The 72089-nt window shown below is 36.8% G+C and overlaps 4 protein-coding genes and 1 non-coding gene across 5 annotated transcripts in view; 3 read left to right on the top strand and 2 right to left on the bottom strand.

The window, feature by feature from the left end:
- Positions 1–8543, bottom strand: part of LOC113440843 (acetylserotonin O-methyltransferase-like) — a 12522-nt gene extending 3979 nt beyond the window's left edge. The window contains exons 1-4 of the mRNA XM_087938155.1: positions 8472–8543; positions 7291–7465; positions 6964–7093; positions 1089–1207 (exon numbers count right to left, since the gene is read on the bottom strand). Coding sequence (XP_087794281.1) covers positions 1089–1207; positions 6964–7093; positions 7291–7465; positions 8472–8543 — 496 coding nt within the window. The remainder of the gene's footprint in view (positions 1–1088; positions 1208–6963; positions 7094–7290; positions 7466–8471) is intronic.
- Positions 8544–24546: 16003 nt separating this feature from the next.
- On the top strand, positions 24547–34282 carry CREG2 (cellular repressor of E1A stimulated genes 2). Its single transcript, XM_026707405.2, has 4 exons — positions 24547–25037; positions 28672–28841; positions 32823–32936; positions 34040–34282. The coding sequence occupies exons 1-4, from the start codon at positions 24585–24587 to the stop codon at positions 34185–34187; spliced, it is 885 nt and encodes a 294-aa protein (XP_026563190.1). The 5' UTR covers positions 24547–24584; the 3' UTR covers positions 34188–34282.
- A 6300-nt stretch (positions 34283–40582) lies between these two features.
- On the top strand, positions 40583–50947 carry RNF149 (ring finger protein 149). Its single transcript, XM_026707585.2, is given in 8 exon segments — positions 40583–41406; positions 43669–43919; positions 46401–46469; positions 47760–47842; positions 49376–49472; positions 49906–50083; positions 50684–50730; positions 50732–50947. Coding segments are annotated over 8 exon segments (1509 nt in total). The 5' UTR covers positions 40583–40658; the 3' UTR covers positions 50768–50947.
- Positions 50948–52149: 1202 nt separating this feature from the next.
- On the top strand, positions 52150–52256 carry LOC113440903 (small nucleolar RNA SNORD89). The gene has a single exon (XR_003374773.1). It is a non-coding gene; the product is annotated as a small nucleolar RNA SNORD89 (small nucleolar RNA).
- Positions 52257–54615: 2359 nt separating this feature from the next.
- On the bottom strand, positions 54616–68407 carry CNOT11 (CCR4-NOT transcription complex subunit 11). The gene is made up of 7 exons (XM_026707584.2): positions 67287–68407; positions 65469–65633; positions 62983–63135; positions 62055–62257; positions 59581–59783; positions 57408–57504; positions 54616–54907 (listed from the first exon to the last, which is right to left on the bottom strand). The coding sequence occupies exons 1-7, from the start codon at positions 67825–67827 to the stop codon at positions 54710–54712; spliced, it is 1560 nt and encodes a 519-aa protein (XP_026563369.1). The 5' UTR covers positions 67828–68407; the 3' UTR covers positions 54616–54709.
- Between the last annotated feature and the right edge of the window lie 3682 nt (positions 68408–72089).

Here is a 72089-nt window from a genome sequence, read left to right as displayed (position 1 = left end):
TCATGGTAAGTTGTACCCTTGGCAAATTACCCAGGACAACTTGTCCCATGGCCAGGTGGCAATGGCTAGTTGTTCCATTCCAGCCTGGATAGTTGTTCCATTCCAGCCCCACCCTTGCAGGGTAGGGTGGGTTTTTGTTTTTGTTTTTCTGCAAGACTTCAGTTCAGGTTTGTGATTTCTTCCTTCATAAGGTTGAGAAAAAATGACTGACCTAAGGTCACCGATCTGGGTTTCTGTCTAGAGCTGGATTACAACATCTGGTCTCCCAGTTTCCAGACCGAATGCCTTAACCTGGGGGTGTCAAACTCAAGGCCTGGGGGCCACATGCAGCCTGCGACGTGGTTGGATCTGGCCTATGGGGCCATCCTGGAAAATGTAAGGGGTCAGTCCCATGGCTTTGGCCCAGTCTATTCGATGCGAAAAGGAAATATCGAGCCAGCATGGCTTCGGCCCTGTCTCCCATCAAGCTGGCCATGCCCGCCCAGTCGGCCATGCCTGCCCAGCCCCCTGAGGTCAACCACAGCCCTGATGCGGCCCTCAATGAAATTGAGTTTGGCATCCCTGCCTTAACCACTACACCACCTGGCTTTATCTTCATTCAATGCATGATGACAATATCATCCCAGGCGAAGGAGAGAAAATGAAGAAAAAGAGTGTTTTCATCTTCAGAAATACTCCCGCCTCTTTTCCAACAGTCTCAGGATTGGTACTTATTGGGAGACATCCAATAATTCTGATAAGCTAAGCCATATAAAATTAGGTATTTAAAAGTAAGGTTCAAAACTCTAGAATAAAAGGATCATAGAGTAGGATTCTACAACTCTACTTTTGCAATCAGGGAATCAATTGATCAATCCATCAGAATAGAGCTGGAAGGGATCTTTAAGATCTTCTAATCCAACCTTCTGTTCAAGCAGGAAACCCATTAAGAACTTTCAGTGATGAAGCACCCACAACTTCTGGAGGCAAACCGTCCCATTGGTTACAAGGTCTTGACAGAGCTGGAGACGTCTTTCAATCCAATTTCACCAGGATATCACATAGTATCATGCTAGTAAGGGGCATGATGAAGACCTTCAGATACTTACCACCCAGATCACAAATGAGCTGAAATTCAGAAAGATCAAAGGCAGAGACCACATCTTTTCCATGCAGACTCCAGCCCTCACTCATGAAATTGAGAAATCTTTCAACACCTTCCTTTGAACTAGAATTGAAATTTGCATTGGCAGATGATTAACAACTACATGAAATACAATATGATTAACATCTGATCATACGTCTAAAATTATAGTTTTCATTATGTAGCCATGGTTTCTGCAGGCTTTTGTGTTAATTATCTGGTTTTGAAGAACAAATTATTTAATATTTGTCTTGACATTTGATGGCATTAGTAATCCATATGACCTAGATGAATTATTCTCATTTCCATCCAATTTGTACCCTGAGCAATTCCTGGGCAGAATTGTTGAATACTGTGTACTAATATTTGCCTTAGGATCAGCTGTCATGGAAGGATCTCAAAAGGAGCCAACGTTCTTGTGGGCTGGCATTTGAGCAACAGAAAATACATGACAAGGATTTGGAAGAATCTCTGGAAAATGAATGAAAGCACCTTTGTTCTTAAACTGGACCATAGTGCACATTCTAGCAATTGATCTGTAGATGAACTAGCTCTACTTGAAGATTCCAGTTCTCCCTTTTGAAAATTAATTCTCACTCAGTGAGACAGGTTGTAACAATACCCCAATGCCAGGAAAGAGAGACTGGAAAAAAATAACATCATAAGACAGAAAGGACATTTGAAAGTATGTATATTGTCATGCCCCAGCATATAATTTTTATATACTGCTGTTGCTCTCTAGCCCAACTAGTGGCCAGAGACACAAATATGCCTCAACATACAATCTTTATATACTGCTGCTTTATTGAAAAAATAGGTGGCTTAATTGCAGGTCGAGCTGCACACAAACTAACATGTAGCAGTGACAGAACAATGAAACAGCAGCTACCCACCAAGTGGGATACAGGATAATGACTATACAGAGTCCTGCTACTCTGCCAACTCAGCTACCTGCATACAGCCATATATCAGCCTCTAGCCAGTCAAATACCTCCAGAAGACACCAGGTCACAGAGCCGGGCATCTTCATACAAGACAAGGCCTCAAGTCTCTAATTCTTCCAGTCATTGGCCAGTAATGCAGTTACCATTGCCAGTGCAAAGACTGAAGCAGCAAAAGCACGACCAGACTTTGCTGAACAAGAAATGGAAATGAAAACAGAGAGAGCACGGTTCGAAGCTGAAAAAATGCAGCAAGAAGCATCCCTGGAAATGCAGAAAGCCCTATTAGAAGCCAGTTTAGAGCGGCATGCTATAGAGAAAGAAGTAGCAGCTGCCATAACCAAAGCCCTAAAAAGAGCTGTATATTCTGACGATGAATACAGTAAACACAGCAATGTGCTTGAGCCAGAAGCTGAACCCCAAGATGCCCTGCAACGCACTTCAGAGTACGTCTATCAACACTCCAGGCTAAGCAACAATGCTCACCTTGATGGAAAAGTCAACCTACAAGAGACAAGCCAAATATGTTACTCAGTACCACTACAGGCTAACAGACCCCCTACACCCAAGGTACTTGAGTCTGCAAATTATCCTAAGGATGAGCCTTCACACCAGAGCAGCATAGAAAGGACCAGCTGAAACCAGAGACTCCTAAAAGGTATGACTACACAACACCTTTTCACCAGAGCAATGCACAATCCACCATAGACCTTGCCAAGTTCCTTGCACAACGTGAGCTAGTCACGCAAGGACTTGAAAAGTTTAGTGATCGTCCTGAAAGCTATAGAGCCTGGCGATCTTCCTTCCAAAATGCCATCAGAAGATGAGATTTGTCATGTAGTGAGGAGATAGCTTTAATAATTAAATGGCTTGGAATTGAATCTGTTGAGCATGCAAAATGAATCAGGACAATAAACATAAACTACCCTGAAACAGCCCTTCGAACAATCTGGGACAGACTTGATGAGTGCTATGGCTCAGCAGAAGTAGTGGACAAATGTCCTGTTGAAAAGACTTGATAGCCTTCCCAAAATACCTAATACAGCCTATAAGAAACTTAGGGAACTTAGCGACTTACTAATGGAACTTCAAGTAGCCAAGTCAGAAGGGGCCTTGCAAGGACTTGCATTCCTTGACACAGCCAGAGCAGTGGTGGGATTCACATTTTTTTACTACCAGTTCTGTGGGTGTGGCTTGGTGGGCGTGGCAGGGGAAGGATACTGTAAAATCTCCAGTCAATTCAATTTCTGCTACCGGTTCTCCAGCACTGGTCAGAATCTGCTGAATACCCACCTCTGAGCCAGAGGTGTCAACCGCATTGTACAAAAGTTACCCTATAACTTACAAGAGCAGTGGATCACACTTGGCTCCAAATACAAAAGAGAGTACAATGTTCCATTTCCCTCCTCCTCTGTTTTGGTGGAGCTCATGTGCTGACAAGCTAAAACAAGAAATGATCCTAGTTTTGAGTTCACATTGTTAGGTGCTGCTCCTTCAGAGCATAACCCTTGCAAGTCTTCAGAAGCAGTCCACAAAAGTAATGTGACTCATCCAGATTCCCTTCACAGATCTGCCAGCTCCTCTCACATAGAAACTGGAATCAGAGATCCTGGTAAGCGGTGTCCTCTACACCAGAAGGTACATCCTCTCCTAAAATGTAGAACCTTCAGGGATAAGTCCATAGAAGATCGCAAAGCTTTCCTGAAAGCAAACAACATTTGCTACAAGCGCTGCTCATCAGTCCCTCACTTTGCCAACAACTATAAGGTCAGTGTATAATGCATAGAATGTGGCAGCACAGGCCACAACACAGCTTTGCACCAGAGCCAACACCATGGACTTTACAACACACTTACAGTGTCAGTGAGCATGGCAGGGAGGAACCACTGCTACAACCACAACAGAAATCAATGCAAAATGCCCAATGGTCTGCAAAGGGACTGAAGGCAGCAAGTCCTGCTCCAAAATCTGTTTAGTCAGAATCTACCCAGCAGGCCAAAGGGACAAAAAGCCATTTATGCTATTCTAGACAACCAAAGTAAATACCTATGAGCTTCTATTTTTCAGCCAAGCCACAACCAATTCCTCTTAAAGGAATCATCACACATTACCCATTTGCCTTGACCCTTCATAGGCTCCTTTAGTGACAACCTCACATGTGACACTGACCAAGATCTTTCAAGGTACACAGTCTTCCAAAAGATGGAAGATGACAACAGATGGCAACATCCACTGAGGACAAACTCCCTTTAGAAACGACAGAGCAGGGATTAGTCAAAGAAGATAGTGACAACCGGGTCACCCCTCTTCCCTTCAGACCACAGAGACAATGCCTACCTAACAATAAAGGATGAGCTGTAGCCTGCTCCTTGCCATAGTCTCCATGGTCCATCTATGCCGTTCATACCTCAGAACCTGAGGACGACACCATAGCTCAAATGGCACCGCAACCTACAGCAACACCATAAACAGCAAGCTTCAAAAAACAATTGAACCAGTCTTCTGCAATATCTCCCACAGTATCCGTTCAACAGAATGGTGCTGGATATATATCAGACAACCTCAGCAATTCTAAGGGAAAAGCCCAATCTTTTTATACTGCTGTTGCTCTCTAGCCCCATTTAGTGGCTAGAGAGACAAATATCATTTCTATTGTTTGAAGCTGACCCATCAGCCTGCACTCTCAAACATGTGCATGCTGGGAAACCAGACTCTATTGCCTTTAGCATTTGGAGAAGGCAGAAACACAAAGAATCCATCTTAATCTGAGGCACATGGTCATCCAAGGACAAACCCACATCCCACACATGTAATGTAAATTACTTGTACTTGTTTTAGTGTTGGGATTCAAAAAAATTTACTACCAGTTCTGTGGGTGTGGCAGGGGAAGGATACTGTAAAATCTCCAGTCAGAGGTGCTATTTGCTGGTTCTCCGAACTACACAAAATTTCCACTGCCAGAAAATCTCCAGAACTGGTCAGAACCTGCTGAATACCACCTCTGTTGTATTTATTGATTATTATGATCAGCAGTAACTCAATACTGCCTATCTTGTATTTCATTCTCATTGTATATATTCCTATTTTCTCCAATTTCACCATATCCTGCTCTTTCAATAAAGCATCCAGATCTATGCATACAGTCTGTTTTATTGGAGCATAGGTGGGTTTAGCTACATGGCGAACTGCACACAGAATAACGTATACTGAGGGCATTACATATATTATTCATGCTTTACTAAGATCCAAACATAGCTATCTCTCATACTGCTCCTTTTTAGGGCAATCAGCTTTATGCAAAGACCGGGTAATAATGAATAGATAAGCTGGGAAGAAAAAAAAACACAAACCAAGATTATGAAAACAATATTCAGCACATCTCTCTATACCTTCTTATCCTTGCAAATCATCCAGTGGTGATAAATTGGCTGATGGACTGGTTTGCAACCTAGGCTCCAAATTTGTGATTATGGGGTGGATAGAATAGTGTGAGGATCATTAGAATAAAACTGGGCTTTGGTTCTCTTTGTAGCAAAGTTCTCTTTGGTTCGCTCTAGGTTGCAAACCAGACTGCTCAAAATCAGTGTTGGTGGGTAGTGCTGCTAGTCTAGGCTTGTTTAGTAAAAAAAATAATAATAATTCCATGAAAATATTTGCAGAGTTGCAAATTGAGATTTGATAAGGAAAATAAAAGCAAAACAGTTATTTACCACCCAATCTTTACGAACCAAAATCATAAAAATGCTACTTTACCTGTACAGAGGTCCATAAAATTCATTTGAAGGAGTGCCATATATTGATAGAATTGGAGGTTTCCCATCCCTGTAGCAGATGTTTTGTTTGTTTGTTTGAAAACAAACAACAAATTGAAAACAACAAAAATACCATTAGCTATTATATTATTCTACTTCCCCAGCATCAAAATAGTGCTTCTATTCAAACAGCACAATAATATCACTTGCAGAAGTTACTCCAAAAATATCACCGGCCCCAAACAGTACTGGAAACCTATGAAGTGAGTGGATCTGACAGAAACTGACTCTTTATGTCCGTCTTGTTTCAGTAAGTGGTATTTTTTATTATTAAATAGTATGAAGAACAAATTCCTTTAGCCTTTTGGAAGATATTTTTTGTCATTTTTATTATTAGACTTTCTCAATTTTGATACTTGATGAACTGAGTTTTGCTTCAATCATCGAAGTGTCTTTCTAAATTAAAATTAGAAAGACTATTAGAAAGAAATTAGAAATTAAAAGACTATGTTTTTAATTTTTTTGCAAGTTTTATTGGTTTTTAAAGACAAACAAAAACAAACAAAACATAAAAACATCCAACTTTCTTTCATAAGTGTACAAGCAGTGTGTCGGTTGGTTTACAAATTTTTTGTGCATCCATTTCATAGTCTCAATTACAGTTACACTGCATAATAACTCTTATTATCAATCAAAAATTGAATACCCTAGTATCACTATTAAAATCTTAATCCTAATTTTTACAAGTTGGCTTTCAATATATCTGTGCAGGCATGCCTGTGGTTTGCAAAGGCATCTTTTTCAAAGACATTGAACAACAATTAAATTTTGATTAAGCGAATAAATAACACCACTGGAAAATCCTAAAGGAAATGGGTGTGCCATTTCTGACAAATGGCAGTTCAGTCTCTTCTTGAAGTGATGAAGCAATAATTACTTCTTTGATCTCAGGAGAGACAACTGAGAAAATGGGTAGATTGTATTGAGCAATGGCAATTCGATAATAATTGAGCAGATAATCATGCAAATGATACAGCAAACACAACCACTACAGGGGAAAGATACTAATACCTGTTACTTGTCGGAAAAGAAGCCAGGTCTCTAATATTGTCTTTGAGAAAAGGTTTTTACTTTACTCCCTTCTTACCTGACAGCTTCAGGCAAATGTTGCAGAGCTGGATACACATCTTCTGAATAGTACTTCATGGTATAATACTGAGACTTTGGGCTTGATTTAGCCAGAAAGAGATCAGCAAACTCTGTGTTTCCATAAAGACCTGAAAATGATAAGACAATTACTTCAAAACCCTTTCGCTGAATTCTATATACTGAATTTCTTGAGATAAGCAAAGCATAATAATGCTTTTAGCATTATTTCAGTCATGAAACCCAAAACATTTGATCTGGCACTCCAAAAAGAATTGCTGACAATCCTGAAACAGCTGTAACGGCTTTCTCCTGCTAACAGAATCACCTTTGCCCTCCTTCCATTCCACTTTCAGGACTTTTAACCCCACACAGGCCTCAAGCAGTGTCTGCATCCCAGTGAGACTGGTCTTCAAGCGCTCAGCTACAGTCGCAGAGGACAGCGGTTCCCCCGACTCCCTCAGCAAATCAAAGACACCCAGCTCACTCGCAGTAAATACGATCTGGAAAGACACGTACAAAAAGGAACGTTACTGCATCACTTTAAATGTGAGTACAAATTTGTACTTTTTCTAGATCTTACTCAGAGCTAAACTCAAGACAATGATAGCCTTAGCCACGAAAGCCAGGTGTTTGGCCTTGGGTCGTCTCAACACAACTCACTCACTGAGCTGTTGTGGGGAAAATACCAGAATGGAGGTCTGATGGATATCTTTGCTACATTGACTTATTTGTATAAAATAATAAATGTGGGATAAATAAATAACTATTGCTCTAGGACCAAGCATGTTTATGTATGGCAACTATTCTTGCCCACTGCATCTGTTGCTGATGAGCAAGAGAAGAAATGGGCTGTATAGGAATCTGCTCCTTTGTGCAACCACATCCACAGTCTGGAATGATTAAGTGCAGTAACACTCATAACAGATGGTAAGATTACTTCTCTCTTGAGAGCTTGAATTTGTTTAACTTACCAATATTAATGGGAAAACATCTGGAAAGAGCCAAAGAAAGATTTCAATTGTTGGGGATTATGGGATCATGTCTGCTGATGAGATAAATCAATAGGAAAGCAAAATAAAGGGAAGGGATTTTTTTTATAATACATCTGCAATCCATTTTTTGGAGCTCAGTCAAAGAATGCAGCAAAACACCTTGTGTTATTTATACAACTTATGTGTATGTTTTCATTATAGGAAAGTTTTCGGCATTCAGTGGTTTTCACTTCCATGAAGAAGACAAAGAAAGCTGGTTTGCAGTCGTGGTTAAGGCACCAGGCTAGAAAATAGGACAGCTGAGTTTCAGTCCTGCCTTAGACCTGAAGCCAACTCCGTGATCTTGGGCCAATCATTCCCTCTCTGATCAAGGAGGAAGGCAAAGGCAAATTATTTCTAAACATGTTGTCCAAAAAAATCCACCGACACATCCCACAAAAAGAAGGAATTGAAAGAATTTTGTTTTGTAAGTTTTACTACTTAATATACTATTTGTAAGTATTACATGTCTTACCTTTGAGATTACAAATGAATGTTGATGATGAAAAAACATTTTAACATTTTCAGCGTCTTCAGGTGAATTCATTGTGACCCCAGGAAGTTGTACAGTAGCCCTTTTCATATCGAATCAAATGTCTCCAGCTCACAAGGCCAGTTCTTGCCTTTCTCCTTCTCCTAGAGGCCTAGACTGCAATGATAAGTATAAGCAGACAAAAAGAGGAAAAAGAGCTAATAAAATTATTAGCCAGAAAGAAGTCTGGGTGGATACTCTAATAATTATTATCATCTTCAGATTATTATGTATTCTGTTTAAAAAAGTAAAGCTATGAGTTGACTTGAGCTATTTTGGACTCTGTGGACGTATATATTGTCTTTCTGAATCTAGTATTGTGCAATTACCACCAAAAACAGTATTTTGCAAGCATTTAGACAGCATTGTGTTTGCTCCCTATTTTTGCTCAAACTGCTTCAGCTTTTTCCTGACTAGAAACCATCAATCTGTTAGAGGAAAAGAAAGAACAGAGTATCTACTCAATTCCTTTCCATTTACACTGCCTAGAATGTTTCATGTTCAAAGAACCTTCAAAATATATTTTATAAGCATAAATTACAAACTCCTCCACATGTACATCTGATCCTCTTTATATTAATATTTAGCTGTCCACCATAAGACTGTTAAGTGGGATGTCCGCTATCTCTCTCTCAGCCAAACTCACCTCAGAGGTTTTTTGGGTGGAAAATTGGAAGAGTAAGATATATGATATATAATCACCACCTTGGACTACTTATAATATAATTAAAAACCTAATAAATAAAGTAATAAAATCAAGGATGCCAGAGAAGCAATTTGCTACAATAATGGAGAATCTGGCAACCTAATCTTTCCACCATCTCCTTCATAAAACTGATAGTCACATATTTGTTTGTTCATACTGTTAGTTTTCTACTTCTTCTCCCCTCAAGACAGCAAAAATAGACCTGAGTCCTCTTCCTCGAGTCCCTTCCATTTGTTCCCATCCCAATCAGACACTGCCATTTTCTTCTATGGTCCAGGTCTCTTTTTACCTGTCTTTTGGATTCCAAAGAAGAATCACGAAAGTATCTTCTCTAGAGAAGTGCTTTTATAGTTTCTACAAAGGTAGTAAGCTACAGATAAAATATGCAAATTCCTCACCACCAGAAGAGGCTGAGGTGACGGGGTGCATTTTAAAATATTGTTAGGGTTGATTACCTGAAGTTTGAAGGCAGAACATCAAACTCATATATCTGAACCTTGCATGTCAAATATTCACCCAGAATACTTTATCTTCTTACCTGCAACCTTTTGATCTTATCTTATCAACTATATTCTGACCTTGTAGCCTTTTAAGTGGGAAAAACAGCTAGATTTTCTGTTATCAGTACGTGGAATCTCATCTCAGGCTTGCAGATGAAGCTGTCAATCTACTAGCCAGTATCTCAAAACCTTTGTATCTAGATGAAGAGGAAGAGTCCAGTTTCATGCAAGCAAGCCTGAATCCCAGGGGTGGGATCTGACCAGTGTAACTATCAGTTTGTTGATTTTATGTTTTGCATAATACACGCAAAATGTAAAATCATACACCACGCGCGTGTATATCATTGTCAGCTAGCTGCCTGGACAGCTGAGCAGTGCTGTGCGCGGGTGCATAGCGGTTGAAAAAGCACTTTTTTCCTGCTTTTTCTACTGCAGCTGTGTCGTGTAAAGCAGCTGCGGTTGAAAAAGCAGGAAATAAAGTCAGGTAAGAGCTCGGGCGGGTGGGTAGGCCAAAAGAGCAGCAGACATAGAACCGGTTCTACGTATGCTCTCTGTCTGCAGCTCTTCATAGCAACCAGTTCTATAAAGGTGGACAGAACTGGTAGAATCCCACCCCTGCTGAATCCCTTTGGTTGTTTGATTCCCCTGGATTTAGGATACCATAGAATCCCTTCTGGCTTTCAGGGACCTTGCCCAACAACTCTGGTTGTGACAAACTGCTCCTTATATTGGGCTCTAGGGATCGATTGGGACTGTGGATGTTGCACCTATTCACCTCCTACACTGCAATCTCCTTACTTTTCTCCTTACTTGATCTCCTTGACTCCAAATTGGCAGTGGAATTCCTCAAACATCTTTCTTTGGGAATGGAGTCTGAAGTGGCTCAGGAGCTCAGGGCTTCCATAACAGCCATGAGTGTCAACCACATGGGTGTCAAACTCCTTTGTGAAGCTGGGGTGGGCATGGCCTGCACATGATGCATTTGGCCCACAGACTGCCATTTTGACACCCCCGGCCTACCAGGTCATCCAGAGCCTGACTTCAATTTAGTATTCTGTCAGAGAACTGGCAATGTGACTTGAAATTGAGAGAGCATTCATCTCTCTCCTTTTTGTCACTCTCCGTGCTTTACAGAAGGGTTGAGAGATCAACTAGGAGAAGAGACATTTAGAATATTGCTGGTGTAAGGAACTCTACTAAACATAGGTGAAAACCACTAAAAAAGACTTGATTGTGGTTATAAGGGTGGCAATACTTCTCCATCCTTACTGTGTCTGCAGAATGCTATCCGACACTCCTATTCTATGTGACAAGGACCCTCCTAGGTAGGGAGGACTTGGCTAACTTCTTTCATGGATATATTGAAGCATATGTATGGCATGTGTGGGATTAAATCACAGTGTTCTCAGCAGTCATATGCATTTCTCATTATTCCCATGAGCCATCATTACTATGCAAGCTGTCCTGGATGCTAGACGATTCCCAGGTGCAATTCAAGGTGCTGTTCCTGTGCTTTTGCTTTCCTGTGTAATCAGGAATGTTAATGGCTGCATGATGGCTTGGGTCTTAAAGGCATTCTTTTTTCTATAATTGCTGAATTCTTTTCATTTTTGTTATTATCATCATTTATCTCAAGGGTCACACAATTACCTACCACTCTTGGTATCTTTTAGTGGATTAAAGTATCAAAATAAGATGGAATCATAGTGTGAAATATGGCTGCGCTAAGAAATTAGGTTCAAGTATCAAATTCAACAGCATCAGTTCCACGATCTATATATGGTTCCTTTGGGACTGATTTTCCCAAAGACGGGCAAACTCTGACTCTTATAAAAGGAGACCACTTCTTAAGTATGCAGGAGAAGCATTTTCATGCATTAACAGAAGGTGGCATTTCCAATTGTATGACTGAGTGTGTTGCCTTCTTCAAGATCACACAGCTTTGCTGTGTGAACACATCTGCTGTTGGTTTGTTTGTTTTATTAAACTTCTATTAAGGTGACATATATGGCAGTCAGTTTGCTCCGTAGTAACCAATGAAAGGGGGAATTGTTCTCTGCCTAACCTTCTTTATCGTGTTTTTAAAAGCTTCCTTTGCTGAAGGCTTGAACCTACAGCACCTTGTAAGACATATAAGTACTTCTGTATCCTTACTGTATCTGCAGAATGCTACCCCACACCCCTATTTTGTGAGGCAAGAATCCCCTTAGGTAGGGAGGACTTGGAGAACTTCTTTCATGGGTACATCAAGGTATTTGTGTGGCCTCTGTTGGATTATGCTTCAGAGGTCTCAGCAGTCATGTGCATTTCTGATTATTCCCATGAGGCATCATTACTATGCAAGCTGTCCTGGCTGCTAGATGATTCCCAGGTACAATTCAACATGTTCTTTCTGTGCTTAAACATTCCTTTGTAATCAGGAATGTTAATGGCTGCATGATGGCTTAGCTCTTAAAGGCATTGTTTTTTGTATAATTTCTGAATTCATTATTCATTATTGTTATTATCATCATTTATCTCAAGGGTGGAAAAATTACATATTCTTGTTAGCTTTCAATGAGTTAAAATATCAAAATAGATGGACTCCTAGCATGAAATATGGCTGCCCTAAGAAATCAGGATTAGGTTTCAAATTCAGCAGCATCAGTTCTACTATCTATATATTGGGAATTTGGAACTGATTTTCCCGAAGATCTTAAGGATACAGGAGAAGCATTTTCATGCATTAATGGAAGATGGCATTTCTAATTCTATGATTGAGCGAGTTTCCTTCTTCAGGATTATACCACAACATACTTGCACTGCCATTTTCTTGGATGGTCACTGTCTCTTTTTACCTGTCTTTTGTATTCCAAAGAAGATTCCAAAAGTATCTTTTTTGGAGACAGTGCTTTTATATTTTTCACAAACTTAGTAGGCTACAGATAAAATATGCAAATTCCATATCTCCAGAAGAGGCTAGGAGGATGTGGTGTATTTTCAAATATTGTTATGGCAAGAGGCCATATGTACAATGCACTCAATGTACTTTATCTGTTGATCTTTTGTTAGAGTTAAAAAGAGAAGGTCTTCCCAGAATTCATGGGAGACATTTAAACAAATTTCCCTTAAACATGTACCATATACCTTATTATACCTAATTACACATATACTCATGTGTAATTTTACTGATTTGTTGTAATTCAAAACATGCAATAACAAACTCTTCTACTAAGAGTAAAAATGCTTCTTTTGCTAATTATGGTAAATATTGTTCTAAGACAATAGATAGAAAATGTAACTTTGAACTTTCATTTCATTTCATTTCAAAGCTTTTTTCTCTACTGAGTACCTGAAGCTTGTTGGTTGATTTTTTTAGTGATGTCTCTGCCTTCTCTTAGTCAACGCAAATATTTAGGTGTAATAAGTATTGATGTGTAACATATTAAAGGCAGAACAGCAAACCCACATATCTAAATCCTGCATGTCAAATATTCACCCGAACACTTTAAATTCTTACCTGCTATCTTCTGGTCTTATCAACTACCTTGTAGCTTTTTAAGTGGGAGAAACAGCTAGATTTTCTGTTATCAGTATGTGGAATATACCTAGTTCTATATCTCAACCCAAGGCTGCGCAGATGAAGCTGTCAATCTACTAGCCAGTATCTCAAAACCTTCGTATGTGGATGGGGAGGAAGAGTCCAGTTCAATGAAGACTGAGTGGCCTTGGATGTTTGACTCTCCTGAGTTTACGTCATCATAGAATCCCTTTTGGCTTTTAGGGATCTTGCCCCACAAGCTCCTGGTTGTGACAACCTGATCATTACATTGGGTTCTAGGGATTGATTGGGACTGTTGATGTTGTACCTACCTACCTACCTCCTATATTGCAACCTCCTTACTTGATCTCCTTGACTCCAGATTGGCAGTAGAATTCCTCAGATGTCCTTCTCTGGGAATAGAGTCTGAGGTGGCTCCGGAACTCAGGGCTTCCATAGCAGCCATGAGTGTCCACCAGGTCATCAAGAGCCTGACTTCAGATTTAGTATTCTGTCAAAGCAGTGGCAATGTGATTTGAAATTGAGAGAGCTTCTACTGTCCCCTTTGTCATTGTTGAATCACACCCTGATTTCCTAGGGATTCTCCAATATCATGATCCCCCACAGGCAACCTGAGTACAATACTTTAAATAGGTCTGCTTTAATGGGTCTGTTTCAGAGGATGCTGGGGACTATCCCTATTGGTCTGCTGTATGGTCCATCCAAGGTCTTGCTTGTGGCTTGGAACAATAAGGCTGCTGAGGCCTAGGATCGGACTGTACTCATCTCTCTCCTTTTCGTCACTCTCCATGCTTTACCGAAGAGTTGAGAGATCAAGTAGGAAAAGAGACATTTAGAGTATTGCTGGTGTAGGGAACTCTACTAAACATAGGTGAAAACCACTAAAAAAGACTTGATTGTGGTTATAAGGGTGGCAATACTTCTCCATCCTTACTGTGTCTGCAGAATGCTATCCGACACTCCTATTCTATGTGACAAGGACCCTCCTAGGTAGGGAGGACTTGGCTAACTTCTTTCATGGGTATATTGAAGCATATGTATGGCATGTGTGGGATTAAATCGCAGTGTTCTCAGCAGTCATATGCATTTCTCATTATTCCCATGAGCCATCATTACTATGCAAGCTGTCCTGGATGCTAGACGATTCCCAGGTGCAATTCAAGGTGCTGTTCCTGTGCTTATGCTTTCCTGTGTAATCAGGAATGTTAATGGCTGCATGATGGCTTGGGTCTTAAAGGCATTCTTTTTTCTATAATTGCTGAATTCTTTTCATTTTTGTTATTATCATCATTTATCTCAAGGGTCACACAATTACCTACCACTCTTGGTATCTTTTAGTGGATTAAAGTATCAAAATAAGATGGAATCATAGTGTGAAATATGGCTGCGCTAAGAAATTAGGTTCAAGTATCAAATTCAACAGCATCAGTTCCACCATCTATATATGGTTCCTTTGGGACTGATTTTCCCAAAGACGGGCAAACTCTGACTCTTATAAAAGGAGACCACTTCTTAAGTATGCAGGAGAAGCATTTTCATGCATTAACAGAAGGTGGCATTTCCAATTGTATGACTGAGTGTGTTGCCTTCTTCAAGATCACACAGCTTTGCTGTGTGAACACATCTGCTGTTGGTTTGTTTGTTTTATTAAACTTCTATTAAGGTGACATATATGGCAGTCAGTTTGCTCCGTAGTAACCAATGAAAGGGGGAATTGTTCTCTGCCTAACCTTCTTTATCGTGTTTTTAAAAGCTTCCTTTGCTGAAGGCTTGAACCTACAGCACCTTGTAAGACATATAAGTACTTCTGTATCCTTACTGTATCTGCAGAATGCTACCCCACACCCCTATTTTGTGAGGCAAGAATCCCCTTAGGTAGGGAGGACTTGGAGAACTTCTTTCATGGGTACATCAAGGTATTTGTGTGGCCTCTGTTGGATTATGCTTCAGAAGTCTCAGCAGTCGTGTGCATTTCTGATTATTCCCATGAGGCATCATTACTATGCAAGCTGTCCTGGCTGCTAGATGATTCCCAGGTACAATTCAACATGTTCTTTCTGTGCTTAAACATTCCTTTGTAATCAGGAATGTTAATGGCTGCATGATGGCTTAGCTCTTAAAGGCATTGTTTTTTGTATAATTTCTGAATTCATTATTCATTATTGTTATTATCATCATTTATCTCAAGGGTGGAAAAATTACATATTCTTGTTAGCTTTCAATGAGTTAAAATATCAAAATAGATGGACTCCTAGTATGATATATGGCTGCCCTAAGAAATCAGGATTAAGTTTCAAATTCAGCAGCATCAGTTCTACTATCTATATATTGGGAATTTGGAACTGATTTTCCCAAAGATCTTAAGGATACAGGAGAAGCATTTTCATGCATTAATGGAAGATGGCATTTCTAATTCCATGATTGAGCGAGTTTCCTTCTTCAGGATTATACCACAACATACTTGCACTGCCATTTTCTTGGATGGTCACTGTCTCTTTTTACCTGTCTTTTGTATTCCAAAGAAGATTCCAAAAGTATCTTTTTTGGAGACAGTGCTTTTATATTTTTCACCAACTTAGTAGGCTACAGATAAAATATGCAAATTCCATATCTCCAGAAGAGGCTAGGAGGATGTGGTGTATTTTCAAATATTGTTATGGCAAGAGGCCATATGTACAATGCACTCAATGTACTTTATCTGTTGATCTTTTGTTAGAGTTAAAAAGAGAAGGTCTTCCCAGAATTCATGGGAGACATTTAAACAAATTTCCCTTAAACATGTACCATATACCTTATTATACCTAATTACACATATACTCATGTGTAATTTTACTGATTTGTTGTAATTCAAAACATGCAATAACAAACTCTTCTACTAAGAGTAAAAATGCTTCTTTTGCTAATTATGGTAAATATTGTTCTAAGACAATAGATAGAAAATGTAACTTTGAACTTTCATTTCATTTCATTTCAAAGCTTTTTTCTCTACTGAGTACCTGAAGCTTGTTGGTTGATTTTTTTTAGTGATGTCTCTGCCTTCTCTTAGTCAACGCAAATATTTAGGTGTAATAAGTATTGATGTGTAACATATTAAAGGCAGAACAGCAAACCCACATATCTAAATCCTGCATGTCAAATATTCACCCGAACACTTTAGATTCTTACCTGCTATCTTCTGGTCTTATCAACTACCTTGTAGCTTTTTAAGTGGGAGAAACAGCTAGATTTTCTGTTATCAGTATGTGGAATATACCTAGTTCTATATCTCAACCCAAGGCTGCGCAGATGAAGCTGTCAATCTACTAGCCAGTATCTCAAAACCTTCGTATGTGGATGGGGAGGAAGAGTCCAGTTCAATGAAGACTGAGTGGCCTTGGATGTTTGACTCTCCTGAGTTTACGTCATCATAGAATCCCTTTTGGCTTTTAGGGATCTTGCCCCACAAGCTCCTGGTTGTGACAACCTGATCATTACATTGGGTTCTAGGGATTGATTGGGACTGTTGATGTTGTACCTACCTACCTACCTCCTATACTGCAACCTCCTTACTTGATCTCCTTGACTCCAGATTGGCAGTAGAATTCCTCAGATGTCCTTCTCTGGGAATAGAGTCTGAGGTGGCTCCGGAACTCAGGGCTTCCATAGCAGCCATGAGTGTCCACCAGGTCATCAAGAGCCTGACTTCAGATTTAGTATTCTGTCAAAGCAGTGGCAATGTGATTTGAAATTGAGAGAGCTTCTACTGTCCCCTTTGTCATTGTTGAATCACACCCTGATTTCCTAGGGATTCTCCAATATCATGATCCCCCACAGGCAACCTGAGTACAATACTTTAAATAGGTCTGCTTTAATGGGTCTGTTTCAGAGGATGCTGGGGAATATCCCTATTGGTCTGCTGTATGGTCCATCCAAGGTCTTGCTTGTGGCTTGGAACAATAAGGCTGCTGAGGCCTAGGATCGGACTGTACTCATCTCTCTCCTTTTCGTCACTCTCCATGCTTTACCGAAGAGTTGAGAGATCAAGTAGGAAAAGAGACATTTAGAGTATTGCTGGTGTTCAGCAAGTATGAACTCTACTGAACACAGATGAAAACCACTATTAAGGACTTGATTGTGGTTATAAGGGTGGCAAAGTACCACTAGCTTTCCACCCTTGCTGTATCTACATCAAAGTAGGGTTAGTAGATGGATAATAGGATTAGCATAGCAAATATAGTTGATATGTCTGGACACTAACAGGTTAGAATAAATACAATAGTAAAAGCAATTTTATTATTGTAATTTTATTTCAAGAGTAGGAATGAAGCCAACTGAATTTTATTTTCTGGCCAAATGTTTCCTTTCTTGAAGTAAATATCTTTAAAGCCAGATAGTTGAAGAACATATGATGCTTTGATGCTTTCCATGCTTTTCCTTCAGTCTGAAGAATCAGTCTGATGCAGTATATATGAGCAGAAAAAGACCCAGATAGTTCTTCATCAACAATTAGTTCCAGTTCAGTGTAATGGTTAAGGCACCAGGTAAAAAAACAGGACAGTTCAGTTTTAGTCTGCCTTAGGCCTGAAGCCATCAGGGCAATCTTGGACCAATTTTCATCTTGAGGAAGAAGGTAAAGACAAATTAGCTTAGAAAAATTTGCCCCCAAAATTGAAAGGATTTTTCCTTTGAGTCATCAAGACTCAAGTCACACCAGAAAAAGAAAGAAAGAAGCTTTAAAAAATTGAGGGTTTTTGTAAGTTTTGCCTACTTGATATATTATTTGTAAGTATTATATGTCTTACCTTTGGAATTAAAAATGATTGCTGATGATGAAATAACATTTTAATAATAGTTTCTTCTAGTGAACTCAGGGGTGGGATGCAAATATTTTTACTACCAGTTCTGTGGGCGTGTCCATGTGACTGGGTGGGTGTGGTGTTTTTGCAGCGCCCCCTGCACTCCATTATTTTTTTTTTTGCCTCCTGGGCCTCAGGGAAGTCTCCTGGGGGGGCAAAAAAATGGAGTGTGGATAAGGTGACCAACTGTCCTCCTTTAGGGAGGACAGTCCTCCTTTTGTAAGTTCTGTCCTCTCTCAAAAAGTGCCCTCCTACATGGCCTCCTTTTTGATATTTGAAGACTAATCTGTAAATCTCTGTATTTGATCGATGCCGAGCCAATCTGTTGTGTGTGATGTGACTATTTGTATTTGACATGACGATTCATCAAGGCTCGGTACAGTGCGGTAAGATGCGATTATGAGATGCATGCGCTCCACACAGGAGAATTGTTTTGAGAGAGTGTGCCACACGCAAAAGTGCGCCGCACGCAAGAGTGTGCAATGCACAAGTGGCTTTGTTTTTTTTCTTCAATTTATTTGTGTCCTCCTTTTCATTGTAAAAAAGTTGGTCACCTTAGTGTGGAGGGACCACATAGTACCCCCCATGCACCCCTCTTTGTCTCCTGGGCCTCGGGAAACCCTTCTAGGTGAAGCAGTAAGACAGCAAGGAGGGTTCCAGCACAACTGATTATCGGAACAGCTGATCATCAGGAGGAGAAAAAGAAATACTGGTTCAATTGAACTGGTAGTTGTTTTTTTACTACCGGTTCAGCAAATGGCAGCATTTTTTACTACCAGTTCGAACTGGTAGAATACCACCACTGTTCCTAGGGCTGAAAGAAAGTGACTAGCTGAAGGCCACCAGCTGGCTTTTTACCTAATGTGGGACAGGAACTTACAGTCCAAGTTTTTATTTATTTATTTTTATTTATTTATTATTTATTTGTCAATTGCTTACAAGATAATAGGTATAAGTAAAAACTTAGTTATGAATACATGGATATATATAAGAAAAATAAAAAATAAAAGAAACAATAGGACAGGGATGGTAGGCACGTTGGTTTTGGGAGTTGTTAATGGTACATATAGTTTGAGGACTCTTTTGATTTCAAGTAAAAATATGTTGTAATGGGCTCGACAGCATTGCATCCAGTGAATAGAAATTGCCAATCAAGGGATGAGAGATCGTTGTTTATAAGATCATAGTTGCCTTTTTTGAAGTTATAATTGGGGATTCCATCATTGTGATGATTTTTGTGTGGATGTATGTTGAGACAAAAGCCTATCATGTTGTGTTCACTGTTGGAAAAGGGTTCCTTAATTTGTATTCCGTAAATTGAATTCAAACTATTGCAAAAAATGAGATCAAGGCAGTTGTTAAGTCTAGTGTTGTTGATTACTAGTTGTTCTAGTCTCAGATTTGTTACTGCATTGTAGAAGTTTGCACATGTGGGTTCAGTTGTACATTCGTTAAGGGTCCAGTTGATATGAGGTAGATTGAAGTCACCAAGAAAGATAAAAGCGTGTGGGCAGGATGCTGCCCATGTTAGTAGTGTATTTAGCTTGTTTGCATGTTCGATGTCATAATCAGGAGCTCTGTAACATAGTAAGAACCGAAATGTGATATTTAAGGACAGTTCACAGACAATGGTCTCAGGAATAGCAAGCTCCTGGGTAACTTGGATGTTTTTTAGATATAGGGACTTTTTATAAAAGTTAGCAACACCACCTCCTCTATGGATTTGATGATCTGATCGGTAAACATGATAATCTATTACTGGGCAGGATGCTGCCCATGTTATTAGTGTATTTAGCTTGTTTGCAAGTTCAATGTCATAATCAGGGGCTCTGTAACATAGTAAGAACCGAAATGTGATATTTAAGGACAGTTCACAGATGATTGTCTCATGAATAACAAGCTCCTGAGTAATTTGGACATTTTTTAGATGTAGGGACTTTTTATAGAAGATAGCAACACCACCTCCTCTATGGATTTGATGATCTGATTGGTAAACATGATTATTACTGTAGTAATGGAGTCAGGGAGAGATGCATTGAGCCATGTTTCACCAACAAATATAATGTCAAATTTAGCCGTATTTAGTAAGAGGAGAAATTCAGGTATTTTATTTACAAGGCTTCTTGCATTGTTTTATTGTTTTGTTTTATTTTATTGTTTTATTGCCTGATGTTTTAATCCCTGCACCAAACTGACTCTCAAGTTATTATGCTTAACATAAATACAGCATAATTTGTTTATAAAGAAATAGTTTAAGACAATCTTGCAAGTATTTCTGTAGGGCAGTGGTCTCCAACCTTTCTGGCTTTGTGGACTGGTGGGAGTTGGGAGAACAGATTGTTATGCACAAATGGTGGGCATGGTTCCAAACGAGACATGTGAACCCATCATGATCGCAGGAAGTTGTACAAAAGTCCTTTTCATATTAAAACAAATGTGTCCAGCTCACAAGACCAGTTATTGCCTTTCTCCTTCTCCTAGACTGCAATAATTAATATAAGCAGATGAAAAGGGGAAAAAGAACTAATAAAATTATTAAGCAGAAAGAAGTCAGAGTGAATGTTTTAATTATTGTCTTCTTCAGATTCTTGTGCATTTTGTTAAAAAAAAAAGACATGAATTGACTTTAGCTACTTCTGACTCCATGGACATCCATGTTGTCTTCTTGGATACAGTATGTGCAATTGCTATTCCTTAAAGGTCTTACAGCCACGTATTTGTTTGTTCATAGGGTTAGATTTTTATTCCGTTTCCCTTCAGAGCAGCCAAGATAGCACTTTGTCCCCCCAGCTCCTCCCATAGCAACCCCATGAACCTGAGTCTCCTCAGTCGTATTATTATGTGTTCAACTGTGAACACTTTCTTAGCCTTCCTCAGTTCCTTTTCATCTCTTTCCATCTCCCAAGTGAGACACTGCCAATTTTTTGGGATAGTCACCATCCTTTTTTTTTACCTGTTCTTTGTACTCCAAACTCTGTATCTTCAGAAGAGGCTGGTGTGCATTTTTAAAATATTTTTGTGGCAAGGGTCTCTCCTTCAATGTCTTAACCCTGTTGATCTTTTGTTAGACATATGAGTTCAGAAGTGAAGATCTTTTCAGGTATAATACCCAACAAAAACAATTCTGGTTTTAAGTTTATTTGTTGTTTTGTCATTTCTCCTAGCCAAATTCATTTTTTTATCCAATATTTTTTACCCTTTGCACATGTGCACATATGGTAATAAGAGCCCAGTAACTGATTACATTTCCAACACTTGGCGGACATGTTTTAAACATTTTTGCCATTTTTCTGATGGCAAATGCCACTTATAAAAACATTTTGTATAGGTTTTCTTTATAGGCTGTTGACATTGTCAATTTATAATTTATCTCCTAGAGTTTTTGCCACTTATCTAATTCTATAGTGTATCCAAAAATTTTAGCCCATATTATCATTGTTTCTTTTACTTATTCTTCTTTCATTTTAAAACTCAGTAAGTAACTGTATATTCTTTTTATTAATTTATCATCAATCCCTAAAAATATCTGATCCAATTCTGTAGGCTCTTTATAAAATCCATATACTTCTAGATCTTTCTTGTACCTTGATTTTATTTGCATATGTGGCCACCATGCCAAATTAATCCTTTTATCTTTCAGTTCTTGCTTCTATTTTAGTTCCCCTTGTTAGGATATCTTTATATCTCATAATTTTTCCTAGCTCCACAACATTCAGGTATACTAGTGTTTCCATTGTGGATAGCCAGACCAATATTTTCATGTATGTTTCAGAATTCATGTGGAGACGTTTAAGGGTTTTGTCCATGAACTTGCACAGTAATTCATATATACTCACACACACTCTGACTAATTTGTTGCAATTCAAATTGTGCAACAGCAATCTCTTCTACTAAGGGAGTAATAACTCTTGTTTACTAATTATGGTACATCTTGTTCTAATAGGCAAGTGGATAGAAAATGTGCCTTTGATCTTTCATTTCATTTCAAAGCATTTTCTCCCTCTTTTCTGTTATATAGATGATACCCAGCTCCACTTCTCAACTCCAGGCTGTGCAGATGAAGCTGTCAATCCATTAACCCAGTGCCTCAAGGCTGTTTGCATCTGGCTGGGGAGGAGCAGACCAGTTCATTCCAGGCAATGCATAATAAGATTCAGAAAGACTGAGTTGGAACAGAAACAATGACACAGGTATCAGGTACCATTGATATCAGACTTAAAACACATTAAAAAAAATAAATGGTCTTAGTACATCATTAAATATAGCCTATTTCTGATAAAATATTCATTCTTGAAACAAATTTACTTCCATCTCAATTTTACGGATTTGTTTATTTTTCCATATTCTATCTACTCTAGTGTAAAACGGCTCTGGATCTCTTAACATTAATGTAACTTTAAAGAGTTAAAAGGAGTGGCATGAAAAGCATTCTTGAGCTCTTCAATTAAATTGGGATCAAAGGAGGAGGTTGTTTTCTAGAAAGCATTTCGTAAAGTTTGTACCAGCTTTGAAAAACTCCTGCCTCTTTTATCCATCCAATCAGAGCAGGTCCTTTGATGTTCATGAGTCAGTGATGGAGCAATCCAGATTTGGCAGGAAAAAAATATATTTTGAGCATCTTCTGGCACCCACAATTAAATATCTTTTCCTGGGATCACCCTCTGGCAAGAGAAAATACAGATTGATCCAAAAGTTCCTACATGGCACACCTGGATGTCCATGGGTGATTTAAATAATCTTTTTTTCTTAGAAGCTAGATTGCTGCATGGCCTTATTGATTGCAGTGCAGTGTTTGTGTTTGTGTTCAAACATGAAATGTGTTTTATGCTTCATACCTTAGATTGTCTTCAGCTTATCTCTTCTTGCCAAAGATATATATGGTATTAACATATTTAACATATTTCTACAGGACATCTCAATGCATTACACCATTATGAACTCTTGCAAAGATCCAGCAAAAGAAATCAAATGATGTTATCACTGCCATCTTATATTGCACATGAATGACGTGTTAGATAAGAGGTTTATTTATTACCCTATGTTAAATGTAGCATTCGCAATGGACTAATCCGAAGTCTTCACTCCGGTCCGTGTTTCTAGCGGGAACACGGACCGTTCCTATTGGCTGATGCCGTTTGACAGCCGGCTATAAAAGGAGCTGTCAAACGGCATCAGCTGTTGCCCGCCAGCTGGCTGCCTTGTTAGCACGGCAGCCGTGGCAACCCTTTATTGTGTCAATAAAGTTACAGCTGATGTTCGCTCTGAGTTTTGCCTCAGGTTCTTTCCGCCGCTCTACAACATTAAACATATGGGGATAATATTGCACAATTTGGCTTTAGCTGAGTGTTTTGGTTAATAATTACAATTAATCTCTGGCTTCATTCCCATAGTCAGCTGTATTTCCCTTTTTCTACATACATAGGGCAGGGGCTCCTAAATATTTTGCCATCCTACCTCCTTTAGTTTAATCTTAATGTACACCTTAAAAATCAAAAACCCAAAATGAGCACAAATGAAGAATGAAACTTTAGGAAAGGTGGATTTATTGTAGGAATATGATCATATGTTGCCCCTTGGTTAATGACTGGACCAGGAACCTTATCACTAAGTGACGGGCCTATAAGGTGTGTCTTCATGTGATGGAGCTGACTTGTGATAGCAATTCCTGCAATCCAGTTGCCATCATTGGGCGAATCCCATGCATTATTAGACATGACATCATGTGAGTGCCATGTACAACTTCATTGACATTGTTTGTAGGCGGTTAGCAAAGAAGATGCAAATGATGGTCGCATGATCACTGAATGCTGCAACAGTCACAACTTTGAGGGCCCACCATACATTTCCTATTCAGAACTGTCATAACTTTGAACCATCACTGAACAAATGGCCATTAACTGTATACTATCCGTAGAAATCTCTTTATACCTCCTTTAGACTCTTCAGCACCACAAGGGAAGTGCATCTCAGAGTTTAGAAAATCCTGGCACAGAGGAACCTTCATGTTTCTCCTCAAACAGAAGAAAGAGTCCAGATAATATCTGACACTTGCACCACCTACTATTTATAGGCGCTAACTCCATATACTATTCTGAGGGGGAAATTATGTTGTTGGTAAGATTGGACGCTGTCTTGACCGCACATAATAGATTTAAAAATACCTATATTAGTGTTCATGTGTTTTTTAAATTTATTTTTCGAGGTAAACCTTTTTTTAAATCTATCAAACGCCGATGCGCTGATAATATCGGGTGGTGGGGGGGAGTATTACTGATTACTCCACAAGGCTCCTTAACCGAAGAATAACGTTGAATCAAGGCAACGAAAACGCAGCGGAGGCCCGCGGATGAAAAGAAAGCGTCGTCACGGGCTCAGAGTTCCGCGACTGCTTGGCCACAAGGGGGCGCCGCTCTCACAGCCCAAACCGTCCGGCATCTTTGCGCTCATTCGCCAAGCTCGGCGCTTTGGTCCAAAATGTCCGGGTCCTGCTCGGAGGTCAAGCTGCGGGGAAGAGCACTATGCGTCTCCTGGCTTTCCTGGGCCCTCTGGGGCAGCTTGGCCCTGGCTCCGGCTTGCGGGTACGTGATCGTGAACTCGGTCTCCTGGTCGGTGCCCAACGAGGTGGAAGAAGAGCTGGACAGCTCCTCCAACGAAGAGGCTCTCCCCGCCCTCCTCGAAGACACCAGCAGCATTTGGAAGCAGAGCTACCCGGCCTCGGTTTACAAAGAAGAGGAGATACGGAGCAGGCCGGGAACGGAGAGATCGAAGCAAATCTCTTCGCCCTCGCGGATGTTTTCTTACCGGAGGGAGAGTTCCAAAGGAGCAGACAGCCCAGCGCTTCCTCTGGAACAAGCAGCCAGAACGGCCCGGGTCTTGATGCATCGCCACGGCTGGGGCTTCTTGGCTACGATTTCAACCCAAGAAAAGGTACCACCGTAAGCCGCCTCTCTGGTAGCAGCCGGGAAAGGAAGGCGTTTGCCTTTTTCCTTCCGAGCGCTGCTCTTGCAACAGCGCTGCTGCATTTTCCTCTTTAGGAGCCTTGTTGCTGCCATTCCCCTCTGTCCAGCCGCGCACTGGCTGTACTGAGCCACGCGGTTGTCATTTGAGGACAAATCCACCGCAAGCCATGAATCGTGGCTTGAATGAGATGGCTTAATGGGCTTCCTTCCCTCTTCCTGAAAAACAAGAGAATGATTTTGCCTGCCTCTTTAGTAACACCTGCAAGGTGGATACAAAAGGGGAAAACAAATCTGAAATCAATCAATCAGAGGAAGAATGTGTCCAATCTCCAATAATGCCTGATAATTGTTGCAATTATAATAGACATATTCAAAATTGGTCTTTGTTTCTTTTACGATTTAAATATGGGGACCAAATTATTAACAGTTGCATAAAGTTTTCATTTATTTATTTATTTAAATCCTTCACTTAAAATTTACTAGTACAACACTAAGATTGAAATGTATTTTCCCCTCATTACTTAAAGAACCCTGATAATTCCAGTTCACTAACAATGGTGCCAGAAGATGCTTGTAATGTACTAATTTCAAACTGACTGTGATAAATAGGAAAAGAAAAGTTTGAAATAATTTAAAATACATGTTTAAGAATTGCTGCTCCAACAATGAAATGTATGCTTGAATGTTTACTCTTCTTATAACTTGGAGACTAGGTTTATGTAAGAAATTTCCAGAAGAGCCTTTTATGCATGATTATTTCAACAATGAGATTCAGTTTGTTATAGTGGTTATAAGGCACCAGGTTAGAGACCCAAAGACTAAGAGTTCTTGTCCCACCTCAGGTGTAAAGGCATCTGAGTGATATTGGACCAGTCACTCTTTTTCTCGGCCCTAGGAAGAAACCAATGGCAAACCATTTCTGAAATCTTGTTAAGAAACCTGCAGGAGTCAAAACTTGACTGGAATGCACAAAATCCAACGATACACCTATAGGATTTCAATAGTTACACATTTAATTTTGAGGACAAATATATCTCCATGAGGTTCAAGATGCTTCCTGTAACTGAATTGTGAAAGAAGAGTCCATTGTGACTTCAGTTCCCAATATATGTCATTTTTAAATATGCATTTCATTTTTACAAAGATATTGGGCATAGTTGAAATTCATATAGAATAGAATTCTTTTTTGGCCAAGTGTGATTGGACATACAAGGAATTTGTCTCTTGTGCATATAATTCTGATCTTTATCTTATCCTACTTTTAAATTTATAAATATTCCTTTTCATATACTGGCTTTCCAAAGCAAATACCAAGGCTACCTAGATCATATCTTGTCCATCTCTTCCAAAGTATTAAGCCTCTTAGTTTTGGGGCATCTGCATATCAAATAATTGTTCCCTCAATTGCTTCACCCAGGTCATTAATTAAAATGTTGAATAGCATAGGGGCCCTTTATTTGATACTATCCTGCAAGTTGACAAAGAATCATTTATGAATATTCTCTGGATAGGATCAATCAGTTGGTTATGAAGTCATATACCAGTCGTGCCATCTAGCTCATATTTAACTACTTCAATAATGCAATAAAATTATATGATTCATAAATTGTCTCACAGAAATTAATGCTAAGAATGAGATGAGCTGGATGAATTTTAACTTTAAAAGGAAATATGAGGTTACATGTTTTGACAATCTAAAAAAATTAAGCAAAGTATAATATGCTACAGAGATTTAAGAGACAATAGCCACAACAATCTATTATCTAACTTATTCCATATAGGCATCTGAGGCAGGTGTCACCAACCAGCTCACCTGACCTGATCATCAAAAGCTACGCAGGTTAGCCCTTTTCATTCCTTGGTGGCATTCTGGCTCTGAATGATAGGAATTGTAGTCTAGGGTGGTGAGAAAATGTTGGATTGGGGAGGTCTGCTTGCTAACAAAAGTAATTGATAACATTTTCTCTTTTGACCAATGGAAGCTTATAATTCAGCCCTATAAATTTCATGCTTGAATGATAAAGTTTTAATTGTTGTTGCTTCTGTCTTTGCAATATTTTTAATAGGACTGTATGATGAACATGCCCGTCATCTGCCTTTTATAGCATAAGGGCCAAGAGCCAAAGAACATACTATAGTTCACAATTAGACCCACAGGACCAAACAAGTCCAATGTTTATTAAAAATTCTGACTGTTTTGTCCTAGAGCAAACTCTCCTTGAAAGTAAGAGAGGTGTGGCAGCATTTTTTGATACAGGAAAGGAAAAATAGGAATTAAACTTCAAAGGAGAAAAGAAAAAGTTAGGATTTATCCTGGGCACAGCTCAAGTCAGCATTTTGTTTGTGTGATTCATAAGCAATTTACTTTGCCCTCAAATTTTAAATTCATTAGTTGCCATAAGGACTATGCACTGCTTCAAAGTCACCGAAACTGCAATGTGCAATCCAGAAAAAAATAACGTGATGTGGTTTTACCTCCCTATTCTCTGAAACTTTATGAAACTAAATTGAAGGGCTGCACTTCCCTAATTAACATCTTTGTTATTTACAACAATATTGTTAAAATTCATGCAGAACTGGAGGATATTATAGCTGACTCTCTTACAACACACTTTTATACATGTCAAAATAAATCTTAATTTGGTTTTCTTTCTAGCAAGTATAAAGTTGAAGTCACAGCAGATGGCTAACGCAGAAGGTGAAGTAAGACTCCATCTATAGTAATTAATATTTGATTGGTGGATCACCAATAAATCTCAGGAAATTCCAAAAAATAATATAATCCACTATTCTATTGTTAGCCCACCACCAAAGGAGGGAAAAAACTGTACTTAGAGATATGCATATATACACGAAAGATCAAGCTCAATTCAAGGGAATATTTCATCTTGAAAAGTTACATTTAAAAAATTCCTGTATTAAATATTTTGCCATTCATGCTTAAAGATCAAGGTACAATATTAGCTTCAGATCTTGTTATAAGCAGCTCTTTATATACAACACACATAAGACACTTGTATCTATATCTGCGTTTATACTGTGTTTTTTTGTGTTATTTGATTTTAATTAATTTTGTACCATTCTGCTTTATTCAATTTGCATATAATATTCATAAATAAAAGTATTTGGTTTTTGTGAATAAATAAAAATACAGTTTCCTTAAATTGCTCAGAATTCTGTTGTAAATATTTAGCTCTCTGCATAAAATTATTGCTCCCAAAACAATATGACTTTATAAAATAATCACGAATGCTAGAAAGGTATACAATAATATATTTTATAAAAATTTTATGCTTCTGCACTACAGCTATTCCATTTTATTAGTTTCTAAACAATGTGTGATAAAAATACTAATTTTAATCCAAAGCACTGAACAAAAGGTAAAAAAAAATATGAGTAACATAATAAAATCCCGTTCTCTTCAATAGATACTTTTTCTTTTTCCTTCTTAGTGTTTCAGATTAAATGTGATAAATTGCAAATCACTTCTGATATCAAGTAAAGTTCAAAATAAGTAATACCAATAACTAGACTTTAAACTTCCTTCAAAAATATTTGCACCAAGGATGTTTTATAAGAGGTAATCATTTGAAATTTTTCAGATCCAGGGGGCACCATTTGGGACTTGTTTATCTATAAGTGATGGCCCCACAGACAACAGCACCGGGATTCCTTACTTTTATATGACTCCAAAGGATAAAACTGTAGCGGATCTGGTGAAAAATTCAGTTGCTTCATTGACATTACCCGAAGCAGAAGGAGATTTTTGCAGGTACGATAATATTGGAAACTTGTACTGCATAATGATAATTATTTATTTGTATATCACTTTTATTATTCGTATAAATAACTAAAGGCGGTGAACATATCCAACACATTTTCCTCCTCCTATTATCCTCACACAACAACCGTGTGAGGTGAACTAAGAGAGAGTGAGCAGCCCATAGTCATCCAACTGGCTTTCATGGCTAAAGTGGGACTAGAACTCACAGTCTCCTGCTTTCTAACTTGATGCCTTAATCACTAGACAGGAGTGGTTCTTTTTCAGAATTTCAACAGCTATCTCTTTCTAGTCAGCAATTCAACACAATAAATATGTTGTTTCTCTTCATTTGCTTTGTGAGTTGCATGCATAATATTTGAAAGTAGATGTTTGAACTCTATCAACTCCAAAGATGTGAAAGAAATAAAATCAGAAAATCCCATTTTAGTTATGTATCTAGAATAGAAAGTATAGAAACTATATTTTCCCAAACAGAAGCAAATGGCAATTCAGTAGCTTTAGAAATAATTTTGTTAATTATCTGCAGCCACTTATTCAATTACTGAGTTTAGCAGACTCTGATATTTACTAACACAGAAAACTATATCTTTGCAAAGTACAAAGTTTACTTCTTAAATGAACAACACATATTTATTCTTGAGTTTCTGATATGAAGATATAGGAGAAGAATTTGCAAAATTTAAGCAAATTGTACCAAGTAGGGTACAAGAATTATGATCCAGGCAAAAGAATGATACTCTAATTCATAGGACTAGTGGGCTCCATTTTGACCCATTTAAACAGCTGACAGTTGCTGAGCTTGAAGTTCAAAATACTGCCTTAGACTGATCTATATTACCAATGATGCACAGTTCTGTAGCCAATATAATAGTACAGAGAGTTCAGAAAGCTGGAAAGACGATTTACCACCTCAGACAGTTGATGTTTGGAGTTGTGCCAGAATACTGTTTAATTTTATTGTATTCTAAGATGGGGGTGCATAACCCCTGGTCCATGACCTTGTACCCATTGGGAACTGGGCCACGCAAGCGGCAAGCAAGCAGGCAAGCACGCAAAGCTCCATTTGTGTAAACGGCAGGCATGGACACAAAACCATCCCCTCCCCCCACCCCCATCAGTCCTCAGACCCTGAAAGTTTGGAGACTACAGCTCTAAGGGATAGGAAAGTCGTATATGCTTTGTTTTTATTTTAACAAAATCTTATCTTAATACTGTGCATCTTGATAGGGCGGACGGGGGGGGAAATAATGTTGTGGTGGAGCTGGCGGACAGTGAGGAGGTTGGGGAGGAACATGGGCCAGTCCTGGAGTCAGGGGAAGGCTCTGATGAGTGCTCTGCATCGGAGGCACAGATGGGGCAGGGCCATCTGACAATAATCAGCTGCCTTTGGAGTTGGAGATCAGTGGGGCAGAAGAACAGCTGGAACCTGTTCCTGATGTGCACATATGCAGAGCTATCAGGAAAAGGGAACAATTAAGGAACAAGGGTCAACTTGGGAGTAAAGGTGCAGGTGGGTGGTGAATGGCCCCTCCCATAGGAAATAAATAGGAGCGAAAGGGGAGTGGTGTTTGTAGGAGACAATTAGTTCATTTAATTGGTGTGAAGATCTGCTTATCTACATTTGTGACTCCCAGACTCCTTACCAAGTATTTCCTTGTACACCATTGCACTTGGAAGCTATCAGCCTGGCAGCTTTCCAAAACTGATAAGGTCTGTGGTTGCAATTCACCCTTGAAAGACCGGATGTGCTGGATGTGAATGATAGGAATTTACATTAGCCAAATAAAAAGTGGTTTTGTCGGGACAAGGAATCTGTTTCGTGATTTTGTAAAACGCCTAGGTCAGAACAAGTAATAGGAAAACAGCTTGTAGTTCTATTAACATATTTACCTCAGCAGATGGCAGCACTTAGCTCTTTTTGGAAACTAAGCAGCAGCATATCTGTTAATGGTTGGATAAGGGAGCAGGAAGGATTTCAGGGCAGAAAACAAGACTGAGGAGTCAAAAAGAATTTTCTGGAAGAGGATAATATCAAACCTGTTTTACTACATAAAATTGTCCAACAAGTCTGCATGGATACAATCAGCAGAAGATGAAACTCAACCTGGAGCCTCCTATCTAGGCACAAAATTATATGCTGATATGTTGACCAGTTTTCTCAACATTAGCAACATTATGACATGTGGATTTCAACTCACAGAATTCCCTAGTCAACCATGTGGGGTTCCGCAATCTCCACATTTGAGAACACTGGTATAGACTAAGGACTGAACTGCTGTTTCTTGGTGGAAACAACAATTTCAAAAAATATATGGTCCGAAATAGTCAGCATGAGAGATGCTCAGCCCTTTCTCTAACAACAAATTTTCTATTCCATATAAGACCTTCTTAAGTTGCTTTTCTGTTACCAAGATTGAATTTCAATTTTCCTGTCATAGATGGATATCTAGAACCTGAAAGCAGGAATGATAAAAACACAAAGAGGGAAGATATCAGTCAAGGTAACAATTAAGTGTTAACTTTCTCATTACTTTTCTGCTTGAGGTTTATTTCTATTAATTTTCATAATGTAGAATATAGATAATTTCTATTAATAACATTATGCAGTGACAGCTCAGTTTTTATTGAACCAAACTTCACTGCGTGGTAAGCACATTAGAAAAATTGTTACAATAACTTTTCTACAAAATTATATTCTTCTCTTTTTCTTTCCTTGCCAATGTAACCTGCCCTAGCCCTTACTGAAAATATTGAGGTATTAATAATGAAAACACTGGTCTTTTTTTCGGTATTCATTTCCTGCTAATTTTACTAAATTGTTATGTTGAAGGGTATTGAAACAGACTGAGAGGAAAGGAAAAAATTATAAGCTTTCACCTGGAAGAGAGCTCGACAAACACATCTTTTCTCTGGGAGCCATTTTATAAGAATTTCTATCTCTTTCAATAAGGAGAATATCTGGAATTTTTACTGACTAAGAAGAGTATGATTCCAAACAGGGGCCCACCAGTGGTGAGATTCATTTTTTTTTTACTACTGGTTCTATGGGCGTGGCTTCGTGGGCATGGCAGAGTAAGGTATTTGCCAGTTCTCCAAACTACTCAAAATTTCCGCTACCTGTTCTCCAGAACTGGTCAGAACCTGCTGAATACCACCTCTGGTGCCCACTCATTGAATGCCTACTCTAGTGAATATGGCTGGTCACAAAGCACCCATTTCCCAAACTAGTAAATTGATGGCAACAATACAGGTCAAGCAACCTGCCTAAGAAACTGAATGCAGAGCATATGACAAAGCACATGTTTCTTTTTCTCGCTGAAGAATGCTCTACACACACAACTTTCTTCTTCACTCCATCCCTGGATAATGCATTATTTGCATATAGATCTTATCTAGTTATAGAAGGCAGTGTTTCACTTTGAAGGACTTTAGACTATCTGAATTTGGTATTCACAAACAATTTGGTATTCACAAGCAAAGTAAAAGTTTCTGACAATGGAAAACTGCCTGCAAGCAAGCAATAATATCTCAAAAAAAAAATCAAAGAAAATCCTGGAAAATGTCCAATTTATCATGAGCCATAGTTGAGTCAAAAATAAAACTTTGGGAGCAGCATCAATTTCTGTCTGGAAATGTCTAATTTCTGGTTGCATCAGGACTCATCAAAGGACTCTAAAACAACAATACTTGAAAAATAAATTTGAGCTTGAGCTGATCCTTTGAATCTATCTTCATATGTAAATGTTACTGTTACATAGATTTGGACAAAAGAATTCCTAATATTATACAGAATTTGAAATAAAATATTCATAATATTATTTCTTCTCAATTAAAGGTGAGCACCTAGAATTAAGCAAATAAATGTATTTGTAAGCAAACATGTCCTTCTTATGGGAAGGATTTTACTAACTAATGGTTCTGATTTGGATTTTTTAGGAGATTAATTATTATACATGTCTATGCTTATAGAAAAACAATTGTTGATCCCGATGACCCCAGGTGTACCAGGATAACTTTTATTGGAAAGATGGTTACAGTGCCTCCAGAAGAACTAGAATCTGTCAAGCAAGCTCTGTTTTCTAGGTCTGTATGAATCTACTGATATCTTCTGAAGTGTCTGGTGGGAAGATGGGGAGAGAATATAAAATAAGTATTTTGATATTATTGGGAAATGTAAGCACTGTCTTCCTGAATAGCAGAAAGTCTTTGGAAGAAAATACTTACTAATCAGATTGTATAGGTAGTCCTTATGACCACAATTGAGCCCAGAATTTCTGTTGCTATACAAGTCAAGTGAGTTGCAGCCAATTTTTTGCCATAGTTAAGAAAATCATTCCAGTTGTTAAATGAATCATCCAATTGTTAAAGTGAATCTGGCTTCTTCCATTGACTTTGCTTGTTGGAAACTCTCTGGGAAGGTCTCAAATGGCGATTATGTGACCTCAAATGATACAACTGTTGTTATCAACATGCCAATTGTCAAGTGTCTGAATTTTAATAACATGACAGTGATTCTGTAAAGGTCATAAGTGCGAGGACCACATGATTCAGCATCATTGTAACTTTGAATAATCACTAAACAAATTGTTGTAAGTAAAAGACTATCTGTAATTGAAAGCGAAAATTCATTCCAGCCATTATTAAGCTTTTTAAAATTCCTTTGGTCAAACACTCAGTTCTTCTAAGTGATATCACTGTTCACTGAGTAATAACCAAGTTCAGCATGAGGAAATAATAAATAACAAAATAATTACCCAAATTAAATTAATTTTTCTTATTCTGAGATAGCTCAGTTTTAAGAGCATCAAAATTAAACTTAACCAAAGATTGAATTTCCTAGAACCCTGTGATATACATTACTTCTGTTTATTCTATAGTTTCTCTTTGTATGCATCCCATATTATAATAGAATAAGAATATTTGAGTTCCTTCCCTCCATTCTTTCCAAGCCATGACGTAATGTATGGATATATAGTTGAATAAAATGAAAAGCAAAAAGGATACATTTTCAAGAGGCATTGTGCAATGATTAGCCAATAGCTTTTGACAAATCTTGCAGTTCAAACAATCACTGTTTAAATGTTCACTGTTGTATTTTATAAATATAATTAACTGCTGATAAGTCATAGATAAATCTATAAAATAATGTAAGCCAATCATTTCTAGCTGTTTGGTTGTTCTTACAGGCACCCCATAATGAGAAAATGGCCTCGCAATTATGAATGGTTCTTTATGAAAATGAATATTGAACATATATGGCTACAGGACTGGTATGGAGGAATTACAGTTATTACTTTGGAAGAATATTTCAAAGCAGTTCCTAGTAAAACGTAACTGATTTTTTAAGAATGAGAATTCAGCATTTTCATATTTAATTCAGAACAAAGAGTTTTATATAACTGTGTTATCAGGTATTTATTTAATATTTTTGTGCAAGGTTTTGAATGTGGCTCCATCTTAAATGGAGCAGAATTACTTTTGAACATTAGAAAAAAAGCTGCAGATATTAAACAGTCTGGAGATAGATCATACTAAGTTGTTGCTTAAGATGTTTTGAATACTTTTGGAATTTTATAAATATGAATCTCACAAGATATATTGTAATAATAAATTCTAAAACTAGGCAGAAATTGCAAACCTATATGTTATGAGTGGCATAATGAATGATATATTAATGTCCCTAACTGCTATTAATTAAACATCTAATAACATATTTTATGTATGTTATATTTTAATTAAATTTACATTACAGATTTAATTTTTCCATAGCTACAGATTTAAAAGCTAAGATCTGAAACTTTCCAGAAATGATTAGATAATTCACTTCATTATCTCAGACCAACATACAATATACTAAGAATACAGATGGCAGTTACTGTCCTGTAAATATTAAGCTAATGCATGAAATCCTTACTTTACAGAACTTTCTTGCTTCAGGAAAAAGAGATCTGAAGTTTTTACTTCATTTCCAATATTATATTTTTGCTATTTTTAAGTCTGAACAAGCTCCAGAGAGTATTAACAATAGTGAATTTAAATGTAATGGTTTATTTTTAATTAATTGATTGCTTGATTGCTTGATTGTTCAATGTATTGACTTATATCCTTCCACTTTACATTTGTGAGTTCTTAAGGTGACCAATTTTTTTAAAAAAATGATAGCATTAGCTAGCTGATAATTTAAAACCAGCACTAAAATTTACGCTGTAATCAATTAAATTATTGATAAAATATGCGTCATTAGAAATATAAATTCTGGGAATAGAGGCCAGGAAATAAACAAAAGGCCATTTCCTGCATGTCAGAAAGATAAGCCATTGGAAATATCTTCAAGAGGACAATTCCTGCTAGTCTCTTTTTATTATGTATGATAATAACAGGATATGTGCAGGGGTGTCAAACTGGTGGCCCGCAGGCCAGATGTGCCACATGCAGGCTACGCCCACCCCATCTCCGTGAAGGGAAAAAACATCACAGTACATTACATGATGGCAACGTGACGCTGCGAGTTTGACACCCATGAATTAGAGAGAAAGGCCCTGAGCTTTTTAGGATTTAAAGGTCAATTGCAACACTTTAAAGCACTGACAACCAATGTAGATCTTTCACTAAAGGCATTGTGTGATTTTGGTATCTTGACAGCATTCTAGCAACTACATTTGTATCAGTGCAGTACTAGTTCTATTTTTTTTAAATTTGCAGTTCTATTTTTTTCCCCCAAGAGTTGCCCACTATTGTATACTGCACTAGTTGAGATAGGATACAATCAAGGCACAAAACATCTCCAATCCTAGTGGCTCATGAATTGTCATGGCTGGCATAACAGGTGTATCATTGTGTAAAAGCACTCCTCACTCTGGCAGGTTTTAATCAAATGCCTACAAACTTAAGACAGCTAAAACTGAGCAAGTCCGCTCACATTACAAATCTAGTCTCTTGAGGAAGTGTAACCCTGTCATTTGGACACAATGAGATACTCCAATTAATTAAAAAGAGAAGCATAAGCTTTGTCATTGAATTCCTAGAGACCTGACTAGAGAAGGGGTCTAAGGTCAGCCTAAGGCTCACTTATATATTAAATGTGGCAACTTCAACCCAGCCAAGTTGAAAATATTACTAGTCTACAATAATGCATTCGTCCTTTTTATGCTGATATTTTAAAACGCCAAAAAAAATCTTTTTAAAAGTTAAGGGATAATTTGTTTTATTTCAGGACAAGTTAATGTACAACAGACTAGACATTCTTAAATAACTTCTGTAATATTATTTATAATGCCTGCATCACCTGATATATGGGATTGATTTTGGAGCCAGGCCAATTTCAAATGTGCATCTTTCTCATACACCTCCCAATATTGTGATTTATTACGTTTGTATCACCTTTTCTTACTGTAACATTATGTTCATGATGATCAGAACCGACAACTGATAGGCAATAATGGTTGTTACATCTAGAAATGCTCTTAATTATATTTTAGCCATTTTATTTTGCTTATATCCAAGAAAAGGTCAGTGGAAACTTGTATATTTCTTACCCATATAGTAAATTTCAGGTGGCTTTCCTGTACTGGAATTATTATTTTAAGAAGCCATATGGCAAGCAAAAGATGGATCAATAAATTTTATTCTTATTTATGAAGAAGAGTAAAATATTGTAATGTGCATGCACTCACTGTTCAGAGTAAAGCAGAATGACATGTGTTGGCTTGATTGTGCTTCACTAGTACGGTATATTGAAAGTAATACATTTCTTTGCCTTTGGTGTGATATGTATTTTTAGAGTGATGAACAAAGGACATCATCAAATTGATCTTAAAAATTCTATTTAGATCCATCATACGAACCACTAGAACATTCAAAAACGATCTAGCATGATCATGCATTAAATAAGTGATTTACAATCAAAAAGTGAGAATACTTCTTTTGGAAGAGCTCATAAATCTTTTAACATGGCATAAGATTGCGTTTGTCCAGTATTTTATATACAGCATTATACAACAGATCTCTAACAATGATATAATTACTACAAAATAGCACAGTATTAATTTATGCCCCAGATTTAGTGCAACTTAACTATTCTGAGTTGTCTTTATATTTTGTAAAAATGTCCTGGTATCTCACACAAATATGGCTTTCATAGTGCCAAAATAAAAACAACCTACATGCCTTCAATTACCTATTGGAAGTAATGCCATTTGCATATGAGCAACGAAGGATTGGTGTAGCTTGTTGGCAGCAAAGTGGGTGATGCCCGGAAGTATTTTGGGAGGCATTTTAATAGTTTTGAAAAGAGAAATGGGGGCCTTAAGCATCTGTAATGTGTGAAGAATCTATTTTGCTTCCCACAAAAGTTTGGGTCCTTTCTACTTTGCAAGCTTCAGGAAACATAAAACAGCTGCGAAAAGTAGGAGGCTCTGCAAATTTTACTCTACTAGTCACTACTCCTCTCCGTTTCAAGGCCATTGAACCTGCATTGTCCAAAGACATTTCTGCGGTCATATGGCCAGCATAATGTCATGGAGCATTGAACCATTGAAGTAGTACCTGTTTATCTACTTGCACTTGTATGCTTTCGCATTGCTAGGCAGGAGCTAGGCAGGAGCTGGGGAGAGGACAGGAGCTCACTGTTGCGTGAAGCTCATGTCTCAAACCTGATTGCCACCTTTCCAACTGACAAGGCCAGTGTCTTAATCTCTGAGCCACCATGCTACCTGCTAATGTACTGTTATGTTTATTTATTTATTTATAAATAATTTATTTATTTACTCATTTATTTTATCTATCAAATTTATAGATTTAGTTACTGCCCATTTCTCAGAGCTCTTCTTTTTGGACCAGTGGTGGAGGCATTTCCCCCACTTAAATGAAGGGATGCATACATCCTCATACAGCTTTCCACCTTAAAGAGGTTCACATTTTTTACTTATAATCTCTATTAAAATACAGAAGTCAGAATATCTGTCTGCTAAATTCCTCAGGGAGGTTTTCTTCAACTAAGCATTTCCCTAGTTGTGATTTAGGGATCCCATAAAGATGAAATGTGTAAAATTTTCTATATAGATCTTAATCTTGTTGATTTTGATTGCCAACTTTAAATCATTATGTATTCATAAAAAGGGGTAATCGGGACCAGAATCTGTGACTTAACACGGACAGTATTTTAATATACTTATGTTATCTGTGATATTAATATTTCAAAAGTCTAGCAGGCATGAAGCTCCCTTTCTAACAAAACAGCTCCATGATAATTACCATATTTATATCTGCTATGTCCTTGGTGAAAAATCATTTAAAAATATAATTTCAACTGCATACAATTACACTGTCAGTAATATAGTACTTGTGGAAGAACTAAGCATTGTTTTATCTGCTATTTAACCAAAGAATGTATTTCAAAAATATTTTCATTATTTTTGCCGTACTTATCCATTTGCACTTATGATATGATCATTGTAATGCATTTATCAAACATTAAATGTTAATAAAATCAAATACTAATAAAGTACTAATGACAATAACAATTATTTTATTAATAAAATATATTATTGCCTGATGTAATGTATGAACTCAGCCATTTATCTTTAAGTCCAATCATTTTTTTTCCAATAGTACTGTATGTAACCACATTGGCTCGGAAATCAGAGAATTGTAATCATAATTCAAGATCATTGAAAAATAAAACAGTTAAGATTAAGTGCCAGAAGCAAACATACATGTAAAAACAAGAAAACAACAATAAATTAGGGTATAGTACCATAATGTCCCAATATGGTATTTTTTCCTAAAAGCAAAAAAAGCATGCAGCCTTCAGCACACCCAAGGTATTTTATTTAATATATGTAATCATTCATAATTGTTTCCTTTTAATGTAGTTTGACTTACAGACCTTTAATGTGACAAGAGTAAGGATGAAGTAACTCAAGTTTCGATACAGAAAGTGCAAATGCAAGGCACTTTCTCAGAGTTTAAAAAAATGCATCATTGCTTTAAGGAGAATGTAAAGATGCATTAAGGGTTGGGAGGGAACAAATGTATGCTTGATGGTAAAAGTTGTAACGTGTGTACCAAGATTTTCAAATGATTTAATTCTTATGTCTGCAATTAAACCCAAATCAACTTTTCTACAAAACCTAGCTTTCAATCAAAAGCCGGAAGTGGAGGAAATAGGGATTTAATGTAATTCAGTCATTATCAACCTTGCCAAGTTTATGATGTGTGGACTTAAAACTCCTAGAATTCATCAGTCAGCTACATTTAAATTTGCCTAAATTGAGAAACACTACTAGACTAGCGTAACTCCTCAAAATGCTGCCGAAATACTAAACAAAGCCCTGCTAACGAATTAAAAAAGTGTTCACAACATGCTTGGCCTTCTTTTTTTTAAAATAAAAGTTTTTTATTTTTGTTTTTTACACATCTCTTTCACATGAGCAACATGATTCCAGATTACAACATTTATACATAATATACTTACATTTTCAACTTTATTTAATATGACATCAAATTATTATCCACTCCACTATTCTTCAAATAAATTTCCATTTCATATTTTAATTCATTAATTCAATATCAAAATCATTTCCTCACATATATTTTCAATTCTTTATCCCCTATTATTTCCATTTTCAGCTTATCGCCTATTTTATTTTACCTCATACATTATTGTCTTCATTAATGAACTCAAGGCCAATATATAATAAACACTAAAAAAAAGTAAAATTAGAGTAAAAATGTATTTAGGATCCACATGGCATTCCTCAATCTACAATATATCTTATATTTATTCCAACACTAGTCATGTAACCCTTTCATGTTTTTCTTTATTTTCACATAACCAAATTTTACCCCTGTAATTTAAATAAAATTTCATTCCCCTACTTTGAATTATAATTCATCTTCACTCTTTCCATATATAGTTATATAATACTCCTAGGGTAATTCCCAATAAATTTTGAATTTCAAATCTCCCCATTTTAAATTTCTAATACATTCCCATGTAGCATCCCCCTTTTATATCATATCTAACCCTTATCTCTAAATTTCTCGGCCTTGTCATTTCTAATGGTTTCAGCTAACTTTCCCTTTTCTGAGTTTTCCCGATCTTTCCTTTTTATTTTCATCTGCCAGTCATCCCATCTTCTCCCCCACCCATTCCTGTTGTCTTTTTTGAAGTTTCTTTTTGTAAAATTTCTTCTTCTTTTGTTTAAACCTGGGAACGTTTTCTCTTTTATTTGTTAACTCTGTCATCACTGTCATAGTTTTAGTTCCTTTAATGTCTTTTAGCAATATCTCGCGCCTGGCCTTCTTAACGGCTCGCATTAAGAGGGTCTTTCATGCACCCAAACGTAACTCTTAAAGACTCCACAAAGCAGAAACGGGCTTTTTTTTTTAGCCGCTTTGCTTTACGGCAGGGGTGGGGCACTAACTATGGCCCTTTTCCTATCGGTGAACTTCAACTCCCAGAATTGAATGGCATGGCTGGCTCAGGAATTCTGGGAGTTGAAGTTCACAGACCGTAAAAGGGCCATAGTTCCCCTGCTCCTGCTCTTACGGGGAAAGACTTCAGAGCAGGGGTCCCCAAACGTGGCAACTTTTAAGACTTGTGGACTTCAACTCCCAAGTTTGGAGACCTCGGCTTAAGAGGCTGAATCGTACGCCGGGATGGAAATCAGGACCAGAGTCTCGAGTTGCAAGCAAGACGTAATGAGCGTTCGGGGTCGGAGTGCTGAGCCACGCGACTCCGCTTCGGCTGCATACGGAAGGAATCCCGAGTCTTCCGATCCTCTTTCGAAGCCTGGCTAAGAAATGCTCGTGCGTATAGGCGCGCGACCAAAGCGCCCGGGAACCTCGGAGGAGGAGGAGGAGAAAAAGGACAACCTGAGCGAGCTCAGTCACCGCCTCTTTTCTCCCAGGCTCAGGCGCCGGCCTGTCCGCCAAGTGGGCCGCCTCTTGGGCAGAGGCGGGAATTCAGAAGCGCGCTCCGCTTGCGCCGCCGAAAAACCCGTGAAGCGGGCGAGCGAGACCATTCCGCCTCAGACGCCGGCTGGCCCGCTCGCCTCGCGCCTCAGGAAAACGATGGGGCTCCTGTCGCGCCGCGTGACGCTGCCGCTGCTTTTCCTGGCGGCGGGGGGATGGCCGCGGGTCTCCTGGTCGCTGGTCTGGTACACGGCCTGGGTGAGCACGGTGTACACCGAGCCGGCCACCAACCGCACCGTGCGGGACAGCGGGGAAAGCGGGCGCTACGGGAACAGCTCGCCCAAGGAGAGCGCGCAGGGCCTAGTGGGCATCCCTTTTGGCGGAACAGGCCGCCACATGGAGGGCTGCGACCCCAAGATGGAATACAATATCCCCACGGCGCCCGGAAGCTCCTCGGGAGAAAAAGTGGCGGGGGCGCCCTCCTCGCCGCCTCAGTCCTGGATCGCATTAGTGGCCCACGGAGGCTGCCACTTGAAGGACAAAGTCGCCAACGCAGCAAGGAAGAAAGCGGCCGCCGTGGTCATCTACAACGAGCCTCGGTTCGGCAACTCCACTCTTACCCCTGTGTCGTACCTCGGTCAGTGTAGTGAGGGGAGAAATAAGGAAAGTAATTTCAAAACTACCTTATTTTTGTTGCGAAGGGGGGTTGGATGGGTGCCGACAATGATGGTAAGGGGCTGGGAAGGTTTTTTAAAAAAAGGATCTTTCCCTTTGAAGTCGGTATGAATGAAATATTGGAACCAGTCTTGATCAACATGGTGCCATTTGGTCAAGGTGGGGAGAAGAAACCTGGATTAACTTGGACTAGGGTACCGTGAAATAAAAGTGGGGTTTAGCTACAATCCTCACAATGTAGATAGAAGTCGAAAGTTAAGAGCAGGAGGTTGAACCAAAGAAAAGGGGTTCAGACTTCTTTTCCCACCAGTTATTTGCCAAATATCTCAAGCCCACCTGGGAAGTATCTTATTTCCTTCTTGAGTAGGGATGTAAAAGCCCAAACTAGAAAATATTTTATTTCTGGGGTGCAAAATCAAGAACCTAGTCCTCTCTTTAAATGAAGCAAACTCTGTGACCCAGAAGTAGGTTGAAAATTAGATGTAATTACAGGGTTTCTTCTGTACTGCGATAACAAGGAGCTATTGGTTGAGTCAAGAAACTGGATGGGAGGCAACAAAATTCTTTTATGGAAAAAAGTGATGCTACTTCAAGTATCAAAGAAAATTAGGCTGATTAGACTCATTCTGTTTAATGAATTTCTACCAGTATATGAAGAATTGGTTATGCCATTTTATTCGGTTTTGATTATGATTATGTGCCTTTCAGTTTTAGGTAGATAAATACAGGTACTTATTGCTGCAGATTGTCTAAGAATTGTAAATGTTCTGATTGATAATTGTGTGTAAATTCTAGGATTGCATATTTTTATATGATATGAAGGAAGTCAACTTTGGATATTCTTGTTGAGAAAGAAACTAAAGTTGTTTATGGAAGAAAGTAGATTTTGGCCTTGCAGATGTTGCTGAACCCTCATTGTCTATGTTTGTCTGGACTGCTGATAATTATAGTTCATCAACATCTGGAGGGTCCTTTCTAACTTAGGCCATTTTAATTTTTGGTTTGTCAAATTAGTTTATGAGAAGATTAGTGTCTTAACTGTTTCCAATAGCCTAATTGCTGAAGCAAATATATGATTCCTTTAAACTTGCAAGGGCTTTATGTTTTTATGTTTTTTTTCTATAACTTTTCTTTTCATTTAGTTTTGTTTGTTTTATTGTTGAGATTCCTAAACTATCTCAGAATGGCCACATGTATTCTGGAGGGGTATGCTGGAGGCAGAGGAATACAAAATACCACTGGGCTACAGTGAAAATTTTGAAACATCAGGTAGCTTTACTGTGGATTTTTCAGTACTTGCTATATATACATGCAGCTATAATAATAGAAAAATTGCATGTTACTGATTTCTAAGCAACAACAAATGATAAATATCTGTTCCATCAGAAAAGCAAAATATATGAGTTTCAGTTTGTTCTGAAGCAAGAGAAGCTGTAATACATGTGGAAATTGGGAGGCAGATATGGAAAAAACTGGGCTGGAAAAAAATACAGTTAAATCATATCCCATTTCCCTTCTCATAGCACATTTGGAATGCATTCTTGATAAAATGCTGTTAAATATTAAAATATGAAATGATTTTCTCATTAAAATGCATTTATGGTTATAGTTCTATCGTGTTTTTTTTAAAAAAACCACAGACTCATTTAAATGCAATTATTTTATTCCAGTAGTGTGAAGCCCAAATAAAAATTCCCAATGTTCATTCAATAGAAATTATACCACTGCCCTGTTCCTTTCAGACTTTAGTTGATTTTTTTCTTTAAATCTGACCCATCGTTATCTTTAATACTAGAAATGGTTCATGGGCTTAAATATTTGGAACGTATGTGGCAGCAAAAATTTCAATTAATTTTGACATGAATCTTGAATACAATCTAAATTCTATTTTTACTATTTTGCATACTCATGCTTTATCTGTTTGTTGGAGCAATTTGTGCTCCAGAGCAACAAGGCTGCACAAGGGGTGGGGAAAGTCTTAAAAGATGAGCAGATTTAATTTTTATATTTCAGTGCAAGAGGTGATCATTCTAAGAGATATCTTTTCCTACTCGCCTTTAGGTCCTACTCATATTCTTGGGACCAAGAGATCTTGGAAATAAAACTATAGCAACAATAATTTTAATTTACTTATAACTATCAGCAAGATGGCTTGAGTTTCCTTCAGAAAATAAGAATTGTAGAAGAGTGCATCTGATTCCTGTTTTGTTTTGTTTTTCAATAGGTACTGCTAATACAGTTGTAATTATGGTTGGGTATCCAAAAGGAATGGAGATCCTGGAGCCAGTCCTAAGAGGAATTTCAGTAAAAATGACTATTAGTGTTGGTAAACAACATGTACAAGAATATATCAACGGACAGTCAGTTGTGTTTGTAGCAATTGCATTCATCACAATGATGATTATATCTTTAGCATGGCTTATATTTTTTTATGTACAACGTTTTCTCTATTCTGGATCACAGTTCAGGAGCCAGGTAATTACTGGTGCTGATTATCTTTTCACCTTGTGTAAAGTGCATCTTCCTGCCCAATCTTTGAATGCTGTTTAACCTGAAAAGTTTTTTTTAATGTGCTGTCTGTTACTATTTGTTATAACTTGTTTCTAGAACTAGATATACCTGAAAATATAGTTCAGATTAGTACTTTAAACTAGAATTGGGTGGCAGTTATTTTCAGTTGATGAAACTAATTGTTATACTTATCCTTATTTTTCTATTATCTGTGGGGGTGTAACCAAGTTGAACAGCTTCTTTAATTAATTTAACAATATAATATAAGGTGAGGCTGTACAGAACAGTCAAAAGAAGTTTTTCAACAAGCAGTTGTTGTACACACACTTGACAATATTTGAATTGTTAAAACAGCTGCTCCTGAGCTACTTCTAGCTGCTTTAACCATTTTTTAAAATAATGCTTTGTCCATGTTTCTAAGCATTGCATTTCAAATGCTTTGCATGGCTCTGCTGAGCAAACACGGTCAAATAAGCTTATGATTTTAGTACTTGCAGTTTCAGTTTCTCTAATACAAATTTACATAAATTAGGCATAAAGCAGATTCTACGGAAAAACTTAATATGATTTTTTTAATTACCTTTTTTCTCATGTTTCTCTTTTGCTGCTTGTTCTTTTCCTCTTTTCAACCTGTTTGTCTATACTAGTATAAATCAAAGAATCACATAGTTTGCAGGGTCCTTCAAAGTCACCTTACTCAGCCCTCATCTAGATAGAATCCACTAGAGCAAGGGTCTTCAAACTTGGCAAGTTTAAGACTTGTGGACTTCAACTCCCAGAATTCCTGAGCTAACATGACTAGAGGAGGAATTCTGGGAATTGAAGTCCACAAGTCTTAAAGCTGTCAAGTTTGAAGACCCCTGCACTAGAGCATGAGTGTCCAAACATTTGGCTTAACCTGGGCCACATTGAATGAAGAGGAGTTGTCTTGGACTGCAAATAAAATATAATATATATATAATAACAGGCTCCCTTTATATTTTACATTTTTATTACGAACTTTGTGGGGCTGTGTTAATAGTTGTCCAGGGCGCATGCAGCCCATGGGTTGGACATGCCTGCAACAAAGTACCCCTGGTGACCATTCTCATTTTTCCATATGAAGACCTCAGAAAAAAACCTACTACCTCACATTGCATTTTTTCTGGCTGACAGTTCATATAGACTGGAACTCATGAGCCTCCTAGCCAGAGTCTGTTTCCTTGTACTTTTAATCCATTGGTTCCAGCCTGCTCTCTGGGGTGACAGGAGCAACTCATTCCATAAATCACACCCTAGCAAATATTTGAAGATTGCTACCATACAGTATCTGCCCTCGGTCTTTTAACCATTTCTCAGAAGGCTTCATTTTAATATTGTTCATTGGTTTGCTTGCATTTTTCAAAGTTTCTCTAATTTGTCATCGTACCTTTTGAATTATGAAGCCCAGAACTCCAAATCAGTCCTTATTTGGACCAGGTGAAATGAGAAAATTACTTTCAATGTTCTGGACTGCCTGTAAAGTGCCCAGGATACCTTTTTTTTGATTGATTGATTGATTTTTGCAGATATATCACATCACTTTGGTGACTTGCGTTGATACCCTGATTCTTTTTATGTGTACTATTTCTTTCTGTGGAGACTCAATAATCCAGGTCATGGTTGTGCCAATGATGCTTTGTTTCAAGAGGCACTAGACTTCTTCAGCTTCTTGGATGAGAAGCAAAACATCTTCAAAGAAAAACCAGAAAGTCCAGTTGCATCTTGAAAAAAGGCACCTTTGGGACTACTTTCTCTTTCATTCTACAATTGTCTTTTTCATCCTACATTTTTCTTCACCAGTTGAAGAACTTGTTTTTTCTCTATTAAATTCTATCTTATTGTTTAAACCTTCTGCTCGAATATCAACCAATGGCAATATTTTGCTATGGTTCTTAACTAATGAATCAAGGCATTTGAGCAAATATTCTTGGAAGTTTTAATGTATTAACATAAAGCCATTGTAACTATTTTGCTTAATAAAACGGAGTATTAGCAAAGTGGTTATCATATCTGAATTGTGCTATTGCATTTATCTTGGTCCTTACAGCATACCGTACTCTGTGGATTTTCATTTTATCTCTTCAACTTATAATACTACCCTAATCAAGGAATTACTAACACAAAGAAGCATATTAATAGTAAACAACAGCCTACTCAATGAACCACCAAGAACACTTGCAGCAACGCTGACAGGGCAAGCCACTAGTAAATAAAAATAAGAGCAAACACCACTCCCTTGAAATGCTAATGGTGTTAACCTATTTTGGCAATGAAACATTTGCAATAAAACTACCAAGCTCTGAGAGCTCCAAAGATCTCTTATGATACAGACTTACTAGTGCTATGCCAGATCTTAGATAAGTGTTTGTTGCTCAGAAAGATGTTCATTTGTAACACACATAATTATATATCTTATTTTTTAAGGATCAGAGAGAAGAAACTATTGATGCAATTGCCCAATTGCCACTATATACTCTGAAGGATGCAGATAAGGTAAGTACCTAAATTTGGCATTGGGAATAATAAACTGCATTTTTCTATTGATTTTTTTAATACTTGCAATTCCTTTCAAGATGAATGCATTTTCTACTCCATTCAAATTATCAGTGGAAGTTTAGTTGGATTAATAGATTGCTTCATCTTAACCTGCTGTATTTTCATCTTGAGATTAATCAGCTAACTAATTATGCTGATATATGTTGTTTCAATATACTGTAACCTAAGTAGGTTTCTATTATTTGCATAGTTAAAATCATAAAATGTATCTACACTGTAAACTAATAAAAGAAATAATCCTAATATAATAAAAATATCCTAAGTTCATTTCACACACTGACAGCATCCTTATATCCAAATGCCTTCCAAACTAATCAAGTTTTGATAACTTTTTGTAACTCCAAAAATAAGGGTGTTTCTCTGAGACAATGCTGTTCTAAAGTATAGGTGTTACTAATGGAAAATGTTATTTGCAGGCTCATGTCCCATTCACTTCAAGCAAATACTGTATTTTTCAGACTATAAGATGCACCTGACCTATAAGATGCACCTAGATTTAGATGAGGAAAACAAGAAAAAAAATATTTTGCCTCCACGGGTCCCGTTTTTGAAGCATTCTGCAGACCAAAAATGTGCCTGCTTTTGGCCTCCCAAATATGTGCATCCCGTTTTTGGCCTTCCAAACTGCGGGTCCTGTTTTTTGCCTCCGCAGCGTCCGCTGAGTACTCTGGAGGCCAAAAACAGGCCTGTATTCGCTCTATAAGACGCATAGACATTTCCACCCCCTGTCATCCTGACATCATTCATGGGCTGCCATTCAGGGGGTGGGCTGGCCATGGACATTGCTATGAAGCTCTGTGACTCCCAATCATTAAGCTGCTGCAAGCTTGCAAGCGTAAATCACATAGGACTGACAGCTGGGAGTGAGTTTCTCTTGCGAAGACTAAATGTGCTTGTGCCTGCCGATCGGGGCATGCCGGGATAATTGGTTGGGGCGTGTTGGGCAAATCAGGTGTATAAAGGTGGTGGGATGGGCTAGTGATTATCCCTGACTTTAATCTCTGTTAGCTTTCATTGTCTAGCACCTGGTCAGTTAAATTATAGGCTTTCAAAGTCAAAGTTTTAATAAAAACAATAGAAAAACTACAGCATTGCTCACAATTATCCTAGATGTTCGTTTTCCCAAAAATTCTAATTCTACTGCCTGACTGAATACATTAATTGTTTCTTCTCAGAGTTGCCCTGTTTTGCCAATGTACTTAAATATGGTTTGTTGTTTTTTTGAAGTGTTGGGCTATTGATACAGAAAATTGTGCTATATGCATCGAAAACTATAAAGCCAAAGATACTGTTCGACTTCTGCCTTGCAAGTAAGATTAAACTTTTTAACTTTGTTTCAGTGGGTCTTAATTAAAAATATTCAATGAAAAAAGGATGCTTAAAAAGGGTATGCACATTGAAGCTATTATCCAATATGTAGTTTATTCAAGTACAAAGATTGGAGTCGCTAAATTTATCTCACAATGTGACTGTTACGGGGAAAAGGAGTATGTTGTATGCCACATTGAAAAAAACTGGGATGTGCAGTAAATCTAATACATTTAAGAGAATATGTTTTGATTGATGTTAAGAAGTTTTCCTTTTTAAGGTTTTACAACTCTCAAGTATTATTGTCATTTGCATAATTATTTTATGGACTATAAATATCATATATAAAGGCAACATAAAATTACATTGACAAACCTATTTCTGCAAGAATATATTTAGAATAAGTGGTTCATTTTCCCTGTTGATCTCACATTGGATAATCTATTCTCCTTAAGCTAGTATGTCTTCAGGACATAAAATATTTGAACAAAGTTCGTATTACAAGAGATATCAATCACTCTGTCTTGGTTTGCTTGTTTCAGAAATTTATCAGGATATCCGCTTATTTTCACATATGTAACTTATATTTTTTATTTACTAAACATATTTATATGGCCACAAATTTACCAAAAGACTTGGGGCTGTGAACCAACAAAAAACAGTCATGGTCCATATCAATTAAAAATGGCTTGAAATGAATAGCAATAGTCTCACAAAAATAAACTATGCAGAATGTACCCTCATTTGCCAAATGCTAAATAAATAAGAGCTCCATTAGCACCTTGTCTGGAGGTATAGCCAGGTCCCAATAGAAGATAATATTAAATTGAACTGTGAGGTCTTTGATGGTCTCTGAGCTCCGTTGTTTTCTTACAGACATTTCCTTACCATGCTATGTAACATTAGTGGTAACAATCAAGCTCACAGGCCACTATGAACCACACAGTATAGCCAGGTCTTTATGGAGAAACCAGCAAGGTTGGCTGTGTATTTCAGAGAGGAGGTTAATCCTACAAGATGGACACCATGATAGAAAAGGGACATTTCTGAGGAGCCACTAACCAATATAGCTTCACTGATGGAGCATATCATTTTTGTGTGGTCTTGTGTGATTGGCAGACATTATCTCATGATAATTGAAAACTTCTAAATAAGAGAAATTCAACACATCTGTAAATTTTGCCTTGTACAAACAAGGAATGATAATTGATATTCTGCAACAGCGCTAAATGCCACCTATTTCATTGCATTACATTCATTGCATGTCAGTTTAAAATTTTGCTGTTACTGTACATACATCTTGAAAAGATATAAATTATGAGCCTAATTAACATATTGTCAAGTGAGGCATTTATTTATTCAGAGTTTGTCAAATCTAAAATGAAATAGACTTCCTATATTAAGCTTTTATTATCACATTTTGACCAGCTGATTTTATTCTATAAATATGAATTTATATTATATAATACTAATTCTATAAATATGAATTAGAATGTCCTTATACTTGATTTTGATAGTAGTGTCTCTATCTTTAGACATATCTTCCATAAGCTGTGCATCGATCCCTGGTTGCTGGAACAGAGAACATGTCCAATGTGTAAATTAGATATAATGAAAGCGCTAGAATATTGGGTATGTTGCAAGCATATATAATAAAATTATTTATTTATGGTAATGCCTATGTTTTCTACAGCTGGATTATTACTCCATCAAAATCTGTAAGAGGTCTCAGATTTTCAAGTATGCCATCGAAATTTGGAAAGCAAATAGGTGGAGGTATAGAAAAACAATTTGGGAACTGCATATGAGCTAAAGTTCAAATGTTCTTCCCTGGTATATAATACTGTTTGTGTTTCTGTATTACTGCATGTGCTTCTCTGAACCATGCTTGTTGCTGAAATACTTTTCTTCAGAGATTATCTTAAGCAGTGGATAAGCTGTCTTTTTTTGTTATTACAAAGTCTGATTCCATCTAATTTAATAATTCTTGGAATTTATCAATTAAATTTCTTCTCTGGTTCCATCCGCAACATAGTAATTAATGAGTTTTTCTCTAACTTTAAAGGGAGGGTCTCAAAAAATTGCAGCGCCTGAATCAGTGAATAACATACCAACTGAAAACTGGAATATTTCTATGGAAGAAGATAGTAACGAAACAAGTGGCTTATCAGCATCCTGTACTAGCTCAATTGCATTAAATAATGTTTTAAAAGAAAATCTGTGTGAAACAACAGTTTTACTTGGTAAGTAATTTTGAAGATTTTTCTTTTTCTAGGAACGAAGTATTACTTCGTAAATCTAGACTTAGTGACGGATATGTTTTACCTTTACCTTTATATCATTCAAATATCTGGGTAATCCACATAAGCTCTTACATCATTCTTGTTTGCATAAAGCATTGATCTCAAAATTACGTAATTTGAGTCTTTTTTAGATTAGAAAATAATTTGTGACATACTTAGAATTCATTACAGTAGCATTTTTTTCTTTCATCAGAACAATAATTACAAATAGTTCCATTAGAAATAAATACACATGGAAGGTAAAATGACTCAGCTAAAAATTGGCTAGGGAAAGGAATGGAAAAAACTATGAATACAAATTATATTTTGTTCTAGAAAGCTCTATGTTTTGGAAATTCAAATTCAGTATATTTAGAGATTTATTTGTCTTTAAGACTGATTACAGGCCAAGTTGGGATGTTTTTATTGTTTGAAGTATGCTAAGCTTAATAATATGTTTGATTAAGTTCTGATGCAATTTATATTATAAACAAATATTACTTGTTATAATTCTTGACTTTATAGTGTAGTTAAACATGAATTTCATATATTTTTTTATAGAACGGGAGAGTGGAGATGATCAACATGATCATTCGACTTCTGGATCACTACAAATTTAATGAGAGTTTGAGAAACTCTTGGTAAAAAAAATGTGTTTTTCAAAAATGTTTATAGACTTGAATCTAGCTTAATAAATATATACTTCCTGTTAGTCTTGGTTACAAAGCTTTTCCCCATACGAGATAAAATACACTAATTCTGTTTTTGATCTTTGAGAAGCAGGAAGGAAGAGAAAAAAATGCTTTTTAAAAAGATTATCTGAAGGTGTCAGGTTGTTACTCTTATTCTCGGGAAAAAAATGTTTCCTTTGATAGAATGACATTCTTACCTCTTTCTTTCCCTTTGTCCTCTAGTTTGTAACAAAATAAAATCTTATCAGGAAAAAACAAGTTCTAACTACCGGTATTTCAAATATATATTTGGAAGATTAATACAAATATAAATAGCACAAATAAACTATATGGAATATATTACACTATATATGCATAATTATTTTGTTGTAAAATATGGCTTAACTTAAATATGCAAAATATAAGTGGTTCTAAAAGTCTTTTGATATAGATCTGAGAGAAAAATATGTAGTGCTATAATGTATGTAAATGTATGACAATTGTCTGCTATTTCAGATGTTTCTTGTTTTTCTTTGTCAGAATTCTACTCTGAGTACTTGTGGAGTTACATTTCTATTTCAATATTTGGAATATTGCTTTATTGGTCTAATGTGCTAGATAGCAGCAGGGTACCTTTATACAGAAACAGAGATATATGCCTTAGGCATATATCAACTAAATCATATATATCAAATTCAGACCGCTGCATTAGTTATTTATTAAATCACACAAAGGAGAAGTCTCTATTTATTACGTTTGTTATGTGTTCAAATTGAACTTTTTAGAATACCTGAAAAACATGTAATTTAAAATTAAACTTATTGTCTGAAGTTTGTTTGTTTGTTTCATAAAACCAGGGCTTCAAATAAGGAGAGAAAAATGTTTTATTTAATAAGGATTTCTGAAAAATATATGTTCTGAAGAGTTCACCCAGGGTAAAAACAAGCCAGATACATGCCATGTTATCAGTGTTAATATCTGTAAGCCTGCAGCTGTCCTCCAAGAAATATTGATGCCATGGTTAAAATTTCTCATATCTTCAGTGTGTAATGTGAGTTTGCCCTTTGAACAAAATGATATGTTACTTGTCGGTTCTTTAAGAATTTTGAAAGCAACGTGGTGAAATTGTGAGCTTTTCCCCCCAGGACTTACAAAAGGACTTACACGTTAAGTTGATTTTTAGTTGCTAAACTAAATGTATTTCAGCAATACAGATAAAGGCTGTGTTCTTGAGGATTTAGGCAGAATTTTAGAATTTTGATTTTACAATTTATTCAATTACAAGTTGGAACTAACTGAAATTTATTTTAGATAAACTGCAAATTGTATCTATAAAAAAATTATACCCTGTGTGCTGCTGAGGAGTGATGACAATGAAAGGCCGAATTGCAGTGCCTCTTAACAGTTTACTCTCTAGGCATGATGACAAAGTTCCCGAAGCGACCTTTTTATCTGACCTTAGCAGCACCATAAAAAGGACAAAACAGTCTATGTTCTCTGCAGCTAGTCTTTTTCTAAGTGATTACAAAGTAAACAGCTGTTGCATTTAGGTACAAGATAAACCATGCAGCCTTGTACTTGATGCTCCCCCTGCCCAGAATAGAGATATTTCAATAGCATCAATGTTAATAATTGGACCAATACTACAATTCAAATTAATCTTTTTATCTATATTGTTAAATGTTTTCATCAATCTACAATTTTAGAATAAACTCCCTAGGAGCAGATTCTGGTATTTGCAAATTCCTTGGGGATTTGCTGTATTTATCATTAGGCCATTTTAAAGATTCTGTTGACTCATAGGTTCTGTAAAGGATTAGAAATCAAGTGTTTAAGTTTTTTTGCAAGAAATTTATTTTTTTAACTACTTCATATTATGATTTTTCAGGGTATTAGCCATCCCTTGTTTTCCAGTCTTAGTTTTCCAGGGATCTAGAGAAAATATTGGTGGAAATAAGCCATTTCTGCCGTTCTATAAAAAATATCCTGACCTTTAAGCTATTGTTTGTGTAAGTATACCTGAGAATAAATATTTCTGCTACATTTTTATATCACATGAAGGGGATAGGATTCTCATTAAGATATTCATTAATCTGTTCTAAAACACTATATAGTAAGTATATCACTAATTTAGGCACTATCAATAAGACACAGTCCTCATGAACTAATTAAGCCAAAATTATTGCCATTGGATGACACCTTGAAAGTATCTTCTGGAAATAGAATTGAATGCGTTTTTGAACATCCATTTTTAGAAGACAATTGGCTACAAAAATACTTGGGAGATGAAACAAATATCCTAAATTACATTGTTTTTTTCTGACAGGATTTGAAGTGTCAAAATATTTTAAACTTAATGTTTATTAGATATCAAAACATCTATTTTTGTTGTACAAAACTGATTAAATCTTTATACCTATGTTCCCCTGAAAATAAGACTGGGTCTTATTTTCTTTTGGGCCCCAAAATAAGCACTAGGGCTTATTTTCAGAGTCTTATTTTCTCCCCTCCCCCTCCCCCCCCAAATGTACGGGAGACCCACTTCTGCTTGCTCACAGTGGGGCAGGAGGCCATGTGGGGTGCCAGTGCTGCCACCAAGAGGCAGGGCAGGTAGAGCTGCCCCAAATGGGCATACCTCAGGGCTCCCACAGCCAGGCCACCCATGTCCCAACACCTGTCTCACCTTGCAGCCATCGCATCAACATACTCCACCACCTCATGTTTCATTGCAGCCACAAGCTAGTAGAACTGGGCTGACAGGCATGTGGGCTCCTGCTGCACATGGCTGCTGGTGCTGTTGCCCTGGATGGCTTGGCTTTAGGGTCCCTGAGGTAAGCCAGCACATGGGACAGCTCCACCACCTTGCATTGTGGCAGGCTGTGCAGGCGCTTAAGGCTTGCTTTGGGGGAGTAAGGCTTATATTAGGCGCATGCATAAAAACATGCTAGGTCTTAGTTTCAGGATAGATCTGATTTTCGGGAAAATGTAAGGCTTAGTTTGATGTTTATATCATTAGAATGTATTACTGCTTTTATATCTTTAAAAGAATCTTTTATTCTAAGTTATTGAAGAAGTGCCCCAAAATAGCATGAATAGCATGTTTTTGCCCCAAAATAGCATGGATTTCTCCAGTTACATTTACAGATATCCTTTCTTATTTTTGGTGAAGCTTTATTATGGACTATAGTAATCCAGGAGAAAACTATAAAAGGTTTAACTGTTTTGCACTGTAAAATGATAAGATTTAAGAAATCACTTTCAAAATGCCACTTCTCAATTATCAGAAGCAAATACAGTATTTCACATTAGCAAGATCATTGCCATGATCTTGCTAATGTGAAACTGACACCTATTTCATGTTGCATAAAGTTAAATTTCCAGCAATTTCCTATTGACTGGGAATTCCTGGGAGTTTAATGCCATTGATCTTAAACTTGCTTAAAACAATTCTAGATTAAGCACTTGATTAAATTAAACATATACCTCTACAAAACTTAGTTTAAAAATGGCCTACTCATAGTATTTAGTAGCATTTTGAAAAGTATGTTTTAAAGAGATATGTTGGCATGTTCTAAAGCTCAATAGCAGCCTGTTCCCTTTCCAAGAATGATTTTTGGGTCTTGTTTATCATTTTTAGTGGGTGATATGTAAGCTCCCAAGTTTTTCTGTTTTTGTTTAAACTTGATTAAAAATCATCTGGAACACAGATGAGCATGGAATACTTTGCTACGTAGGTTGGCACCCATTTAGAGTTTCGGGTTTAACATCAGGTTAATTTGCTTAAAGTTTAAATTAGTTCCAAGTCATCAACAAAAACTTCAATTTAATAAAGCACAAACATTTTAATTGCAAGCAACAAAAAACTATACAGAATTTTTTCCACACTAATCAAGTAAAAAAAAGTTCCAAATCAGTCTTATTTAGAAGTCTTTGTTTCTGAAGGATTTTCACCAGTGTCAAGTGTCTTCAGCAATCGAAAAAGTCCAGCTGCTTCTCTTATCCGGCTGAATTCAATACAAAAGGCTTGCACCTCTATAAATAAGTCCTGTACATTAATTATTTTGTTTCGAATCAAGGATTGTAGGAATACACAAACAAGACGTACCAGACGATTCTAAAGCAAAAAAATGTTTTTTTAAGAAACAAGCTTGAATAATCTTGATACTATGGCAAAACTTTAAAACAAAGTTATCTTGCAATTTATCCAAATTTGCAAGATTTTAAATTCTGCAATTAATTGATATTCCTAATAGCACAAGTATTTACTGAAATGTTGCCATTATTTCAAATTAACTCCCAATTACAAATAGTCTCAACTTACAACCCTTCGTTTAGTGACCTTCGAAGTTATGCCACTGAAATGTGATAGCCAGTCTTCATATTTACAACCATTGTTGCACTCCCACTGTCATGATTAAAATTTAGGCACTTGGTAAACAGCATATATTTTAGGGCAGCTGCATCTTGGGAGTCGTGTCACTATTTGCAACCTTCCCAGCTGGCTTCCAACAATCCACATCAACTGGGAGAACTAGATTTACTTAATGATACCATGATTCACTTAACAACCATGGCAAAAAAAAAATCAGGTGAGGCTCAATCATCTTGCTTAACATCAGAATTCTGGTCTCGGTTGTGATTGTAAATTGGAAACTACCTGTATCAAAGGAACTAAGATAAAGTAAAATAGAGTTCTTTTGTTCTACTGTTCTGACAATAAGCCTTTTTTATGTTTCCCTTTTTATGTTCACTACTTACAACCACAAAAGACTATAAATATATGCAAGTGCTACATTAGTAGGTTTCTCACAATTTAATGGTGGATTGTTCATTCTATTCAGTGTAATAATACAGGCTATGGTAAGCGGGCTTATAAATCTGTTTTTGTTTTTGTTTTTAAAGAAAAGTTGTGTTCCTGCCTAGATTCCAAGAACAAAGCTTTACATCTCCCACTTTGTTTCTTCTTCTCTTCCCTCAAAAGTGACAAGAAGAAACTGATAAGATAACCATAGCATTTAAATACCACTTCAAAGTGCTTTACAGCCCTCTCTAAGTAGTTTACAGAGTCAGTAATTGCCCCCAATAACTTGGGTCATTTTACTGGCCTCAGAAGGATGGAATGCTGAGTCAACCTTGAGCCACTTGGGATCGAACTACTGGCAGCCAGCAGAAGTAGCCTACATTACTGCACCATCAGGGCTGCTCCTACAATAGGATCCAATGATCTCAAAATATGACTAAAGGCTGCTTCTAATGGCTTTTTCCCAAATTTGCCCTATTTTTTTTGTAAGAGTTTACCAATCAAAGAAGTTATTCTAGAGTACTTAGACCCATAATTGTATCCCAGTGAAGTCATTTAACAAAATAGATTTGTGCAAGAATACGTGCTGATTGGCTTATCTGGAGCAGGGAATTAGTATAAAACAGGAATTATCAAAAACGACTTTTTTCTATTTTTAAGCAGAGTAGCTAACAGTGAAGTCTCTTAATTGATTTAATTTCTTATGTGAAATTTCAAAAAGCTACTAATTATCTACATAGTGACTCTTATAAGGATGGTGAAAGCAGCAAATGACTCATTTATCATCACAATGATATGCACCATTATCTAACATTTTAAGATTGGGGAAAAAGCAGGAATAGATTAAGTTGTTTTTTCATCCAATTTCCAAAATAGGTTCACCTTGAGAGCACTGTCATTGTAATAGATACCAACTGGTTGGTCACCTGATGTCAGCCCACTAAGTAAAAATCAACTCCACAGTTGATTTATTGAGATATAGGTTATAATAAAATCTTGCAACAAATTCTGAATTAGGGAGGCATCTGCCTGAGCTGCTTCTGAATATTGTGGCTTTAAACCAATGCTTCACCCTGTTTTCTGTAGGCAGTGGATTTTGTATGTTTCCATCAAAGTCATTTTCCTTTTCCCCTACAGTTCTGTGTTCATTAAAGTCAGGAAAATGACATATTAATAAAATCCAACATGTAAGTGGAACATAGGCTCAACATCTCACTCTTTAAAGGGGAAATAATCTGGAGAAATATATCTTCAAATTGGAAGACATAAATATCAATACAAATATAAATATTTCAAAAGATTAAAATACTTCAAATGTGGAACCAACAGTTATGGGCCCTTGTGTTGTTAAAAATATCCAGAAACTACAGGGCTATATTTATCCATCAAGGCAACATTCCCATCCAACCAAAAAGTTCTTTGCAGCAATGATTTTTTTGTATTTTATATATTCAATAAACATATTCAAGCATATGAATAAACAAATTTATACAGAAGTACTGAAATACTCCATTGTAAACAAATATTTAAAGTATAGTGATGAACAGAATTTTGCTATTTATATTGTGAAGAAGCTTTGATGACTATTTCTGTGATTTTTGTTTATGCCCTTGGTCTTCTGTGTATGCAACAATACATCATAATATGCTGTATGTGAAATATTATGCTGAAACATAAGGAACTAACTTTTTTTTTGTCAAAAGAGTTTTGCAGTTCTTAAATTCTGCAACCATAGTTTTTGCTTCCCCGAGTTTTTTTTACTGCATTTTCAATTATTTTATTCAAAAAGACTAGTTTCTTTTTGGACACTTACCTGCATATACTTATCCTTAATTTGTTCACAAGTAGAAATACAATTGGATATATAAAGATGAATAAATTCTGGAGGAAGATCAACTGCTGTAGTGAGCCTGTTGAATATTTAAAAGTTATTTTCAAATTGGCCATCTTTGCTGATAATCCATCTGTCACTTCAGTTTTACCATAACAGAGAGCCAGTTTGTCTAGTGGTTAAGGCTATGAATTCTAGTTCCTCACGAAAGCCAGCTGGGTGAGCTTGGGCCAATTAGTCTCTCTCAACCTAACACACCTCATAGGGTTGTTATGAGTAAAATAGGAGAAGGAAGGAATATTAGAAATGTTCATCATCTTAATTATTTATAAAAATAATAAAGGCATGATAGAAAAATATTTTCTAAAAATGTGTTTTTATTAATATATACATTGTATTCTTGTTCTATTATATTCCGTGTTTGAACATTCTGTTCCTTTAGGACTTTTTGGGCTGCTTATCTTTGTCCACTAATAAAGAATTCATCTATAATCAATTATCTTGCCCAATTTATATAAAATACATAAAAAGTGTATAGGCCCTAACAAGTGACGAGCTAATCATTCTTCATCATGCTTCATTCAGTTATAGCTAAATTATATTTTCCATCATATCTGCAATTGTATAGTGTAAGTTTACACTTCAGATAGAATACACTGCTAAGATATCCCGACAGAAGAAGCAACATTTGTCCTAATTTTAAAAAGATGATTGATTAGTATCTTATAGTCCACAAGCTGCTTTTACATTGTTTTTCAACTAGAACAGTAATTCTGAGTGATTGTATATGACTGTTGCCCTATTTCCTTCAAAATACTTGTTATATCTCTTGTATTAAAATAAAGCACCTAGCATGACTAGCAATACTATTATTAAATGTAGTAATACATAAAATATTAAAAAGCTAAATGTATTAAAATAACATACTCTGCTAAAGGACACGGAGTAAATGTAGTATCTATACATCCTCCTTCCTCAGAATACAACTAAATAATTGGTTAGATTATGGATATATGAATATAGTTCACATCAAAATATTCTATTCAGAATGTTATCTTTCCCTTCATCAAGGGAAAGGAAACTTTGCAGTCTTTAAAAGAATAAACAATTGTTTTCAGTCACACCATAATATGCCATTATGTACCACTACAGCATGTTTAGGTATTGGTTTTTTATAAACTGAATGTAGTCAAATATATATGAATAGCTACTGTGTTAAATCATGGTACCAAACAGTAAATATACCTGAAACGTATCTCAATATTTATCTCAAATTTATCACCAATACAAATTATCCTGACATTATAAATATTACACTGAGTTAACCATTTTTGAGTCCAATTAAATAACTGCAAGTGTCTCATTAGGACATCACTTCCAGGCAAGACTCTTATAATTCTCTTTCCCCCAATATTCTCCCTCCTATGCATATAGACAAGTTCTGCTCTATCCTAGTATAGTATCTGAAATTGCAATTAGAACACCAACATAAGCATAATTATAGAGTACCTCCCATAATCATAATTAGCCATTTATACAGGAACACAAGTGCTACTAGAGTGGGTAGTAAATTAACCTATAGTTGTCCTAATATCTCAAAAGGTCAAGGGCTTAGGACTTTATATTCCCAACTGCATCTTACTTTCTACACAACCTGTGAAAATCAAATTACAGGTAGTCCTCGACTTATAATCATTCACTTAGTGACCATTTGAAGTTACAATGGCATTAAAAAAATGGCTTATGACTGGTCCTCACACTTATGCAGCATCCCCATGGTCGTGTGATCAAAATTCAGATGCTTAGCAGCCAGCCTTTTTTAAATGATGGTTGCAGCATCTCAGGTCATACCACCATTTGCAACTTTCCCAGCAAGCTTCCAATAAGCAACAGTTTCACTTAACCATGTGATTCACTTAAAAAACTAGATTAAAAAAAAGTCATAAAATTGGGTGAAATTCACTTAACAGCCAACTTAGCAACTGAAATTCTGGTTCCAGTGGTAAGTTGAGGACTACTTGTACTCCACTAATACAATCATTCGAAGTATAATTAATGGGGGAAAAACTGTGATGCAATTTTGTAAATGTTCACAGAGACATTGAAAAACCAAGCTTGTTGAACTAAATATATACAATTAAAGCATTTTACTTACCGATTTACAACTTCCATTGAATGTAGAGACATGTCCATGTTGACTAGTACTGAAAAGTATTCAGTTATCTGACTTGATTGCATTAATTTAAGCAGCATTTCTATAGCTACTAAAGGATTGTTTTCCACCAGATCAGGCAATTTGGCAGGAGTGAGGCCAATATGGTAAACAAGCTTAGGATCTTTCTCCAATTCTCCAAGAAGCTGCATTTTAAAAATGTAAAACTATTAACAATTAAAACTTTACCTTTCAACTTATTTATTTAAATTTCTAGTTAAAATAAAATTATAGAAAAAATACAGTAATTATTGATGGCCAATATGGCATAATGTGCAAAAATGAGGGAGATTGCCAGTAAAGGTTTTAAATATTGCTAGTAAAAGTGATTTCTCTTGAGCTAATAGTTTAAGCATTCATGTTCTATTTAATACAATTAACACAAGGTCCAAACATTAAACAAGTACAAAAATCTACAAGCTAGCAATTTAAATAGAGTTCCTTAGGACTCTATTGTATCCCCCATCTGAAGCCAATAAAAATCATATGAAGCTTGAGAGACATGTGCCATACATACAATGAATTTAAACTCAGTCAATATAAAGTTAAATAAAAATACTATTTTAATTTCAATAAATAAAACATTTCAATTTATTAATTGGCTTTTAGTCTTATCTGGATGATTGTGTTCACCATAGCCTGGGTATTTAGTCTTATCCTAGATTTGCAGATTGTAGCTATGGCAAGAAGCACTCTGAAAAGTTTAGGAAATTGCAATCGCTTCACAAAGTGGCTGCTGGACTAGAAATTAGTTTAAGATAGTGCTGCTCTGGAATCATGATCTCAACTATTGATTTCTTTTTTTGGCAGATTTAATGTTGACATTAAGCCATAAAACAGTACAGCTTGGTAATCTGAGGTACAACCGCTCAATTATCTGGTTACCTGAGAAACAACCTCTCAATTATAACCTGTCTAGATATTGAGAACTGCAGAAGAAACTGTTCTTGAAGTTGCCCCTATGGTCAGAAACTGTTTACAGGATACGAAGAAAATGGCCTTTTCTGCTATTGTTTATTCATTAATTCATCAAATTTAGCTGCATGTAGATTGCATTACAGTAATCCAGCTAGATCAGGCCTGTCAAACTGGCAGGCGGCCCGGGCCGGATATGGCCCACATAGACCATACCCACCCCAGCTCCGCAAAGGCAAAAACTACCATAATACATCACGATACAGCCCACATGACAGCGGGTTTGACACCCCTGAACTAGATGGTGACTAGGTTGTCTACGTGATTGAGCAGAGCCTCTCAAGCTAGGAATGGGTGCAATGGTACCCAATACAAAGTTGGTCCTTCCTAGTCATGAGTACTACCTGGTCTTTGAGCAGAAGTCATGAATCTCTGTAATGAAATACATGAATGATCTTACAAAAAGAGAGGATCTGCCCAGGAAACAATAAGCATGATCCTACAGTTACTTAATAGTCAGAGAAAAAATTAAGACTGATCCTTATGGATCCAATACTTAAAACTGAAAGCAAGAATTTTATGCTTTCAGACTTGCAAGAGTCTGTTAATATAGTCTTACAACCAAGTAGAATTAGTTCATCTTGTCATATTTCCAGGTGGCTTTGCCTGGGAGGATGCACAGTGTTGTTTCCTCATATTATGCATGTGGTCTATCTGGGGAGTTCAGCCCATCCAGCAGCCCATCCAAAGATGGTATAGTCCTAGAACCAGCAAGGCTCAAAACCCAAAACAGGATAACAGGACAGCTATCTGCAGATGTAATAAGGGTAGAAAAGTACTGACACTTTACCACTCTAACCACTACAAGGTAGACCTTAACAGCAATTCTATCTCACGTCCAATCAAGTTCTCCCTCTATAAAGCGGTGGTGCTCTATTTGTCTCTTCTCTTGCTTCATTTGCCTTAATTCCTCTGTAAACTACAGCTGTTTTCTCATTAAAATTAGCAACCAAGGCGTTAAATGGGCCATGCAGTAGACTAGCAGGAATAGCCCCCAGCTTTCTCTGACAATCATCAGAGTCCATCAGTAGCCAGAGTGAACTCATCATATCGTTCCCAGATTACAGCACACAGCTGTTTTGTAACTGATTGGCTACTTCTTTCTTGTGTCTTTAGGAAGATTCTTTTTACCCCAATCTTTAAAACCAAATTTAATTATGTTTTAATGATTTAAAAATTAACAAAAATTAGTGAACACTGAAAAGTGCTTTGAGTTCTCAGTTTCAATGGCAAGGCAGTATATAAGTCAATACAATAATCTTAAAGCACCAACTCATGGAAAGGTTACAGGGGAATGTTTTTACTTTTTGATGTGGTTACTGAATTGCTAATCTTATATCACGATTTTGGGATTCTAGTAAACTTGAGCTAGCTTTAATTTAGTTAAAATTAAGGTATTATTTTAATAATAAAATTAAACAAGTCAGCAATTGATTTCATACCTGTGTTTGTTGCTGTGATGACAAAGGACTTTTGAATGCTTTGGCCATGATTCGTTTGATTTCCACTCCAGCACTATTTTTAATACACATTGACTTATCCCACTGAATTGTATGATCTGGCTCTATTGGATTTAACCAAGCTAACTCATCTTCACATATATGGAGTGGAGGTGGTGGGCGGATGAATTCTGGTCGAAAATGACCTGGAAAAATATATTACATTCTTTTTTAAAAAAATATCTTAAAAGTCAAAATATTTATCCAACACTCAAAATATTCCCAAGTATATTATCTGTTTTTATACATTATCTTATTCTTTGCAGGTTATTTCACAATATATAGTATAGTCTATTATCTTTTCTATAAACTGACAATCTCAAGCATCTTAGACCAGCATATTTCTATGTTCATCTTTCTTAGCATCTATTGACCCTAATTTTATGTAAAGCAGCATATTGTTTGCAGAGATATCCTTTACAGAACTCTCCAATGCCAATTGGGATAGTAATAAAATAGTAATATGTTACCATGCCATACTGTCCAACAAAACTATTCTCTGGAAAAGCAAAGCATAAGGAAGAGAATTTAAGGCCATTAAAAAAAAACCAACTGTACGATTCTAAACAAAACATAACACAATATAAAATATCAATCTGAATAGTAGAATATAGTGCATGTTCATGCAAAGTCAATGTAGTAGCTGAGACACTGTTCCATATTCAACCTGGAAAGCTATAATGGTAAACATGTAACCATCTTTTCCTTATACCCTGCTTTTCAAATTGAAGGACTACATTCATGTGAACAACACTAACTATAAACACCAATTTGAGATATAAACATGAACAGAAATAAGGAATGGGAAATAATATCATTATTTAATTCTTATATTGTAACATAAGAAAAGCTACCCCAAAATGATGCATACTTTCAATAGGTGGTTTTGGTCCACTCACTAAGGCTTCAGTAATCTGGGATGCAACAGAGCTGTCAAAACCAGAATTCGAAGAATCTGGATCAGGATCACTGAGAATGCTAGGAAAGCTAGCTTTACTTTGTGTTGGCAGCTCAGACTGACGTTCTGAAAGAAAAAATAGATTCAATTTTAGCATCCAAAATCCTGAATCACAAGAACAAAAATAAACTTGTTGACAAATCTACACTATTTCTGTTAATGAAAAATTGAGATTATCTGTAAATTTAGGCATCAGGATAGAAAGCAGGAGACTGTAAATTGTAGTCCCACCTTAGCTATGAAAGCCAGCTGGGGGACCTTGTGCCAGTTGCTGTCTCTCTCAGTCCACATCACCTCACAGGATTGTTGTTGTGGGGAGATGAGGAGGAGGCAGGTCTGTTCACCACCTTGAGATATTTATAAAATATAAATAAACAAATCACTCCTTCTTTTAAAATTAATATTGTGAGTTCCGTAACACCTTCATGTCTGCAAAATTCTATTGTTTTCTTGTTTACACCTCTTAAGACCTGAAAACCCTGTGGTTCCTATTAAGCAACAATGTTATTCTAAGCCTTCATATAGCATTCTTCATAGCTGAAAAGGAAACATTTAGTCTCCCATGTTACATTTATAAAACATCAAATCATTGCACTATACTTTTTAAACTGTAAACTTGGCACCTGAGAATCAGTCAGTCCCAGTTTCTGTATATAGCAGTAACTTGGTAACCAGCTGCTTTGAAACTCGTTATTTTGTTACTCAAGACATTTTGATGCAAAAAATTTTATCCCGGTACTCATTGTTTGTTTGGTACTCAATGAACAAGCTAGAACTTGTTAATGTAAGTTGTCTTGTGACTCACTACATTATTCCTTATAGGAAAAATTAGTTTGGTAGTTTTTAGTAGACATCCAGCCAGAACCAATTAATAATGAGTACTGAGGTACCATTGTAGCAGTTAAATGGTAAGCAACTTATTGACAGCTATAGAAAAAAATCTGAATTTTATTGTCTGGAGACAGACTTATATACCACTACTGTTTATAATATTTACTTTTAAAAGGACAGACTTAAATATAAAATAAAATGCAAGCATGTAATTTCTGTAGTGTCCATGTTCAGGATTAATTTTTAGGAAGGATTTTGATCATGTCAGTTTCATTTTAACATTCAATATATTATTTTGAAGTGTGTGGAATAATCCTAAGGAATTAACTTCTAAATATTAAGCTTGGATCACTCATCCCAAGATACAGTGACCATAGTTACTTTTTTAAACCTCAAAACAAAATGAATTTAGCCATCATCCTATAACATATATTGCAAATAATTGCTTATAAATGGTCCATCAAAACTAATTTACTATTATAATGTGTGAGCTATGCTTACTTATATAAATGGCATGAAGCTATCCATGCCTTTCTCACGCTTCTGATAAAGATTAGAAAAATAAGCCCACTCACACTATATTTTCTTTAGGTAAAAAACAAAGGTAGCAATGTTAGCCTTCAAAAAAAAAAACATCATCAGAGCAATTTCTTTATTAGGTCCTTAAGACCACAAAACAGAGTGCAAATTTTCAAGTTCTCTGGAGCTCTTCGAGAACAAATACAGGAGAAAGAGACTGATTTTCAAATGACCAGGTCCACTAAAATATATAATTAATAATCTAAGAATCAACTTAAAAATTAAAGCAATGTTTTGAATTACTATCACAGTTCTTATAGCACATTACTATAAGAACTGTGATAATATTTGTCACTTCAATAGGGGTCGAAGTGGCTCATGTGGTAAGAAGCTGGGTCTGCGCGCCACTGAAGTTGACAGCTCGGTGGCTTTCCATGAGTGAATAAACTGCGAAGGGACAAGAAAGGAGCCTCCACCAATTGCCTACCAGCATTCAGGCATCCCATGGGTAAAAAGAACACTGCTCGAAAAAATCCTTTTCACAGAGGCAGCCAGCACCTCAGTGATCTCTAGCTAATACGTGCCATATTATACTAAATAAATAAATGTCACTTCAATAATAGATATTAACATAGGAAAGTCTTCGAACTTTGCAATTCTCACTATGCACAAATGACACATAACATATAGATTCAGTATTTCTATAAAAGAATAGTTTTTTCATAGGATTTTTTTTAAGTATAGGGTGTTGATTTTCAAATAAGGACAAAACAATGAAGTATTGCTATGTGCTTTGTTGATCAATGAACAAAAACACACAGTGACACCATAGCAAATTGGAAACCATTGTTTTACCTTCTAATATGTCACAAGTTATTTCTCCAAAACTATACATAATTAACATTGCAGAAACCCATATGATTAACTGCAGGCAAAACTAAAAATGTGCTATGGAGTTATGAGGGAAAAGAAAAATATTCACATGCAAGTTTAAACACATTTTATATTTCATTAAAACAAAGATCTGCAGGAAATGATTTGTTTGTTACCTGCTAATGCTAACTGAAGACCGCTTATATCCACAGATTGGCCCATATTTCCTACATCCATCGATACAATCTGTCTTGGAGTCTTTTTGAAGAGTTCTCTAGGAGGGGCCAACATCAACTGGGAAAGAAAGAATCGTTCTGGTGGAGTAATTGCGGGCAAAAAGCCTTAAAAAAAGAAGAAGTTATTTTATAGTACCAGCAATTTTCAAAGAAGTTGTAGTATTTCTATTGTTATGAGCTCAATCCAGAAAGGTATGAATTCAGTAAATTTAGTATTCTTGCAGATAAAAGCAGGAGAAGGGGATTCTCACCATGCAACCACCCATCTGATAGTCCAGGCTTCCTAGGCTGTCCAAAATCCATTCAGGAAAATTTGGGAGAAGAGATTCTAGCAGTGCTAAAAGTGAGGTTCTGGACTGAGGGGATTGTGAAAATACATTTTTCCTTCTGTCTTCAAGACTACCAAGTAAGCAGAGTGGAAGTGCCCATTAAGAAAATACTAGGTTAGCTTTTCACAAGTGACATCTCCTTTTTCTGTATGCTAAATCATACAATAAAATGAAATACAAAGCTTCTGTTCAGCTAAGAGAACGAAAACCATAGAGAAGCGATAGAAATAATGGATGACAAAATGTAAATAAGGCAGGAAAAAGTCCACCACCATCTTTCCCAATGTGAAGGGAATGCTGCTCACATGACCATAATGTATATACCATTGGCTATTTTCATATGCTCCATGTATAAGGGTTCCATGATATCAACAAATACAAAACATATCTTCATGTATTGCCACAATTCATTGCCACAATTTATCCATAGATAAATCAAATACTGGCAGTTTGTTATTTATGTAAACAAATCATTAGCTGTTATTAATCATTTCTAGTTAACAAACAGAAAGGACAAAGGAAACATTACTTCCAGTATGAGACCTAGTTTCATACAAACATAGCTGAAAGTCATGTTTGATAAATATTTATGTACATTGAAGTTGCTGTACAAATACTTGCTAACAAAAAGCATGCTGATAAACACAGAATACATGCTGTCTACTTTCATTTCATGTGGACATTTTTATACCAAAACCTACAGGTCAATAAACTCTGTAATGCATAGATGGTTAAAGCAGAATAGAATAGGAATGTTTTCTAATCTTTTATCAGGTAACATTTAGCATTAAACTGGGGATCCCAGACTCAACAACAAGCAAAAGTAACTTGAGAGATCTGAAAAGAATTAATGGAGGATGGTAGGAGGAGCAGTTATTGCAATTAGATTTAAGATTATGTCACGCACCAAAAGGCAACATTGAACCCCTGATAACAAGAGAAATTATTCCTCCCAATCTGGTTGAAGCAACTGAGCTAGGGTTGCCCCCTCAGTTTAAAAGAGGGGAGGAAGAAACCCGAAGTTGCTCAGACATTACAACCCAGCCTTCCAAGTCGTTATAGAGATTCTCAATCATTCAGGTTATGGTTGTCCCAAAAGTGCTTTTTCAGGAGGCAACTGGACTTTTTTTTTTCTTTGAAGACGTTTCACTTCTCATCCAAGAAGCTTCTTCAGCTCAGAGCTTCTTCTTGGATGAGAAGCGAAACGTCTTCAAAGAAAAGAACAAGAAAGCCCAGCTGCCTCCTGAAAAAGCACCTTTGGGCCAGCCTTCGAAGAAGTCACGTTGCCTCCTCCCTCAATTTTCAAAACAAGTTTCATCTTTTTAAGTACTCTGGGAGATCCAGGCTTTTACCGAAATGAATGGCAAAAGGGCGCCGACCCCAATGGTTATTCGCCCAGGCCCAACCGGAGGCCACGCGAGGGAACTACCTGAGAGCGGCGGCTTTTCGTTGTCGTCCCCGCCGCCGCTCCCTGCCGCTCCGGGCCCCGAGCCGGCGGGGGCGCGCTCGGGGGGCGCCGGATTCAAGAGGTGGGCGAAGATGGCGGCGAAGGGGTTGGCAGCGAGCGGCTCGGTACGGTACATCTCCCAGAGTAGGTAGAGGGCAGTCAGGCGCTGCGGCGGCGTGGGCAGCAGATCCGGCTGCTGCAGCAGCAACACCAGGACGGAGCCTACGCGGAAATGCTCGGCCTTTCCGAAGTAGTGGTGGAAGGCGGTGGAGAGGCCCTCGAAAGTGCTGCCCCCGGCCTCTTCAGATACGATGCTCAGCAAGCTCGTCAGCTCCTTCGGAGAAAGGCTCATCTTTCCCGGCAGCGACGCGACGGTCTCACTGTTGTTGCTGCTACTGCTGTTGCCGCTGCTACTATAACCGGCGACGGAAGCAGCGCCGGCCCCACCACCGGGAATCGAACCTGCCGCCACTTCCACAGCACGGCCAGGCCCGGGACTGAGGCGAACCCCACTCGCTAGCATTCAGCTCCACCCTTCCCGCTCTAGGCGGCCGTCTGCGCGCGCCCGTGCACTCGACCTACCTAGCGACTCCTCCCCTCATTATTTTGTTTTCCCTTCCCCGCGCGCGTGTCTCAACGAGCTGCTACTCTCCACGACCCCTCCGATTTTATTTTTTTTTCCCCACTCCCGCGTCCCCCGGGTTCTTTTTCCGCCGCTGCCGCCGTAAAGCGATTTGTAGCGCTTGAAATGATTACTCTTTTTCAGTACTGTCGTAAAGCCAGGAAAACAGGAGAAGGAGGAGGAGGATATCGATAGCGCAGTGTTTCTCCCCCTTGGCAAATTTAAGATGTATGGACTTCAACTCCCAGAAATCCCCAGCCAGCCATGTCCGGGATTTGAAATGCACACGTTAATATTTGCCAAGGTTGAGAAACATCGCCATATAAGAAAGAATGGAAACTGGGAGCTATTTCATTAGCCGTTTAAAGACGTCATCTCAGGAAAACAAAAGGAAGAAATTGTTTTCCTTGCGTGTTGATTTTTGAAATCTGGAACGAATATGTCGCTTTGTTAATAGATTGGTAGTTTAAGTTCCAAATAGAACTTTAAATAAAAAATAAGAGGTAAGAATGAAGAACTTTTTTATACCTTACAATGTAAAATTTTACATTGGGTTTAGGTACCTCCCCTATTTGACATATTTCTTGATCTTGAAAAGCTAAACTGGATCAGACCTGGTTAGTACTTTCTGGGATAGCTATCAAGAAATAGACCGTAAACTATATCAGAATATTGGGGGGGCGGGGGCGACGGGGGGCGACACCCTAAGAATACAATGGCAACACTACTTCAGAACTGTTACCAGGAAATCTACATAGATGTATCTATAAAGTCACCAGAAGTCAAACTCAGCTCAAGGAAACTTTTCCCTTTATGTTATCAGGTACATTCTGTGAGGTTTAACAGAGTTTATTTCTCGGATTTCATCCTGAATTTTTATCTTATTTTATCCATTTAATTTTAAGAAATTCTGATGTATAGTTAAGCTGAGACAATTATTTCCATGGCTATATCTGTTCTGAACATGTTATCTGCACCTTTGATTCTGCGGAAGATTTAAACTAGTTCTGTGCTCTTAGTGCAAAATTCATTCAAATCCCTTAAGCATGAAATCTGAAATTAAACAAAATTAATACTTTGAATGCTTTAATAATACACCATCTTTCTACTTTTGGGGTCTGGTGAAATATGTATCCCTTCATATCCTCAGGATTTTTTTTTGCATAATATTCAACTGAAATTATTAAAATACAAATCATTTGTCTGATTAGAATGAAATCATTACAATCTTACCTAATAATCATTGTCACTACTATGATACAGAAGTGTGGATCTGATGGTTTTATATTGGATCCACCTGACAACAATCAAAATGCAAATCACATCTGCCAAGTTTAATTCTTTTTTTAAAAAAAACAATTTTATTGGTTTTTTTAAAAACAAACAAAACAAACAAAACATCAGCTCTCTTCCATACATATATACAAACAGTGTGTCGGTTGGTTCATCAGTTTTGTGCGTTCATTTCGTAGTCTCAATTACGGTTATGTTACATAATAACTCTTATTATCAATCCAAACTTATATGTCCTCATATCATTATTAAAAAATCATTTGACTATAATTTTATTCATTCATACTTTATGAGATAACTATAATTTAGGTAATTTATTCTATAACAAATCATATAGTCATACCAAATCTATCCTAAAAAACAGTTTATAGATATGATGTCAAATAACAAAAGAAAAAGAAAAAACAAAGATATTCCTTATTATCTAACATTCTAAATATTCTATTATTATATTTTATCATCCAACCATTGATAGAAAAGGTCCCAAATTTTATAAAATTGTTTATCCTCTTGCTCTCTAATTTCAAATGTCAATCTACTCATCTCAGCACATTCCAATATTTTCTTAATAATTTCTTCTTGCAATGGAATTTTCTCATTTTTTCAATTTTTAGCAAATACAATCCTAGCTTCAGTTAATACATTTACAATCAGATATTTCAAGTCTTTACTGTATGCATCTGGTAAGATTCCCAATAAAAAAAACTCCGGTTTCAAATCTATGTGTTTCTTTGTCATTTTTTCCAACCACATGCAGATTTTAGTCCAGTATTTTCTAGCATCCTCACAGGTCCACCACATATGGTAGTATGAGCCAGGTATCTGATGACATTTCCAGCATTTTTCAGATTTATTCTTGAACATTCTTGCTATCCTTGTCGGGGAAAATGCCACCTGTAAAACATCTTATACAGATTTTCTTTATAAGCTGTTGACGTTGTCATTTTATAATTTTGCGACCATAGTTTTTGCCATTTCTCTAAATCAATCCCATATCCAAAATTCCTCCCCCAAGCAATCATAGTTTCTTTAACTTGTTCTTCCTCTAGCTTAATTCCCAGTAAATAACCATATAGTTTTTTAATCACCTTTTCATCAGTACCTGTCAAAATCTTATCTAAATCAGTCTGTTTATCATAAAATCCCTCTGTTTTAGAATCTTCATCATACCTTGAGTGTATTTCCACATATGAAAACCAATTCATCTTTATACCTTGTTCCTCTAGATTTTGTATCGATTTAAGTTTAAATTCAAGTTTAATTCTTAATTCTTTTCAAAGACAATGTAACTTGTTTTACACTGTTAGGAAGAAATGAAGCAGAGAAAATCAAACTAGAAAATTGCTAATACGTGAAAGTGAACATGAAAATAAACAGGGAAAATCAAAGTAAGAAATTAAAAGACATTGTGAAACTAAATATAAAAATAAAGAGGGGAAATCAAAGTAGGGAAATTTTAAAAGACATTGTGAAACTGACTATAAATTCACTGGAATGGATTATCTGGTAAATTTACTAGGTATAGATGTTTGATAGGGAAATTAACAATAGTGTGCTGCCCAGTTGATTTAACTGCAATGCCTAGTGTAGTAACACTGTAAATTGGGAAGATTAAATAGTCTATAGCCTTTCTATTTTACTTTTTTTATTTACTACTGCTCACTATTTGCACTATACTGTTTAATCCCAAAGGGCATAGTATGATATGGATTCTTAAATTCTGGGAAATATAATAGTTATAATAAATAGTTATTAAGTACTATATCCATTTTAAATTATTTTTCAATATTTGTACTGGGACAAATCATAGCTGAAGAAATTAAAATTGTCTCACATGAGTTTGATCATGATGAAAGATTATAATCTCATCCAAGATCATTTTACTGATTACCAGGACCCTGAGCTATAAAACATCTATCTTATCTACATGAGATTTCAGTTCCTTTCTTAGTCTCACCAGAATTGTCACCAGAAAATCTCCAGTATATTTCCTGAAACTCATTTTATGACTGAAGCATGGCAGTGACAGAATTGATTTCAAACAGAATGGCTGTCCAAAAAAATAGTGCAATATCTACTACCGTGTTTAAAATGTGAATAAAAACCAATTCATAGTGTTGTAATAAAGAAGTAGATTGGTATAAACCTTAATTTTTGTTTCTAAAATAACTGATACCATAATACCACAAGGGAGGTCTCTGTTTTTAAGTCCCTTCATTTTATGCAATTATGCAAATATACATAGTCAAATTTAAAAATTAACCATAGTTTATACCTATGTATATTTCTCTGTCCTAATCCCATATGGAGACTATGCCTTCTTCCTTTATCAGCATCTAGATGTAAATATTGTATAAATACTGTACATTACCATTTGCTAATTGATCTCAGGTTTAGATCTTACCAACCAGCTAGAGCTTCATCATTTTCATCAACTTTACAAACAGGATAAAAATGTTATTTCTTTTTATTTATTTCCCTTTATTTATTTATTTCTCTTTATAGATTAAATTTATATGCCATCTTGCCAAGAAACAGCTTTATGGAGAAAGTTTTATGAATGGTATCAAAACAATGGATAAGAGGATTATGTTTAATGTATTTGACCGTAACATGATAGAGCAAAATCCCTATGTAATCAGTTATTGGGGGGAAACAAAATGTTGGACCTACATAAGCAGAAGGAGAGCTGGGTATCTTCTATAAACACACTGAAAATGTATTTTATATTGCAAGGAAGAAAAAACATGAAAAGCCAAAGATGAGCATTAGTGTGAGAGGAGGAGCCGCGAACATAAGTGAGAGAAGAAGAAAAAGGAACACACTGATAAGATGGGGAAATCAGTGGACAGATCAGTGGGGGTATTCAG

The sequence above is a fragment of the Pseudonaja textilis genome, chromosome 8, assembly GCF_049901715.1.
Source record: "Pseudonaja textilis isolate UNSWEBS1 chromosome 8, rPseTex1.2, whole genome shotgun sequence".
NCBI lineage: Eukaryota > Metazoa > Chordata > Lepidosauria > Squamata > Elapidae > Pseudonaja > Pseudonaja textilis.
The sequence above is the reverse complement of the archived record's forward strand: the minus strand, read 5'-3'. Positions and strand labels throughout refer to the sequence as shown.

What these genes read in the sequence shown, in the direction of transcription:
- CREG2 (XM_026707405.2), top strand. Translation starts at nt 24,585, where the DNA reads ATGTCCGGGTCCTGCTCGGAGGTCAAGCTGCGGGGAAGAGCACTATGC. An exon ending in CGATTTCAACCCAAGAAAAG is followed by an intron (nt 25,038 to 28,671) that starts GTACCACCGTAA and finishes GAAATTTTTCAG; the next exon opens with ATCCAGGGGGCACCATTTGG. An exon ending in GCAGAAGGAGATTTTTGCAG is followed by an intron (nt 28,842 to 32,822) that starts GTACGATAATAT and finishes CTATGCTTATAG; the next exon opens with AAAAACAATTGTTGATCCCG.
- CNOT11 (XM_026707584.2), bottom strand. Translation starts at nt 67,827, where the DNA reads ATGCTAGCGAGTGGGGTTCGCCTCAGTCCCGGGCCTGGCCGTGCTGTG. An exon ending in TCAATGGAAGTTGTAAATCG is followed by an intron (nt 57,505 to 59,580) that starts GTAAGTAAAATG and finishes AATATTCAACAG; the next exon opens with GCTCACTACAGCAGTTGATC. An exon ending in TTAAGGATAAGTATATGCAG is followed by an intron (nt 54,908 to 57,407) that starts GTAAGTGTCCAA and finishes TTTTTGCTTTAG; the next exon opens with AATCGTCTGGTACGTCTTGT.